Here is a 65695-nt window from a genome sequence, read left to right as displayed (position 1 = left end):
AAGGCCTTGGCTACACTTACCGGCAAGTTCGACGGCTGGAAATCGAACTTCTGGGTTCGACTTATCGCGTCTAGTCTGGACGCGATAAGTCGAACCCGGAAGTGCTCGCCGTCGACTGCGGTACTCCAGCTCGCCGAGAGGAGTACCGCGGAGTCGACGGGGGAGCCTGCCTGCCGAGTGTGGACCAAGGTAAGTTTGAACTAATTCGAAATAAGGTACTTCGAACTTCAGCTACGTTATTCACGTAGCTGAAGTTGCGTACCTTAGTTCGAATTAGGGGGGGTAGTGTAGACCAAGCCTAAGAGACCATGTAACTTTCTTACCAGGAAGGTAGTTTGTTAATTTCATACACCTTTAGATCTAGGTGACGGTGTTACAGCAAGTGATTAGAGTGGGGAAAACACTTATCTTTGCAGCAGTGCCAGCCAACTGAGAAAAAAAAAAATCAAACAATCTAAAAGTCATGAAAAATTTCAGTGAAGCAAAAAAGTTTATTTAAGATCAAACAAAACATGTTTAACCCAGAACATTTTGTTCCCAAGCGTTTTCAAAGGGCTCCATTCACAAGACAGCCATCCTTAGTTCTTAGGGCACTTACCTGGGATATGGAAGACCAGGGGTCAATTCCTCTGTGGCAGAGTGCAGCGGCAAGGCTGTCCGATAAGCAGCAAGACCCACTTTGGACAAATTTAAAAACAAAAAAGCCTGGATTTATTTTAAATAAATAAATCCAAACAGAAAGGAATACCTTCCATAACATACCTCCAACAGGCCTAGAATCCATCACCAGGTCTTCCCTCCTGTAATTCTCTCACTCTCAATTAGAAGCCAAGGCAATTTATAAAGGGCTTCTCTACCCAGGACCCTTTGCAGGGTAAGGAAGTCCCTCTCCTGTCTCTCTGGGTGATTGACACCCCATCCAGCCAACCAACTCTCTTTCCCCTGCTCCTGGTTTGACAAGAGCTTCACACCATTACATCCTCTGTACTTTCACACCCCATAAATTTTGGGGTGCCCCACTTTTCATAGGTTGTCACCTTTGATCCCCTTCATCTCATTAGTATCTATGTAAACATGTTTCCATGGTAACCTGCGGTAAGAGTAGAACTTTTCATAATGTTACAATCACATCTTGTGGTCTGACCATCACCTATTGGCACATTCTTTACATAATCTTGTAATTTGACAGGCACAGGGTTAGTCCTAGGTCACCTACGTATATCATGCCTCCTTAAGCCTGAGGCCTAGCATGATTAAGCTAAACTCTTACAAGCCTTAGCCTGTAGGCCTTGCATTACAGCTTTGCTTTTCTTATTTACCCAATACACACTCATCACTCCTAACTACTTGTCAATCTCACAAGTAGGATAGCATCATAGGAGTGTATCTCTACCTATTGTGACAAAGTTCCTCCTCTACCTTGGTGGGTCCTGCGCTTATTGGCCGATTTTCTTGCCTCAGAGATTCACCATGTGGGTCGGGGAACAGCCCAGAGACCTTCCCCTCTGGTGGAACCCACAGTCCAGGTCAACTCCTCCTGTGTCCAATCAGGAGTTGGGAGGTTTGGGGGGAACCTGGGCCTGCCCTCTACTCCGGGTTCCAGCCCAGGGCCCTGTGAACTGTAGCTGTCTAGAGTGCCTCCTGGAACAGCTGCGCGACAGCTACAATTCCCTGGGCTACTTCCCCATGACCTCCTCCCAAACACCTTCTTTATCCTTACCACAGGACCTTTCTCCTGGTGTCTGATAATGCTTGTACTCCTCAGTCCTCCAGCAGTACGCCTTCTCACTCTCAGCTCCTAGTGCCTCTTGCTCCGAGCTCCGTGCATGTATGCCACAAACTGAAGTGCGGTCCTTTTTAAACTCAGGTGCCCTGATTAGCCAGCCTGTCCTAATTGATTCTAGCAGTTTCTTCTTAATTGGCTCCAGGTGTCCTAATTAGCCTGCCTGCCTTAATTGGTTCCAGCAAGTTCCTGCTTGTTCTGGAACTGCTCCTGTTACCTTACCCAGGGAAAAGGGATCTACTTAATCTGGGACTAATATATCTGCCTTCTAACACTCTCCTGTAGCCATCTGGCCTGACCCCGTCACACTATACATACAACCGAAATCTATTTCTCACACACTGATTACGTATGGACTAACAGAGGAGTTTGCCATGACAATAGATAACACAGTTAAATGATACAATGAACTAACTGGCTACATAATGCATAGGCCAAATCACCCCTAATGTTACTCCATGCACTTAAATGCTTTCGGAGATGAAACTGTATCCTGCTGTTGTCTCTCCAGCTCCTGCCAAAGTCTCCCAGGGGTCAAACACAGTAGACATGTAAAAGTTAGAGGGATTTTTTAATTGAAGAAAGTGACATAAAGGGAAGTGACAAACCCTCACTGGGAATTAGGGCTGGGAAGTTCTAGGGAATGATGTCTAGGTGCTGAAATTGTCTGCTCACCGCACAAAAGGTAAAAGAGCTAAGGGTGAGGTGAATGTGTGAAAGGACTGATGGTTTAGAAAATGGAGAATTTCTACCACAGGGTAACTCACTCCCCCTCTCCTGAGCAGCCTACATATGGGGACAGGAATGCAGAGAGATAAAAGAGAATCTTAATTGGGCTGTGTAGCCCCAAATGATGCTCTCTCAGGCCAGTAAAAACTGAGAGGGACTCCATTTCCAGCGAAAACACAGGCAGGTCAGTGGAGTTGGATCAGATTTAAACCAGACACATAAAAATGCACAAGATTTGGCCCTTAAAGGGCTACGGCTTTTAGCATTACACTTTGTGAGGTTGAATCCTTCCTTTTTTCTCTGCATAAGTTTTTTTGTTTGTTTGTTTTTGCATGGGGGCTATGGGATTAGTGGCAAAAGCTGAAAGGAAGCCACTGGCATGAAGACTGAAGTTCTCAACACCAAGGCCTGGTCCACACTAGCGGGGGGAAGGTTGATCTTCAACTTCAGCTACTAGAATAGCATAGATGAAGTCGATGTATCTTAGATCGAATTAAAATTACTTACTTTGCGTCCTCGCGGCGCTGAATCGACGGCCGCGGCTCCCCCGTCAACTTTGCTTCCGCCTCTTGCACTGCTGGGGTTCAGTAGTCAACGGGAGAGCGATCGGGGATCGATTTATCGCATCTACACTACACACAATAAATCGATCGCTACCCACCGATCCGGCAGGTAGTGTAGACATACCCCAAGAGAAAACCCAAACTTGGGTTTTGGAACATATGGACATTGTATGAAACAGGGAAGCTAGTTCAGGTCACAGAGAGATGAGACTCTACAGCTTACACATTCTGGGTGTCAGCAACAGCAGATTGACGGGATCAGGAAGATTAACAACAGCGTCAGGAGAAACTTTGCTGTATTCTGGATGGGATGATGTACAACACCACGAGGGCGTTGCCATCCTTTTGAAGAAGGGAGTGGAGCAGTCCCTGCTTGAGTGGAAGTCCATCAGCAGCAGACTTATGAAAGCCAAACTGAAAGGGAAACACAATAATATCGCCCTGAATAAGTGCTATGCTCTGACAAATGACAGTGATGAAGAAGCAAAGAACAAATTCTATATTACATTACAGGCGGAGTTCAAGAGAGTACCACGCCACAACCTAACTATCGTCATGGGAGACTTGAATGCCAAGGTCGATAAGGACAACACAAAGAACATCAGAGCAAATGGGAAGACATGGGTGTGGCACCATGAGTGAAAACGAAGAGAGGCTTGTTGATTTCTGCAATATGAATGACCTAATCATAGGCAGAACCCTATTTCAACATCATGAAATTCACAAGCTGACATGGTGTTCCCTAAACGGCAGAGATAAGAATCAGATTGACCATATAATGATCAATGGCAAATGGGGACGCTCACTGACAGATGTGAAAGTGAAAAGGGGAGAAGATGTTGGCAACGACCACCACCTTGTGTCAGACTCCATCAAGCTAAAATTGAGACATGTGGGTCCACAAAAAGGACATAGACCAGGGATCGGCGACCTTTGGCACGCGGCCCGCCAAGGTAAGCACCCTGGCGGGCCGGGCCGGTTTGTTTACCTGCCGCGTCCGCAGATTCGGCCAATCGCGGCTCCCACTGGCCGCGGTTCGCCACTCCAGGTCAATGGGGGCTGCGGGAAGTGGCGGGGGCTGAGGGATGTGCTGGCTGCCGCTTTTTCAAATATACCTTTCATGACCCATCTTGCATAAAACATATCTTAGTTATGCCATATTCATATCACAACAATATTTCTATGAAGAATACAGGGTGTAACATCACAGGGAGATCAACAAGAACTGGGACAAAGTAACAACAATCTGTAAACAGAGCAGTGAAGCCTGGCTAGGCTACAGGCAGAAGAGAAGAAAGGAGTGGATTACACCCAGCACATGGAATGCCATAGAAACCAGATGAGCTCTGAAGAAAAAAGTTTTAGACACAATCTCAGAAGCTAAAGGACAAATACCACGAGCCGGGAGGTCAAAGGGTTTGTGAAGGCAGACAAACGACATTATATTGATAATCTGGCAACACAAGCAGAAGATGCAGCTTATCAGTGGTAAATGACAGAGACCAACAAACACTTTCATCTGGGACAAACAAGGCCACCTACTGACAACAGAAAAAGAACAAGAAATGCGCTGGACAGAGCATTTCAGAGAATTGCTGAACAAGGAGCCACCTAAAGAGGAAACAAACATCCGGGAGGCAGAAGAAGTTCTTGATATCAACACAGACACCCAAACTAAGGAAGAGATCATTCAAGCCATCAAATCCTTAAACAATGGGAAAGCTCCTGGCAAGGATAACTTGAATGCAGAATTATTCAAGGTAAATCCTGAGTTACATCAGAAAGGGGGGAAAGTGCCAGATGAGTGGACCAGTGGGGTTATAGTGAAGATACCAAAGAAAGGAACTCTCAGCGATTGTAATAACTGGCTTGGTATCACACTTTTATCTATGCCAAGCAAGGTATTGTGTAAGATCATAGTCCAGAGGCAATTGATAGCGCTCTCATAAAAGAGCAAGCCGGTTTTCGGAAAGGGTGTGGATGCACAGACCTGATCTTCACTCTATGAAACATAAGAGAACAATGCTTAGAATGGCAATGGCATTTACATAAATGGCATTTACATAAACTTCATAGACTTTGAGAAGGCTTTTGATATCATTCACAGGACCAGCCCATGGTGCATTCGGTGGGCCTATGGAATCCCTCTCTGTATAATCAACACAATCAAAAGCTTCTATTCCAACTTTACATGCAGTGTTGATCACAGTTTTGAAGTCAAAACAGGAATACGTCAGGGGTGTATCAGGTCTGCAATCCTCTCCAACATTGCCATCGACTGGGTAATGCAGCGTACAACAGAAGATATGCCAAGAGGCATTAAATGGACACCCTTCTCATCCCTTGAAGACCTGAACTTCGCAGATGATCTCACTCTCCTATCACATACCCAACACCATATACAAGAAAAAACAACTTGACTCAACATATTCAGCCAGCAAACTGGACTGAAAGTCAACCGTAATAAGACAGATATCATGACCTTTAATATTACCTCACCATCACCAGTACGGATAGAGGATCGTGTTCTCACCAAGACAGAAACATTCACATACTTGGGCAGCACCATCAGCCAGGACAGTGGAACAAGCCAGGACATCCGGAACAAAATCAATAATGCCGGGAACACCTTCAGGAGCTTAAATACAGTTTGGAAATCATCAAAATACAACACCAAAACCAAACTCAAGATTTATCAGAGCTGTGTACTTTCAACACTACTTTATAGTGCAAAATGCTGGAGAATGAGAAAGCGTGACATGTCCAAACTGTCTTCATTCCATAAACCTGCCTCAGAAAAATCCTCCACATCTTTTGGCCCAGAACAATCTCAGACCAAGACCTATTCACACAGTGCAGCCAAGAGGATCTGAGCACCATCATTGCCTGGAGGCGTTGGAGATGGATCGATCATGTGCTTCGGATGGAAACTGATTCCATCACCAGAATAACATTAAGATGGACACCTGAAGGAAAGCGAAAACGAGGCTGCCCCAAAACAACATGGCGAAGAGCTGTGGCTGAAAAACCTGGGGCACAATTGGGGAACCATTGAAAGACTTCCCAGAAACAGACAAGAGTGGAGGAGCTTTGTTGCTGCCCTAATGCCAGAGACATAATGGGAACATGATGGGGTTAAAGCAAATTATTCCTACCAGAGCATTGGCCCCATAATATCAATTTAACAACAATAATTTGACGAGCTGATCCCAAGAGCCAGCTGAGTGCATTGTGCCATTATCACTGAATTTTTCATAAAAAAAACAAGGCTTCAATTACATAAGCTTCCTCCCTACACTGATTAATATCAAATCACCAGCTGCATATCCGCTGATCGCCACTGACAACTAGCTGTAGCATTAGCTGTACCATTTGCTTCATTAGGAAAAGGGGAACAATGTGGGAAGCATTCTTAGCTATTCTCACTTTGTCTATGGCAACAGGTAAGTTAAATTGTATTAGAACTAGGGGAAAACCAACTGGAATACCCATGAATATTTGATATTCTCATACATGGATGAGGAAGATTAAGACGGGCACCCTAGTCCTGCCACTGTGAAAGGGGACAAAGATCTGACAGTGGTTTCCTAGAAGCTAGAACCCACTGTCTTTTATTCTCTGATGCATTCCCATCCGATAGGCTGGCAGTGTGCTAAGATCCTGCCCGGTATTGCTCTGATAAAATGAATTTGGATGTAACCAGACTTTCATTTTATTTCCACAGGTGCTGCCCCAGAACAGCGCTGTAAGTACGATGACGTTCTTCAGTACCTAAATATCTCCTCTGAAAAGGCACCCCCACTACATACGATACCCAAGGAAAATTGGAAAGAGCCGTTGAAAGTGGAGACACAATTTATACTGATTTCCATCCTCTCGGTGGTAAGAAAACAAACCTCTTTATTATTCTGTATAGTAGAAAATATTGTGTAAATTGACAAGTTAAGGCAGCTGATGATCCTAAAGTGAATGAGTGATCCTTTTCTCACTCATACCAGCGCAAATGGGGAGTAACCCCAATTACTGTCACTGATGTGAGAGAGTAGAACCTGAACCTTCGGTCTTCTTCTGACCTTCTCCAGACTTCATGGCTGTGGTTTGAAAGTAGAATCCAGAGCAATGTTTGTTGGAGGTGCCAGGTGTAAAATAGTTTGTCACACCCGCACAAATGAGAGAGTTGTTTAAAATGGTTTTAGTGATCACATATTGAACAGGTGTCACATTAAAATGAGCTCTAAAAGATCTAAGTCCAGGGCAAAATTCATTTCTATAGCAGCCTCCTATCCACTTTTTAATTAACCTGTTAAGCTGCCCTGCGCTGCCAAGACACTGCAAAGTTGTCCAAGAATACTCAGGAATTTGGCCCTTGATTTGGATTTCATCAGAACTTCTTTCTTTTTGTTTCCTGCACACACACATCACACACAAAAAAGCACCTCTTACAAGGGAAACACCACCCTCTGCTTAGCATGGGTGAAGGAAACCCACATTATTATCTGGTGTTACAGCAAAGTGGAGTTGGGGGGAGTGGGGAGAGTGAGTAGAGACTTGTGCAGTTCTTCTTTGTTTTTTCCCTCCTTATATATCAGGGTCCTGTTTGCCAGAAGCTGGGAATGAGCGGCAGGGGATGGATCACTGGATGATTACCTGTTCTGTTCATTCCCTCTGGGGCACCTGGCACTGGCCCCTGTTGGAAGACAGGATACTGGGCTAGATGGACCTTTGGACTGACCCAGTAGGGCCATTCTTATGATCAGATTCTGTAGACTCTATTTCCCTGAGCCATGGTGCAAATTTTCTCCTGCTCTGGATCCTCTCCCAGCACAGATTTACATAGGCAGGTGGATTCTATCAGGCAACTCTTTTTTCCAAACATTGAATCTTACAAACTGGAGAGTCGAATGGGAGGGTAAGACCAAGAAAAGTACGTTATTGGTCTGCCCTGATTTTCTCATATCTCTGACCCCCATCACACCATCATTGTAAGAAAAAACGCTGAACAGCCTCTAAGTTCTGTACCTATTTTAGTAAATGAAATCATGACAATCACTTTCCCATTTTGTTTCTCTAGACTGAAAAGCTTCAAACTGTCACAGTCTATTTCGTAGTGACCATGGTAAGAGATTTTTTCTGTAAAATCAAAGTTATTTCCTGTGTGCTGAGAGTCCAGAAATTGTTTCCATTCTGGGATTTCTCTTTCCTCTAGAAGTGGAAAAATGGCTTTGTGACTTGGAATCCTCAAGATTTCTGTAACATTTCCAAACTCGTTCTGCCAGTGGATACATTTTGGTCCCCATATATCGTCATTTATGAACAGTAAGACTCTTGTTGGCTAATTTCAACTTACTTCCGTAAGAGGGATAATTACAAGGGACATGATGGTTTCCACTAAGATCAATGGGACTGACTCATCTGAGTGAGGATTACTCACATAAGGAAAGGTTTTGCAGGATGAATTGTGCAGTTGAAGAAGGGGTACGAAATAGCTAAGAATCAATTACCTGATCTCATGCTACTGTAGGAAAATATTCATTAAATAAAACTGTGGTTTTTTAGTCCCTGAGTGAGGAGGCACTAGTAGAGCATTGCAGGCTATGGGAAAATTATCTAGAGAGAAGGAAGCCAATCAAAAGGAGACAGACTCTAACAGCGTAGCTTAGAGGCTCCTGTCACTGTTTATTCTAGAGGTCCAGGAGATGCCCGCAGTACTATGATATTTGGTATTGTCCCTAAATGGTTAATTATTAATGATTATTTGTTAAGCAGCAAAAGCATACTCAGCACTGCACAAGACACAAATAAAGACATAGGGCCGGATTCTGCTCTCACTTTACATGGTGGAAATCAGGAGTAATTCAGTTAGAGGGCGGAGGCAGTGAGAGATCAGAATTAGCCCAACAGTCCCTGGTCCAATGGGGCAAGTGGTTCATGTGTCCTTGAATGTCTTTCCTGTCTCATCTAGCATGCTAATGGGGTGCACTACAAGTCTTCGTGTAGATGGGGGTTATCAGCCCTTCTCTGTGCTCCAGAGACTTTATCTGCTTGCTTTCTCTCTTCCGTCTCTCCTATCTCCTCCCACATCCTTTTTGTCCTCTCCTGTTTGTTTTAACTCTCTCATCCCTGGTTACTTGCTGTCACTCACACTCTGTCTTCTGTTTCCTGTTGTATGTAGTAAGGTTCACTGACCATTCAAAGTCAGACTAACAGTGAGTTTGCAAAAAAATATTGTCTTCGATCTGCAACAAGCGTTTTGTCATTTTACTCTTCATTGTTGTTGAATCATTGGTTCCTTCAGAGTGGATGAAGAGAAATCTCTCAGCAGGCCCTTTCTGTCCATCACTCACAATGGCATCATTAGCACAACCCAACAGCACCAGGCCACCATAACGTGCAGCTTGGAGATGCACAAGTTTCCATTTGACAGCCAGATGTGCAACTTGAGCATATTCTCAGCTATGTATTCAGGTATGTCCGTTCTTATTCACTTTTACTACAACTAGACTGGATTGGCTGGTGCTGGCCACTGTCCCCAACTAGTCAATGAACTAGACGGATCACAGGTCTGATCTACTATTGACATTTTTATGTTCACTACTCAATACTGTCCACTGTGTTTAAAAAAAAAAATGGCGTAAGGGAAAAACTGAGCTATGGCATGATCTCCCACTATGGAGTCTCCTATATGTTTATCTCTGGAAGAATCCAGGATCTGCCTCTGCAAAGCCTTTACTCCCAGGAGTGGACAGCTTAGTCAAATGACTAGTCCCACGGACTGCAATAGAGATTACTTGTATAAGAGTTTGCAAGATCTAGTCCTTAAAATATGCATGAGGGTCTAGATACAAAATAGAACTCCAAGGGCTGAAGTTGAGAGGACTAGTCACATGACTGAGAAAGGGCTGCAGGATAGGACCCAGACTTAAGAGATCTGAGTTCCAGGCTAGAGATCTAGAGTCTGGACTGCTGCATGCTTTCTTATTTTATCCCCACCATGGTAGTCGCAGAAACGGAGAGGCAAGCCTTACTTTCAAGCATGATCTTTTATTGTTTGCTTGGGGGTGTCCATTTAGCTACAACTATTCTAATAATTCAGTTTCACTTGAAAAGTAATTCGCTTCGTTAAACTAAAAGGTAGCAAATGTTTCATGACATTCCTAGAGTTTAAAGGCAGAAGGGATCATTAGATCATCTAGTCTGACCTTCTGTCTCTTACAACCCATTAAATGTCACCCACTTACCCCTGAATTGAGTCCAATAACTTGTGTTTGGCTAAAGCAGCTCTTCAAATCGTAGCTGGCTGACTTTCCGGAAGAGGAAACGCTTTGCTAGGAATGCCAGTATTAAACAGGCCCAGTTCACATCTGGGAGTGAAACATTCCAGGGAAGGGGGCTAGCCATCTCGGAATCGAGACCTAGATATTTTTCCTAAGAAAATGCTCCATTTGCACAATTGCCACCTTAAGGATCATCCTTCTGTAGCTAAAGGAATGTGCTTGCAGTAGTGAGTCTGTGCAGAAGAGGCCCAGATAGTAGCTACTCCCAAGTATTTAGGGAAGCACAGGAAAGAGAAGCCACTGCCAACTGCTCCTCTAAGTGCTTGATCTAAAGCTCACTGGAGTCAGTGGAAAGACTCCCACTGACTTCATTAGGATTTGGATCAAGGCCATAAGATGGGAGACAGAATTCAACCAAGTATCCAAGACCAATGGAGTTATGATACTCCTACAGTCAGCAGACATCTGTTTCCATTTAAGCAGTGACCTTTGGGCCAGATTCTGATCTCATACTGGTATAACTCCATTGATTTCAATGACGTTATCCCCAGTTTACCCTGGAGTAAGACTCAAGCTCCAAGTATACGACTAGTTCTGTTTCGGCCAAGAGATGTAATTTTCCCACGGGGGGGGGGGGGGGGGGAATCTTAACCTTCTCTTCCCTCCTTCTGAATACACACCTGGACTATGGTGGCTGATCTAAACTCCCTGCACTGAGAAAGGAACCACCTTTAAACCACTTTCTCTTCACTTTCTTTCCTCAAACAGTAACAGACATTATACTCCTGTCCAATCAGACAACAGAAGAGGCGAATAAACAAAGCCAACTTTATCACCTGACCAATGGAGAATGGAAGTTCATGAACATAAACATCATAGAATACACAGATTCAGTGGACGAAGAAGAGTTTGCTGTGATCATCTATCAGGTATTGCATCATCAGTGTATTTCACACACTATATATTTCATTCATTGATTTATCATAAACACGCCCTTCAGAATATCAGGGCTCAGCTACAAAAACTAAAAACACAACCCAAGCAAAATCTAGTCATCTTGAAAGGACTAACCCCCACAATTACAAATACACATTCCCTACCAGGCAAAGCGCTTTATAAAATTATCGATATTTTAACGAAAGGTCCAGCAAGATATAGATTATTCGCTCATGCCCAAGAGTTAGTATTGCTGCCTTAGCAACTTTGTGGGAGTTTAAAATCTCAAAACAGAATGATCTGATAAAAATGAAAGTTACAAACCTCTAAATGGAGGTCTCAGAATGTGGCACCTCTGCAGCCTCTGCCTGACCCCTACAATGTAGATCTGTAGAGCTGAATCAAGAAAGAGCATGATCTGCTGCTCATGCCAAGTGCTGTGTTCTGCAAAAAGTTAATGGGGGAAATAGGCAACTCCCATGTCTAAACGGGAGAACTACAGCAGTCTCACAAATCCAGCAGCACGTATGTGCCCAAGACAACTCATGGTACCAGTTCCACTGCCACATTTCTAACATCTCTCACCTAACAATGCAGGAGGCAGGGCCAAAAAGAGGGTGGAACCAAAGCCAGATCATGCTTAAGCAAAATGAGCTTTGACAGTACAGCTCTCATAGGAGCATATGGGGTCAGACACTAATGCTGGCAAGTCGCTGGATTCCTTCATAGCCGGTAACATGAGACAGAACTACACAGTTATGGGTCCAGAACCTCAGTAGGTACAAATTGCTGTAGCTCCACTGACATCACTGGAGCTACACTGAGGATGTGGTCTAAGGCGGTTTCATCTTCCTTTGAGGCATCTAGTACAGGCCACTCTGAGACAGCTTACTGCACTAGATGGACCTTTTTGTCCACTCCCCTTTCAATGTGTGTGTTTAGGAGAGTAGAAGAAAAAGAAACCAGAGAGGTGAAGGCATATGTATTCAACGGGCACGTGTACATGAATATTGATACAAAGAATACCAGTATTAAAATAGTAAGAGTGCATAGAACATAGTGCTCAACCCAAAATTAGGGTAAAGAGGGTTAGGTGAAGTCACTGGAAGTAGGTGGTAGAAAGAGATGGGCAGGTAAGGAAGAGCTAACAGGACAGGTGGAAGAAGAGTCAGACTATGAGAGGATGGGAAGTTGGGGTTAGCATACAGGAAATGAAGTAAGGAAAGAAAGTCAGGGACAGGATGAGGGTGAGTGTTTATGGCTGGCACTTGAAGCTTAGGCTGCACTAGAGGGTAGGAAGCCCACTGGGGCCTATTCCCACCTTTGAGTTGATAGTGGTAGCCTGGATTCCAACCACAGTTGGAGAGTTAAGCTGTTATGGGATAAGAGGAAAGGTCCTCTAATGGATTGGTAACTGGTTAAAAGATAGGAAACAAAGGTTAGGAATAAAGGGTCAGTTTTCAGAATGGAGAGAGGTAAATAGTGGTATCCCCAGGGATCTGCTCTGGGACCAGTACTATTCACCATATTCATAAATGATCTGGAAAAAGGGGTAAACAGTGAGGCGGCAAAATTTGCAGATGATGCAAAACTACTCAAAATAGTTAAGTCGCAAGCAGACTGTGAAGAGCTACAAAAGGATCTCAGAAAACTGGGTGACTTGGCAACAAAACGGCAGATGAACTTCAAGGTTAATAAATGCAAAGTAATGCACATTGGGAAAACATAATCCCAATTATACATATATGGGTCTAATGGGGTCTAAATTAGCTGTTATAACTCAAGAAAGAGATCTTGGAGTCATTGTGGATAGTTCACTGAAAACATCCACTCAGTGGGCATCAATAGTTCAAAAAGTGAACAGAATGTTGGGAATCATTAAGCTGGGGATAGATAATAAGACAGAACATATCAAATTGCCTCTATATAAATCCATGGTACGCCCACATCTTGAATACTGCACGAAGATGTGGTCGCCCCATCTCAAAAAAAATATATTGGAATGGGAAAAGGTTCGGGGCGGGGGGGAGGAAATGATTAGGGGTATGGAATGGCTTCCATATGGGGAGAGATTAATAAGATGGACTTTTCAGCTTGGAAAAGAGACAACTAAGGAGGGATATGATAGAGGTCTATAAAACCATGGCTGGTGCAGAGAAAGTGTTCTTTATTCTCTCTCATAACACAAGAACTAGGGGTTACCTAATGAAATTAATAGACAGCAGGTTTAAAACAAGCAAGAGGAAATATTTTTTCACACAACACACAGTCAACCTGTGGAACTCCTTGCCAGATGATGTTGTGAAGGCCAAGACTATAACACAGTTAAAAAAAACTAACTAGATAAGTTAATGGAGGATAGGTCCATCACTGGGTATTAGCCAGGATGGGCAGGGATGGTGTCCCTAGCCTCTGTTGGCCAGAAGCTGGGAATGGACAATAGGGGATGGATCACTTGAGGATTACCTGTTCTGTTCATTCCCTCCGGGGAACCTGTCACTGGCCACTGTCAGAAGACAGAATACTGGGCTAGATGGACCTTTGGTCTGACCCACTATGGCCATTCTTATCTTCACAGTTGGAGGTATCAGTCTTATCCCATCAAGACCAGCACTAATCCAGGCCATTCTGTTATTTCATGTTTGCCTTGTTCCCTCCAGATCTCCATGAAAAGACGACCCATTTTATACGTTTTGAACCTTATCTTCCCAACATGCGTGCTCTACTTATTGGATATGGCTATTTTGTTCAGTGCCAGCTCTTATGGGGACAAGATCAGCTTCCAGCTGTCACTCATCATTGGAGAGTCTGTGTTAGCTGTGATTCTTAAGGACATTCTTCCCACTTCTTCCGATGACCCACCCATAATAGGTACTTGTCTTTATTGAGTAAGTCACTTTATATTAGACATACACTGAATGTAAGGAAGAGAGCAGAGTACAAATGTGTCGCCTATTCAAAGATAGGAAGAAGAGGAACACTAGTCACTGCAGTAGAGTTGTAATACCAGAAGTCCCTATGCAGAGCAGTTTATGGACTTGGGGCACTATATTTCTTCTATTAAGCAGAAGCCCACAGTACATAGAATTATGGATCTAGAAGTAGTAAGGCAGAGAGTTTATCAATCACATCCTCTTCATCTTCTTTTGCAGTGATGTTTTTCATAGGCATCTTTGTCCTAATGATTATGGGTGTATTGGAGACCTGCCTATTAATACAGCTCAAAAAGAAACCCCTACACCCTTTACTCAAGGCTATCAAACTGCTGAGATGCCGCAAGCAAGCTAGAACAACATCTGGAAACCTCCTAAGCAAGCAGGGTTGGTGTTTGGTTACCTACATTTGAATACTCTGTATCCAGTAGCAGGGTTCTGTCAGTAGGGAGCCCCTTATCTCTGGAAATCAATCACGTTAGCAGGCTTAGAATCCATGTCCATTGTGTTTCAGGCCACATTTGATCATAAATTGACACACAGTTAAGACACCTACCTCTCAACATCATTATGGTGCATATATTATATTAATGAAATATATGTAGGCAACATATATATATATATATATATATATATATATATATATATATATACACACACACACACACACACACACACACACACACATATATACACACACACACACAAGCTGCACCTTTATTATTTATGTAGGCTCAGCTGTAAAGCCAGCCCCACGTAGAGTCCACCAATTCTGGCCAACCCCACAAGTCCCTTGAGCCAGAAAAGTCCTTGAGATTTTCTGATAGAAAGATGTATGAAGTTTAATAAAAACTATCAAGCAAATAAAGTCAAGTTTAGCATCACGCAGGCCTCTGCTCTTGTCCACAATTTCCCTTAAAGTATATTTACATTTGGCTGCTGTTCTGCCCATTGTAGGAGATTCGCTGACTGAGATGGCCAGGGGACAAGAGGAGGAGAGGAGAGATTCAAGCCCACTTGGAAAGGGAAATACAGAACTACCCATGCTTATGGAAACAATCAATGCAGAAGGGAAGCGAATTGGGACCCAGGCAGAGCTACAGGAGTGCGACTCAGCTCTGCTAGTTCTGGATCAGGTGCTTTTCTGCAGCCATTTGCTTTTATCACTACTGTTTAGCATCGTCATTATTGTACAATGGAGCAGTTAAATGTGGGCGAATTGCCTTTTCTAATACTTGCTTGCCTCAACCTCCTCCCTAACAAGGTTTTCTTGTTTCTTATGCTTGAATTAAGCAGTGTACTGCATGTCTGAATAACACTGCAAGCTCTGCAGGGCAGGAGCCTTGCTCTTGCATGTGCTTTGTAAACAATGTGTACACCTAGGGCATCCCATCAGCAAATAAGTTACCGGAATAAAATACATTCATGGAGCTAGTGTTCCAGCTGACAGGGAATTACTGGAGTAGGTATAAGTCCTCTGAGCTGTACCTCTCAAAAGTGCTGAACTACACGTGGAGTCCTGGGGGGAACAAAGCAAACATGAAATAGCACAATGGACTAGATTAGTGCTGGTCTTGATGGGATGAGACAGGCTCCTCCAACTGTGATTGGAGTCCAGGCTACCACTAACCAGGTCCAATGAGCGTATCATGGGCAGGCTACAGAGAGATGCTTGCACTTGTAATACAGGAAAGGGCTGAAAACTAAACTGGGCTGCTCATTTGTGCAGCTGAACTGTTATCTCAGTCACCTGAACAACCTTGGGTTTAACCTGAACGGCAAGAACAGGGAGAGTATTCTACAAACACTAAACCTTGGCATCCTGCTTGGAAGACTCAATCCTGTCCTCCTTCAGGAACTATCCCCACCCTGTAAAGAGTGCAGAGCCTCCAAAACCAGTTGCCTGCTTATTTGACAGCATTCGTCTCCCACTTAAAAAAAAAAAAACTCCTAGTGGATTTAATTTAATCTTTTAGTTTTGAGATCAAGACAAGGACACTTTTCTGAAGCCCTGTACAATTACTTTATTTAAAAGATTCTAGAGAATTGGACAGTCACCAGAAACTGCTTTCAGACAGATTTACAGGTCTTCAATAGGTTTGTGTGGCCAGTATGGATACTTCTCCTTGTCCAGTTTGGTTTCAGGGAAGACCTTATTCAAGTCCTCAAATGTCATCTGATCAAATGGAATCATGGTTCTGAACTTCTCAAGCTTGAAGTTGGAGGAGAGTCAAGAAAATGTTAAAGTCAGATGTAAGCAAGAATTCAAATTAAACTAGATGTACAATTAGAAACTAAAACAAGGTTTCATACCAAGCTGCCTTAAACATGAAATTCACAGGGTAGACCCCATCAAACCCACCTGTTTCTCATACTGGACAATACGGGATTTAGAGGCCTGCACATATTCAGCAGCACTCTTAGCCTGCAAGAGAACAAAGGATTTGGTGAGCACATTAATCCTAGATTGTTTCCTGCAGTGAAGCTGTGACTTTCATCCTATTTCACTTTAGAGGGAGTCAGCATTCTCATCTTACCTCTTCATTAAAGAGGCACTGACCTTAAAAAAGCAGCTGCTTTAAATAAAAACTGGTAAAAGTAATTTCAAGCCCTATACCTGCCCCTGATTCTCCTTGCAATTTTTGTGGGTTTACAATAACGGTTTGTTTTCTAATACAAGTTCTCTCTCCCCTGTTGCTATGTGAGATACAAGAGGGAAATTGACTAAGTGCATACTCAGTTTAATCATTTCCCCAAAGCGCTTTCAAAAGCACAAAAGAAACTGAAGAAATAGATCTTTTTTTTTTACTATAATAGAAAGAAGTTAGTTATCTTAGGTGTTACTTGTAACAACTACTAAGTGATTTTGCTCCCCAAACCTGGAAAGATGGAGAGAGGTTTGAAGTTACCATTCCCTGTTGCACTGATCAGTTAGGAAGTGGATTCCACTCCTCCTTTTTTGAAGAGATTGAAGGGAGAGTCTGAAGTCAGGTAAACTCCCTAAGCCATAGGCTTCAGCCTCTGTGGCTAAATGTCATGTAAGCCGCTTTGTTCAAACTTGTTTGGAACAGCGGATTACAAGACTCTAGTGATCTAGAAGTTTTTAGGCAAACACATTCTGTAACAGGAAGCCACAAGGAGCTCTTGAGGCTGATAAATTCTCTGGCTAAAGACAACATCAATGACCTGAACACAACCTGTGGAGTTTATGTTACACCCACCCTCCTCTTTCACACAGAGGAGGAACCCATAGAATAGAAGTCCCACTATGCAATGCTCCATCTTGACCCCTGCAGTCTCCAAGAATGCCAACTCCACATTAAAAAGGAGTCAGGCCTATTTGATGAAACTTAGGTGCATCCTCTGGGCTGCTGACAAGATGCCAATATGATCCTCGGTTGAGCAGAGTTCGGTTGCCTTTGTCTTAAACTTGAAATTAGTGTATTACACCAGAAGAGCAAGCAGAACTGCAATCCAGTCCCAGACTCTAAATCCCCCAAGTGTGGTCATGGATAGGTAGAGAGAACCTTTCTTGCTCAAAAGCTGCCTATACGCACAAACCCAGACTTGCAGCTCCTGCACCTCAGCACAAACCCACCAGCAGACTCCAAGTCAGAATTATTCTATACCGCTACAAAGATCAAAGAGAAACCATGTGGCAGGGAAGAGTTTTTAAATACTTACAGCTTCCTGTTCCTGGGCATTTATCTTGTCTGTTTGTGTGTCCACAGGCTCAGGAACCTTTAGTGCATTGTACTGTAAATTCAAAAAATAAATTCTAAACATGTTGCCTCTCAATTCCGTTAAAAGCCCTGCATGCTCCCAGAGCTAATATTTCCCCAGTAGCCAGACTAGTGCTCTTTGGTCTCCCCAAAAACACTCTCGGACCCTTCCAAGTGAACTGGCTTCCTGCAGTAGGTCACCAATCAACTCAACTTGATGCCAGCTTCACAAATAGCGTTTGTTGGCTCTCATATGTACACAACTTACTCAGCACTACACTGTCACCAGGATGCTGATAGTCTTGTACAGAGCCAAAACGTGGTGCTGTATAGAAGCATTAACAATCTAATGCCAAAGGGCTACTATCTTGTCCCACAAACTAAGTCAAGTTATACAGATGAAAAAGAAGCGCCTGAATTCCTCTAAAGGTCAGTGGGTCCTTGTGGACTGGGCAGAGGGCCAGGAGCCAAGAACTGCTATGTTCTAATTCCAGCTCGGACACCAACCCCCTATGTGATACTGGGCAAATCACTGGTTATTTGCCCAATGCACATTTATTTAAAAAAAAAAAAAAAAAAAAAAAAAAAAAGAAAGAAGTTAACATCCATTCATGGGATTAGTCTTATTACCACACCACTTCGGGGAGTTAACAGTGCTTTTTACTTCCTGCCCTTCAATGGCAAGGGTTGAACGGATGTTAACTCTGTGCTCTCTGGGGAAAGACTGTTCCATTTCTCAAGCCATCACACCTCATTCAATAGTTTATTTGCAAAATTTTACTCCAGTAGGCTTCTGGGCCAGGCCTTGGCCACAGCCAAGGAGAACACAGCACAGCTCAGAATGTGATAGAGGTGTACAAAGGTGGCCTTTTCGCTACTGGACCAGCTGCATGCAGGCAAGTATCAGAGCGTACATCACGCTGCTCTAAATTACGCAGACTACTAAAAGTCTCAAGAGGCTAATACGGCAGTTGGGAATCAGCAGACAATAGGAAAGCTCTGACCACATACCCTTTCCTCAGGCCACTTCTACACCTACAGCTGGGAAAACCTATGCAGGCTGTAAGAGAAAAAGCATTAGCTTTATGCCACTGGAGGATCCCCCTCCTCTAAAATGCCCCTTCCTATGGTTAGCTATGCCAGCTTTTGTGCTAGCAGTGTGATGCAAAGCAGCTGCACACCACAGCACAGGATCTGGGCCAATACCTCCTAATAATCTCTCCTAGCAGTCTGCTAAAGGAAAAGTTCACAGTTCTGTGTCTTGTGCATCAGATATGAGCAGCCTCCACTTGGATTTCAAAACAGCAGCAACATCTAATTGAGGACGAGAATCTCACCTTTTTTTCAAACTCATCCACCATGCCAGCCTTAGCAACTGCAGTCTTGTAATAAACCCAATCAATAGCGGGGGGCTTCTCTGGCAACGAGGTCAACCTGTACAGGTGGAGCAGAACAGCTGAGAGAACAACCCCCAGTAATTTCAGAGAGCTCCCAGTTCCACACCGGACAACTCTGCAGTATCCGTTGCCCCACACCCATCATCAGGCCCCAGGGTAGCAACTACACTAATTTTAGTTGCCAATATTTTCACTTGTCATTAACACGGAAATGGCAATATTGCTTTTTTTTTTTTTTTTTTGGTGGAGGGGCAAGTATGATACTCTCAGTTTTTTCATCATGAACATGGTAGGAGCAGGCAAGGAGAGTTTGTGAATGGGGTGGTTAGTTTTCATTACAGTTTTGCAAGGCTGACAAAGGGTTTAAAAAAAAAAGAAAGATAATAAGCAATGGCATTTTAGCTGTATCTACACTACAGAACCTGTGCTGGCACAGCCCCCAGTGTAGACACAATGTACACAAACTAAAGGTTTTTGTCCAGCGTAGGAACACCACCTCCCTCAGCCATGCTAGCAATGCTGACAAAAGGCCTCTTCTGTCAGCATATCTGTATCTACACTGAGGGTTTTGTCAGCCTAACTATGTCACTAGGGGATGTATATTTTTCACACGCCCGACCGACATAGCAATGCAGGTATAAATTGTAAGTGAAGGCCAAATCTTAGCTGCATGTCAAACAACATGTGCATCTAGCAATAGCAAATCTAACGTCCAATAGGATTCACTATTGTTTATACCAAGATTTGGCAACAAGTCAAACACTTTTTAAAAGACTTTTTTGATCAGACCAAATGTAACCTCTCTCAGGACTCCCACTAACATTATAGCCACTGTAGCACTATGGAGAAGATCAAGAGAAAGCAGAATTTGGCTGTTAAAAAAAAAAAAAAAAAAAAAAAAAAACAGGCTTTATCGAGAAGAATTAAGATAATTATTTTAACATCCTTATGGCAGGCACACAGTTATGAGAATAGCACTTAAAACTATTTTTACATTGGTTTACACATGGACTGCCAGTGCTGAATTGCTAATACCACCATCTTCTCACCAGAGCAACCTTTTCACACTGAAATATACTCACTTGGCTGAAAGAGCATCGCTGCGTGTTTTCAGGGCATTAAACATAGCTTTCTGATTGGGAGGCACTCTCTCTACAAATGCCATCCAGTCGATCGCTTTCAGAGCAGCTCTGCGACCTGCCATTTTTGTGTTCTAGAAAAAGAAAACAGCAAAGAAACTTAAATTTGAAGAGAAATCTAGAAGAACAGGCAAGTTTATTTTCATCAGTGTAAAAGTCTGGGTATTTCATCAACTGAAACCAGTTCGGCTATCTCTTTGCTGCAACTGCACTCATTCTATTGACTCCCACCAAGAGTAATGTTCATAACAACACTTCATATTTCTTATGTTGCTGAGAAGAGAGAAGCACTTTTACAAGCAATAATTGAGTACCACAATACTTCGCTTTGCTAGATAAGATATATAGAGTTCATTTCAACAGGACTCAAATGCAGTCATTCCTGGGGTGGAACATGGCAGCACACAGCAACACTATGAAACTATTTAAGACAAAGTAAAGGCTACTCTGCCTAGTTACTGGAATTATAATAACCAATGTGTGGTTACTGAGCCACAGAGTCAGGCTCCAGATATCACGCTGCTCTCGCTACGGGAACTTTGATTGTCACTACTGATCACTACATTGATTTAACAGAATTATCAGACAGATTAAGGGCTGGAAGGGGCCACGACAGACCATCAAGTCCAGCCCCCTCTCACCTGAAAGGCAGCACCACAAAGCCACTTCTAACGCCAAGCGGGGACATCATCGGAGGTTTGACTCAGGGGAGAAAGTGCTCCTCGACTCACCCCGCCCCCTCCAGGCACGAGTCCCCCATAGCCCGGCACAGCTCAGGGGAGGTGACGGGATCCGAGCACCGGCTGCGCCCGTCCCCGTCCCCAGGCCCAGCCGGACACACCGCCCTGCTATGCAGAGTCCCACCACCCCAGACACGCAGCGCCGCCCGCGCCGAGGTCTTCGCCCCAACCCAAACCACCCGGGTTGGTCTCACCTTCAGCGACCGCCACCACCCTGCTGCCAGGCACCCTCCGGAAACCCGGTCCGACGCCAACCAATCATAGCCCGGTGCCCCCGGAAGGACTCACTCGCACTCTCCTCCCACCCCCTTAGACAACCCGGAAATGATTCTCAATGGCTCTCTTAACACCAATATAATTTAAAAAAATCTTCCCCTCTCTTTTACTCTTCATGTCAACCGCCAGCCTCCAAAATTCCGAGTTTTCCAGGGGCATGTCCCTTACTCACTTCCGGTTGCTCCGGAAGTAATATTCCGCTCTTCCTCAGGTGTTGCCTATTGTATTATATTGTATTCCTGTGTTTTTCTTTACCGGCTTGTGCCTGGGGCTCCCCACTTAACACAGCCATTGGTTTGTGTGCGTCGCGTGAGGATTTTGGTGTGACTGGGAGGTCGCTGGTGACCCGGAAGTCAAGTCCGGCTCTTCCTGGGAGGGGGGGAACAGTTGTGAGGGAAGCGATGGCTGCCGGGCGCCGGACCCAGCTCTCCCCCCAGCGCTGAGCGAGGGTGGCCGCCCTCGCCTGGGACTCCCCACGAAGTCACGGTCCAGGATGGCGGAGCTGATGGCGGCGGGGGATGGGCCGCCCCGGGGCCGTACGCCCAGCCCGGTACTCGGGGGTATCCCGGTTCCTCCCGGGCCGCCGAGCCCCCGCCTGGCCGGGCCTGCCTGTTCCGGAGGGGGGCTGTCCCCGCGTAGCTCCGAGCCGCCCGTCGCGGACAGGCCTGGCTCCGGCTCCAAGTGGGTCCGGCTCAATGTGGGCGGCACATACTTCGTGAGCACCCGGCAGACCCTGTGTCGGGAGCCCAAGTCCTTCCTGTGCCGCCTCTGCTGCCAGGACGGGCCCGAGCTGGGCTCGGACAAGGTGAGGGGCTGCGCGGGGCGGGCAACGGGCGCCATATGAACCCCCGACGCCGTGCAAACTCCTATGGAGACCACAATCCCGATCGCACCCTCACGCAAGTCTCATCCCTTCCCCCCGAACTGACTAACCTGCCCCCCGCTAGAGATACAGAGCGGTCAGTGTCCCCTCTTCCGCCAGGAAATAGTAGGACTGCAGCGTCCACATACACACTTAACCCGTGTTAGTCATAACCACCGCCCCAAAATAGCTGGGGCAGCGTGTCCCTACAGCCTCTAACGCCCCCTCCATTCACAGCAGGCTCCTCTCGCGCACACACCAGTTTAGGCTTTGGGCTACTTCTGCTGGAAGGAGGGGACCCAGTTCAGATCAGACAACTTGAGGGGGTTGAAGCTGTGGGCATTTATTCACCCAGCATAAACACCAACCCTACCCCCTCTCATCCAGATCATGTGCTGTGCGCATAAATCTTTCCTCTGTCTGTCTAGCTCCTTTTATGACAGCAATCTCTTACCCTCCCCTATACTCTTCCACTACAGCTATACCCACATCACAACACTAACTACCAGCTGTGTTTCCCACACCCATGTGTGCTCAACACCCATAAGTGTATCACATGCCCCCAAATCATTTAGGCTGCACCTAAACAATGACTTATTTATGAGGACTAATGAGTTTGGGGAAGTCCTCATCAATTATAAAACACTTGACTGTTCTCTAGATCTAAGTATTTAGTAGATTTTCTCAGCCTAGGAATATATTTGTCATTTTTCCTTTTCTTTATATTCTTCTGTGGTTTGCTTTATTACTTACTAAGTGTATTAATATATGCTATGTACTTTGGTCTGCGGCTTTGAGAACTCAGATTTCAACCTCCTACCCCTACTGGGAATTTCACAAATAAATCAATATGTTGGTAACTACAATCTTTATTTTCTAGAATATTCTTTATATAATTATCACAAAACACTTTACAGAGAAATTAGATACAGAATTAAATAAACACTCCTTCCTCCCAACTACAAGATTAATCAGGAGTTAAAATTCCTACCTGTCAAATAATCTGTTTAAGGTATTTATACTAGCTCCTATTACCTTAGTATCTCAGTACAGAGTAAGAAGGGGTTCCGAAAAAAAACATTTATTCTGCTGTAAAGCAGACTGCCCCAATCTCAGTAGCACCTAATTTGCTCAATGAGCAAAATAAGCTGAACCATTCTGTGGTGTTTAAAAACCGCACTGTGACCTACTTGTAATGATCATGAATGCTTGCTGCGTCAAAGTATTTCTAAAAGGTCTGTGTTGTTCTGTGTCAACACATCAAACTTGGTTCATAGAATCAGACTATCAGGGTTGGAAGGGACCTCAGGAGGTCATCTAGTCCAACCCCCTGCTCAAAGCAGGACCAATCCCCAACTAAATCATGTGTGGGAAAGAAATGTGTTTTCTTTCACCTATTAATTGTTGATAATCTTACCATGTTGTGCGCTGTGAAAGGCCCTACATTAGATCTAATTTGTTATTGCAATGTTGATTTTAAGAAGTGAAAAAATAAGGAGGTGCGCTAAGTGTCTGATGCATAGTTTAGAAATCAACATGTTGTCTAGAGGAGATGCAAACCATTAATAATTTGCAATGAGGCCTGGGTTATGTGTGTCTTATTTTTCTTTAATTTCCTCAGAAGCATTATTTTGTTTTCTGATTGAACAAGTCCACAGAAACAAAAAGCAGACTGAATAAAAAGACTGCAGTTTTTGTAGGAGCAATAACATTTGTCCCTGTTGTCACAGTGCTGAGTGAGTGCTACTGTGACCTACATTTTTGTTTATTTTGATTTATAGGAAAAAGCACTTGTCCCTTAAGGTGCCTAGGTTTCGGGTCTGCCTGCATGGATCCAGTTGAAAGGATTTGGGGCTTAGCTCATAAACAGTTAAATATTTTTAAAATTTCAATATCAATAAATATTGGACTCACCAAGACAAACACTTTACCTTATTGTAACCCTCCCCCCAACCCTAATTGTTTGTTGCTGTCCATTATCACATTGTCTAAATATTGGGCCCACTCCAGCAAATACTCATAAGAGTAGGCCCCATTGACTCCTTTGAGATAGAGTTCGCAAGATTATGTTCTAAAGTTTTAATATATTCAGGTCATGGACGATCTTATTTGTCTGTAAAGTACTGTAGAAATATTATTTATTTCTAAACCTCATCAGTAGCATTTGGTGCTTTAGGAGCAGATATTTGTGCTAGTAGTCACATTTAAGAGATGAATTGGTACATACAGACATGCTGAATCCAGCATGGTATATAAAGATAGAGATTTGAAATAAAGATTAACAAGGACTGTATCTGTGGAAATATGATTTAGAGAGAAATGAGTAAAATGTGAAATCTGTATCTTAAGTGATAAGCTGAGATTTGGACTATGTGCAAGGAAGTTTTGTTCTAAAGATGCATTTTATGGAACAAGAGCCATTTCAATGTAGTTAAATTTTAGAGCTGACGCTAATTTGCATTGTGGAGATTGCCTGATTCCCAAAGGGTCCTTTGGCCTTGGTGTAATTTTCAGATAAATAAAAAGGAGTTTAGGAGTTTGCCATTTATATAAACAGAAGGTTATTAAAAAAAATTGGAGTTGCCTCTTCTTTTTACCTGAAAGAAAACCCAATTCCTGTGATCAGGATGATCTGTTTCATGCTATTGCTCCCACACACCAACTTCTCTGGTTCACTTTAACAGGTACTCATGCTGGATCAGAAGTTGCAGAAAGAAAATTAGTGTAGACAGGCTCACTTTCCACATTCCAATCTTCCCCACCCCAAACACTACTCAACATTGCAAACATGGGCCTGTCTACGCTACAGAAATTTTCCAAAGTTTTCTCATCATTGTTAACACCAATACAGCTTCAGGAGGGGTTAGTAATTTTAGGAGTCCCAGTGTAGAGAGGCATCTAGCTTGACTCCCATGTGTGTTTCACAGGATGAGACAGGGGCATATCTCATCGACAGGGATCCCACTTATTTTGGTCCGATCCTGAACTACCTCCGACATGGAAAACTCATAATAAACAAGGAGCTGGCAGAAGAAGGTAAGAAACATTTATTGCAGAGCAAACAACTGTAAACGCCCCATTGGCATGGTTTGACTTGCCAGTCATTACTTAGAGCTAGTCTGGGTGTGGAGGCTTCCTAATGCATTAACATGGTGCCTTGTGTCAGCTCCATTTCGCAATAATGCAGTTTTCTTTTAGATTCCCACAAAGACGTTCTTGAATAATATGAAGCATATATATACTGGAAGCAGAGACCTTAGATCATAATGCAGGCTATCCTTGCTATGCTCAACTCATTGGCTTTGAACAGCAAATTGTACTTTTTGAGAGAGGAAACATTGTCTAAGAATGATCTCCTGTTCTCTTTTCAAAAACTGCTGTCCTGTATATCCAGAGACATAAATGGCTTTTTTGTAATATGCTGAGATGATGAAATAGATTGATCTGAGATGGCTAAACCTATTTTGCCAAAAGCCTCCAATAAAAGAGCAGAATTTCCCTATTACAGCCTGGTGGGTTTCTATAATCCTAGAGAAGGGGGAGTATGCCTCTGTTAGATGATATATGCTTTCACATAAGGAGGCTATGACCATCTGAGTAGAGCATTTTCTTAGACTCAGCTCAATACCACCATCCATTCTGTATCCATTTATTGTACCACATACAGGCTTAGATTGCAAATATAAAGTTAACTACAAATTGATACCATGCACTGCATCCTTTTGATAAATTTGTCCTTATTCTGTTTTCTGTTGACTAACAGAATTTCTTCCTCTGCTTTTGGATTTTTGTAGGGGTACTGGAAGAAGCCGAGTTTTACAATATTGCATCCCTGGTGCGTCTGGTGAAGGAGCGGATACGGGACAATGAGAACAGAACCTCTCAAGTAATGCATCTTAAAACTTAAGTAGAAAAACTCAGTCATTTATAAAGGTGTGACAGAGGGACAGTGTGCTGCAGGGTGAGACACGTGACAGCAGACTTGGTGTCTAGTCTCTCAAGTAGTTGGATGTCCCTACTTTCTGATGGATGCGAGCACGCATCCTTCATGGTTACTGGCACAGGCTCTCAAACCTACTCCCCGATATTTGCAGGTAGAGGTCAGGAGCAATTGAATTGAAGGGGGCTGGAAATGGGGTCAGTTGAAACAAGGCTTGAAAATGAGGACTCAGACAATAGCTGGGACTTTGAGATCCAAAAAGCAGATTAGCTAGCTGACCTACTAAAAGATCTTATGAGTACATGGGCCATGCATCCCATTTAGAGAATGGGAGTTGCTTTAATATGTTTTATTAAATTGGCAATGAATAAAAGTGCAGTGATACAATTTTGGCAGAAAACGTTAGGTTGCATAAACAGTTTGTGTGAGTGCCCAGTGTAGTCTATTTCCCTTTCCTTGGTGTGGGACGTTACTAGAATTGTGGGTCGCGCTTTCCCTGAAGTCAACCCTAAGAAAGGGAACTTGGGTGATTTTCTCTCCCATTATATTTACAAAATGAGATCTACGGACATGCTTTTCTTGTCCTTCCCAGACAATTTTAATATTTCCATCAAATATAAGCCATCTCAGAACAGCATCTTCTCTCAGTATTTCTTTATTGCAATTCTTTTTGCTGCTGCTGTTTTTAATTTTTAGACTCAATGCTAGACGAGTAAAATTTTCAAAACACCTGGAGGACTTAAGCTCCTATCATTTACATGATTTTGACAGTGTCACCTCAAAATCCTCACTACCCTCACCAGGAAAAAAAAAATTCAACTATATAATGTAGACTAGTTTGGGAAAGTCTATGCAACTCAGTCTTCCTCTTCTATTATAATCCTCAAGGCACAAGATAGATCAGGTTTCCCTACAAGAAGACACTAAAACCTCAGCTGTATTTCTTTGTCTGAAAGCAAACACCGCTAAGCCAACTCCCTCTCCTGATTTTAAAATTCCTGCTTTTTGTTTTTTTCTGCCCTTGGTGCTTTAGGGACCCGTGAAACATGTGTACAGAGTCCTGCAATGCCAAGAGGAAGAGCTCACACAGATGGTGTCCACTATGTCCGATGGATGGAAATTTGAACAGGTACTGTTGCCAATGATTGCCATTCCTATATCCAAAGAAAGGGATCCCCCTGTGGGAACAGCATATGGAATGAGTTTAGATTTCTGTTTAACTACCCCTCTCACGACTCCTTCCTGCTGGCGGTGGGGAGTCTGTATCCAGAATCAGTCCACCTTATATGGAATAACTGGCAGGGGAACAACAGTAGCTTACTGAACCCATAACCAGAAATAAATAATGTTCCCTTGAGATTTTTTGTATCCTTGTCGGACTCTTAAGAAATTCTTCTCTCCTCCCACATTTTCCTGGCCCCACTGTGGAGCTTTTATCCAAGGAGAATGATGGGATCCAGGAGAAGTGAAAACTACTTTCTTCAGAGCCCAGCAGCACAACCCCTTCACAGAGAAGTGTTGAGTGACATGAGAAATACCTTGCCCTGCAAACGTGAACGATGCTACATTTACAACACAAGTTTGCTTGGCCATGTTTCAAGGGAGTTGCCGAGGGCATAAATCAGCCCCAACTTTGGTATCAGAAATCACAAACAGTTCTCTTGTGTGGATATACAAAGAACTTAAGCCACCAAGCTGGTCTATATATCATGACAGTTCCTGAACTATAGCTGAAATAGATCTGCAATATCTGTTTGCAATGAAATATGAGGACCCCAGATCGCTCATAGGACTAATAGGATAGAGCCTTCACTTCTAGATCTATTCAAATCCAGCCCAGCTTAGTAGTGACCAAAAGCTGTGACTGTCTGCTAGCTGTGCAGTCACCAATCTGATATCAATGTGATGGTTCAGTGTCCATTTTCCAGTGGACAAGTGTCCATATCCAGGGCGGCTCCAGGCACCAACGCGGCTCCAGGCACCAGCGCAGCAAGCGCATGCCTGGGGCGCGGCCTGTCGGTCCCTGTGAGGGTGGCAGTCAAGCAGCCTTCGGCGGCATGCCTGCAGGAGGTCCACCGGTCCCGCGGCGGGGACACCAAAGGCGCAGCACCGGTGGACCTCCCGTAGGCATGCCGCCGAATTGGCGTGACCAGCGGCCCGCCCGTGGGCGCGCTGCCGAAAGCCGCCTGACTGCCGTGCATCGGCGTGGCAAAACACAGAGCCGCTCCATCCATATCACATTTGGCACTATTTGCTCTTTGTTAGCAGTCTTAACACAGACACCAAGGATTGACCAGGGTGAGGAATTCAATTCCCCTGTCATCCCGACAGGTTCTCTCTATGGCTATATCTATGCTATGAGCTAGGGCTGCGATTCCTTGGCTCATATACACATACTCCACTAGCTCAATGAGAGCTAGTGCGAGTATAAATAGCAGTGTAGCTGAGGTAGGAAGATAGCTGCTAAATATCTTTCCTAATTAACATGGATTCTGTGTATCCACAGTGACTTATGGTCTGAAGTGCAGCTGTTTATGTTCATTATAGTTTAGACGGTCAAGTGGTAAAATACAAAGGGAAAACAGTCCATTGACATCCTAAAACCAAGTCTTTTGTCCTCAGTAGTGAATCAATGCAACCATTAAAGCTCATTCATTGTACAAGCCATTTCCATTATTACAGCTTGGCTAATCCTCCTTCAGACCCACAGAACAATGGATATGATTATTATACTCAGGGGACAGGGAGCCGCATCTATCCCTTGTTATAAGTGTGAGGTTCTCTTTTCTAAAATCCTTTGTGCAGAACTGTGTGTCCATTAAAATACACACAAGATTCATACTGTTTTTCTTCAGGATGTAAAATCCAAGGCTAGTCTGAAGAGCAGGGCTGAGAAATACAAATTACCGCTATGCTGTTTACTCCAGGCTGTCACTTTAATGTAATCATTATAAAAGAATTGTGCTAGTTTGCCAGATGTCCTTTAGTTCTTGGAATATGCTGTCCTACCTTTGTGACAAATAAATTGCCTGTCCAATGTTTCTGCATCAAAAAGTCAGAAGCTGAATTCCTAGAATTTCGTTAAACAAGTGTATCGTCTGGACTGAATGACTCCTTCTGTAGAGCCCACATTGCCTGGCATATCCATTCTCTGAAGGTTTAACATTTTGTATTGCAAAATGTGATCAATATTTTCAATGTTTTCATTAATTGGAAAATGCATCACAGCTTTCCCTGTTACCCTTTCAGTCCATTTTCCCTGAGTTCAGCCACCACCAGGGGGCTCTGTAGCACGTCCAGTCATGGACCAAGAATATGCATACTATTTGACAGAAAAGTTTATAACACAAGTTAATACCCCAGAGATTTTTGTCCTGTTGAAACTTTAGGTCTGACTGGGTTCAACCAGCCACACACAAAGCGATAACAAGGACAGAGCAAAGTCCATTGGCTATTGCTGCATTAATCCTTACATCCTCTTGGTTATTTTCCTGTTCTTCAGCTAATCAGCATTGGATCTTCCTATAACTATGGAAATGAGGACCAGGCAGAATTCCTCTGTGTCGTCTCAAGGGAGCTCAATAACTCTACCAATGGCATTGTCATCGAACCTAGTGAGAAGGCAAAGGTGAGGAGCCTGGTTAAGAGAGTGGTCTTCAAATGTCCCCGTACACAGAAAAGAAATTCCACTATGCTCTAATGATGCCATGAGGTTGATAGTAGTGATTCCTTGCACACGCTTATTCTCTTTCACTCTTCCCTCTGCCCCCACATCCTCCAGTGAGATTTGCAGTTTTACTAGATGACATTACAGCAAATCTATACAGTTCCAAAGCTCTTTGTACATTTCACATTGTGCCATAGATATACGGGAAAGTGATGAACTTTTTTTTTTAAATATGTAGAAAGGAGGGAAGGAGGGGTTAGCACAACTAGGAAGAGTGAAGCAGATCACATTTCCTAGCTGACAGCCATTGCAGGGAGTAAAGGAGGTTGGTTAGTTGTTTTCCTTTGATCAACCTTTGATCAGGATCTGAAAAATATGAAACTATCCTTCTGAACTTCCTATGTGCAACTGACCTGTCTCTAGAAGAGGCTTTATCATCTCTGATCTCCAGTTTTTCTAAAGGTTCTGAGGGAGGCGCATAGGTTTAGTGGTCTTGAGTATAGACCTTGGAACTAGTCACTCCACTCCTAGCTCTGCCATACACGCTCTGTGGTCTTGGGCAGGTCATATAACCCAGCTGTAAAATGGTTATAATGCTTACCACAGAGGTGACTAGAATTAGCGTCTTAACATTTGTGAAGTACAATATTATACTTTTTTTAAATCCTTCTACAGTCATGCTGCTGAATCTGAGTGGGTGAGGTATCTGGGTAGAAAAATGGAAAGAATTGCATTATGGACCAAGACTATGCATCTTTAAACATGCACAGATCACACAGCCTCAAACAATAAATGTTATGACCAAAAGCCAAGTGTTTTTAGCACAGGCCTGTTATGCCTTGCGGTGACCAAAAGCCAAGTGTTTTTAGCACAGGCCTGTCTTTTCCAAGGAAATCAGTCATTCATAAAAGTTATATAAAAACCAACAGCCACTCCTGAAGATTCTTTGTACATTCCCCTCCTCCATCAATTTTTCCTTCCCCTATTGACACAAATAGCATTTTTCGAAACATGAGAACTAATATCCAAATTTGTCCAAGTTCAACCTTTATTTTACCGGTCCTTCTCTTTTCAGATTCTTCAGGAGCGAGGATCCCGGATGTGATCCACGTGTCTGGTTCTGTTATACTCCGAGATGTCAAAAGGGCAATCTAGCTGGGCAGAGCGTTTCTTCGCAGTTCAGCCTTGCTCTTGTACAGTAACCGAGCTAACGCAAAGCAAAGCTGAGCCTGTCCTGCCAACAGAGAATAATTCTGGTCAAAACCAAAGGCTTCCCCCTAATCCCAGGAAACAAAGGAAAGAAGAGACTCTTCCAGTCGGATAGTCCCTTTTTCAAATGTTTGTTTTTGTTTTCTTGGCCGGCGCTGTATTGAATTTTTCCAACAATGGCTGGGCCGGATTCCCAGTCAGAGCCTTTGGGAGGGTTGCTCAAGTCCATGAGCCCGTGTAGTCAGCCCAACCTCCAGTGGGATGGAGTAGGTGAAAGAGGATTTGTATTAGAGCTGTGCCATTTTGTGTGCCCAGGTTTATCAAGTAGAAAACTTGGAGATACCCTGCAGCGTTCCTCCCCACCAGTTGGCCCCACACAAATCAGATGAAAAGGGTTTAGAAATGAGTGACAAAAACAAGAACTGTCTTTTTTTATACTGAAACTTTTTTCATTCTTGCTTTGTATTTGTTACTTGTCGGGTTCCTGAGAGCCGAGTTCGATACAAAATAATCCTAGTGGGGAGAGCAGTTGTGTTTCTGTCTAATGTGGGCCTTGGGAGGGGTCTACTGCTGGCACTATTATATATGGGCTCTTGGCATATCCCAAAGCTCATTGCTCGTCATGCATTTTTAAAAATCGACATTGGCCCATGCTAGTGACAGAGTAAATGGTTCTGTCCTTTATTCTCTCCAGGTTGGATGAGAGTGGTGACAGGGATCCTGTCCCGCTTCCCCTCCAGGCCCTTGCCACAGCTCTATCTTAGCCTGGCATGATGTTATTTGATTTACCCAGGTTAGGGACTTGTTGCTGCCACGTTCAGCTTTGCCTTGTTTGTCTCCAGCAGCATGGACTCCCTTGATCTCCTGCTGTCTTCTCCCAGCAGGAGGAGTTAGGGGAGGCTTTATTTTGTACTGTAGCAAGCAGGTAGGTTTGTTAAATCCATCAGATAGTTTGGGGAGGAGAGCCCCTATTTACATATGGCAATTCCACATCTGCAGCCTGCTCATTACCCCACCTTCAGTAGGTCAGCCCGAAGTACCAAGGGGCATTGCAGAGACTTTGGGGGGCTTGGTGAAAGTTGCCAAAGTGTTGTAATGTTTCTTGTCCAAAGTGACGTGTCGACTTTTGTGACTTTTTTTGGAATGCCTTGAATGGACGTGCAAATGTTCGTTTGTGCCTCTTTCTTTAATTCTAATCTTAGCCAAACTGGACTCACTGGTCCCTTCAATGAATTGGTGCCACCCCTAAGCAGTGACATGTCCCTACTATCTGGTAAATGGAATTTCGTAGGAGTTTGCTGCATGTTTTTCCCTTCGTCCTGGCTTTGTCCTTTGTAGCCCAGTGCCCTGGCACCTGGGCTTTTGAGTCGAGTCCCAAACTGCCATTGAACCAAAGTTCCAGGTACACTGGAATTCACTGGCATTGGCAAGGCCATAGTGGACGGTCCTGGAGTAGGCCATGAGCACAGAATTCCTTGTTTGGATTGATATGTGGGATTCCCCCTGAAGGAATTGGGCTCACTGTGGTCTTGTCAGTGTTTTGTGCATAGGGAAGTTCCCCATCCTGTCTCCTTGTTGACGTGGGGCAGAGGGCAGCGACCAGTGGTTTCTGAGGGTATGGATGACCTTTTCAATGAACAAGGTGCAGTAAAGAAATTCAGAGGGCTTCCCCCCTCCCCCCCCCCCCCCCCCACACACACACACACACTCTCCAGTCCAGCTTTTCCCCACACTGCTGTCAGCATACCTCCTCCAGTGGGGTCTTCACCTCTTTCTCAGGAAGGAGGGTTGATTATCTTGTAGTAGCTAGTCTTGATAACAGACTGTGCCAAATGTCTGAACTCACATTGTGTCAGTTTTGGGCTGCTGAAATTCAGTTGGTGTGGCACCACACTCAATAATCCAGCTTTCGTACTCCCCCAATCTTCCCTGTCTGTCATGTGATGAAATGGTGTGGGTGTGATTGGACTGGATGCCTTGGCTGGGCCCAAATAACACTGTGATGTGTACATATAGCTCTTATCTATGGGTATCTTGTAGCCCCAGCCATTGTCAGTTTGTGGTCACAACTGAGAAATAAAAAAAAAATGCATATATGCAGTTTAGCATCATAAAAGCTACATATCACACTAGCCTTCACATCACCATCTATCTTCCCCCCGGGGAGAAGGGGAAGTTGGGAATTAGTCAAGAAAGATCAGAGTAACGATAACAGGAGTAACTTAGCTGCCCTGTCAGACACAGTCAATACAAGCCCAACTGACTTGCTGTTCAGGCTGGTGGGCACGAAGCAGTGCTAGGTTTGCTTGGAGGGCGATGTTTTAATCTAGTACAATTTGAGTTGACAGAAGGATACCTCATTGCCTTTTTTGGGTCATCAAAAACACCATGCCTCATGAAGCCCATTTGAGGAGTGCCTGCTGTCAGACTAGCAGTTTGAAAAATACTACCGCCCTACCTTCTCCACACCAGAGGGAACGGGCTCCAGTAAAACAAACCAGAAGAAGAACCTGGTAGTTACAACAGGCTGAGACCAGTTCAGCGTGTCCTGTATCAGTTGCAATGGATTGAACATTTCTGCCAGATACCTGGGGAACAGACTATAAAAGTTAAATCCTGTTCTCTCCCCAACTTCCCCCTCCAATGAGAATTGTTGGAGCTGGTCAGTGGATTTAATGCCCCACTGGAACCCAATTGCTTTTTCTTCTTCTTAAAATCCAATAGAATGAGTTATCTTGTAGAAAATTATTCCTGTCATTTGCATCCTCACTGGATCTCAAGTTCTTTGGTGATAAGAAGGGTCTGTTCTAGTCTTCCAGAAGGCTATGGACTCCTGTAGGTATAAAGACTTGCAGTCCATCAATAGCAGGATATTTTCCCAGATCACCTAGCTGGGAGTTTCTCCTCTTTACTGTCTGTGATAGGTCACCTTTAGCCCTGTGAAAGTCTGAAGAAGAACTGGTCTCGCTTGGTCTTCACATTCCATACTAGTTGCATCACTGAACTGCTGGAGATGGGGCTTTTCATTCCATTTCCTTTAGCTCAGTCGCAACTATCTTCTCAAACTAAAACATGGGGTGTGTGTGGGGGGGGAATCACATCAAATCAGTCCTGTTGACCCTAGAGGGCAGTATATTTTGGTGAGTGGGAGGGGGGAAGCAGTGGTAGGAGGTCTGATAGATAGCTGTAGGGTTTTGTATCTCTTGGGAAGGTTCACTTTAAAGCATTAGCACTGGGAACTGAGAGCAAGTTTTATCTAAATTTCCCAGTGGCCTAAATTGTTCCATTATGGGGAGACTGGAATTAACCTTCTCTGAAAGTGTCTTTGTTTCTGCACATTTTTAAATCAATCTTCTCAGGGGTGACTGAGTGGTCCGAGGGGAAGTGTGGGGGGGTGAGCCACAGGGGTGGGGGCACAGCTCCTCAGACCTCTGCAGCTTGGCCATGGGCTCCTCACCCTCAGGTTTTGCCTGCAAACCCAGAGGTTTTGTACAGTTTGTCACATGTCAGTGCCCTTTGCTACTGTTTTTCTTTGTTTATTAAATGTGTTTGAATAATGATTCAGATGCTGTGATTAATTTTTTTTCAATAAAGATTCTGAAATGGGTTGGAAGTTTGAACTAATGTCCTGTGTCCTGCTGCTTTGTTTGTATTGACTTTTCAACTGGGCTGTTGTCTTTTCATATAACTTTTTGAACACCTGTTTTACTCCACTGCCTACCACACACTTGGAAGGAAGGATACTTTGGTGTAAACTCACAGTACACAGCTGTAAAGATTACAAGGTAAAAAGCAAAGGGGAAGAATGATAAATAAAGCCCTCAAACACCACCACCTCTGTACATCACGATAGCACAAAAGACAGAAAACACTTTCTTCCCCCCATGAAGTGGTGATCTGCAAGTGTCCATTTGGAAAGAGATTGTACGGCAGTGTTTAACAGTAAAAATGGTTTTCATTATTTCTAGAAGGTATTTTAAATAGTTATTACATTACCCCAATCATAATGCACCCAGCATTTTCCTTATTTGTCTCTTAAGCAAGATTGATGGATTAGCGGAGATTCAATTTGTTTCCTGTTTACAGGGATTAATTTTCAGAAAGGCTTGAAACACAGAGGCACCAACAGATGGACAATTGGAGGGGGGAAAAGAGCAGGGAAAGAACTAAATAAGTTTAAAAAAATTCAGTCTGCCTGTAATAAGCCTGAAAGCCAGTGTGCGTTTGTGTCTCAGGTTTCCAAGCAGAAACTGCCTCTCAGAAAAGAAATGTCTAAATTTTGGAGCCAAGTCGTTGCTGCCTCCTACATCTGTTCCTGGTGCTGCTCTGCCTCCCTGCTTAGCACAAATACCTCTGCTCTGGTGACAGCCTACCTCCAAGAGCAAGGTCATTATCCCCTTTTTTCCTTTTATGGCTTTTGCTTCAGGAGATCAGCATGTGGGAGTTTGGGGCCATCTTAAAACTTCTGTCTATTGTCGTCCTTGTGCTGGGATCTCAAAGTACTAAATGTAAAATAAGCCTCCCATCAGTACCAGAATGGAGAAGTGATTTGCTCAAGATCACACAGAGAATCCGCAAAGCTGGGAAAAGAAACTAGGAACAAGGAACTGCTAGGCTCCTGCTCTAACCACAGAACTATATTCCTTCTTATGGTCCATTTCTGAGCATGTGTGTAATCTGCCACCAACTCTGTTCCTGCAGCTGGCAAAGCCTTGACCACAGTAGGGACTCTCCCAGAGTTTGCCTCCACTGGTGCATGTTTGGAGCCTTAGTGGGAGGACGACTGCTGGAGTTTTGAACACTTACCTAACTGTCTAATCATTGTAACATTAGCTGCATCTATCAGGTCATCTGTGTTGGGGTTCTGATTAAGAAGATCTCTTTAATCTAGACATCTTAAATTATTTATTTAGATTATGGTCCAGGAGCTGTTGGTGAACTGAACTCAAAAGCTTTTCCCAAGCCCCTGACCTGTCTCAGAAGGTGACAGAGCACAGCTAGCAATAGTTTCAGGTTCAAAATGCCAACTGCTTTGGCAGAATAGGAAGTCTGGTTGTGTTAGGGTGACCAGACAGCAAATGTGAAAAATCGGGATGGGGGGGTAATAGGAGCCTATATAAGAGAGACCCCAAAATCAGAACATCTGGTCACTCTAGGTTGTGTCTGCATTGTGACAAAGTTCCTCCTCTATCTTGGTGGGTCCTGCACTTATTGGCAGATTTTCTTGCCTCAAAGATTCACCATGTGGGTTGGGGAACAGCCCAGAGACCTTCCCCTCTGAAAGAACCCACAGTCCAGGTCAATTGGGAGGTTTGGGGGGGAACCTGGGACCACCCTCTACTCCAGGTTCCAGCCCAGGGCCCTGTGGACTGCAGCTGTCTATAGTGCCTCCTGTAACAGCTGCATGACAGCTACAACTCCCTGGGCTACTTCCCCATGGCTTCCTCCAAACACCTTCCTTATTCTCACCACAGGACCTTCCTCCTGGTGTCTGATAACACTTGTGCTCCTCAGTCCTCCAGCAGCACACCCTCTCAGCTCCTTGCACCTCTTGCTCCCAGCTCCTCACACTCACACCACAAACTGAAGTGAGCTCCTTTTAAAACCCAGATGCCCTGATTAGCCTGCCTTAATTGATTCTAGCAACTTCTTAATTGGCTCCAGGTGCCCTATTAGCCTGCCTGCCTTAATTGGTTCTAGCAGGTTCCTGATTACTCTAGTACAGCCCCTGCTCTGGTCACTCAGGGAACAGAAAACTACTCATCCAGTGACCAGTATATTTGCCCTCTACCAGACTCCTGTACCCCACTGGTCTGGGTCTGTCACAGCATGTACATTCATTGTATGCAGTGTTGCTGTGTCGGTCCCAGGATGAGAGAGACAAGGTGAGGGAAGTAATATCTTTCATTGGACCAACTTCTGTTGGTGAGAGAAACAAGCTTTCCAGCTACCTGCAGAAGAGCTCTGTGTAGCTGGAAAGCTTGTCTCTCTCACCAACAGAAGTTGGCTCAATAAAAGATGTCACCTCACCCACCTTGTCTCTGTACATTCATTCACATTCACAACAAAGCAAGTCCTATAAGCAGTAATTCAAAATAGGAAGTCCATTTATAATTGAACCTCAGTTCCTCAGCTTTTATTCTCTTAACCTGCACCTATAAAACTGTCCAAGCTTTTACAGATTCTGACTTGTGTGAGTACAGTATCAAAAAAATAGTTCAGAATCTTTGTCAACCAGGTAGATGGTTTTCCACAACTAACAGTATAATACTGCTGCATCTGACTGAAAATACAGGGTCACTAGGCGGTGTGACGTTGTGCAGTCTATATGGTTTTATAAAAACTTGATAATAAGTCAATATAATGTAACTGAGATAGTTTTAGAGAAAATACGGTAATAAGTGAATGTAAGTAACTGGGATATGCCTCATGCAAAAGGTCTCTTGTAAGGTATCATTACAAAGCTTATAATCTACTGAGTGTGATCATCTGATTTGTATAAAGGTACCACTCTTGTATCTAAAACTAGAAATATAAAATGTAACTCTGAGGGCCTATTGTAATTGTGTAAAGTGTGGACCATTAATGATGGTTTGGAATCTTGATGACTCCCATTGTCTGCAGATGGCTGTATTTACCTGTGAGTCTTCCTGTATATGTGTGTGCTGGCAAGTAAGTAATGAAGTCTTGCAGTGACATGTGATCATGTCACCTGAACTGGAATCCATCTTTGACCTGGTGCTTTTCCAGTGAGGGGGGGTGGAAACCCAGAGAGACAAAGAGTTCCCGCCTTATGCAAAAGATATATAAAGGGGGGGAAGAGAACAGAGAGAGGGAGAAGCCATCATGAAGAATCCCCTAGCTACCACCTGAGCTGCAACAAGAGCTGTACCAGGGGAAAGAATTGTGCCCAGGCCTGGAAGGTGTCCAGTCTGAGAAAAACTTACTGAAACATCTCTGAGGGTGAGATTATCTGTATTTAGTTGGATTAGGCATAGATTTGCGCATTTTGTTTTATTTTGCTTGGTGACTTACTTTGTTCTGTCTGTTACTACTTTGAACCACTTAAATCCTACTGTCTGTATTTAATAAAATCACTTTCTATTTAGTAATTTACTCAGAGTATGTATTAATGCCTGGGGGAGCAAACAACTGTGCATATCTCTCTATCAGTGTTATAGAGGGCGAACAATTTATGAGTTTGCCCTGCATAAACTTTATGCAGGGTAAAACAGATTTATCTGGGTTTAGACCCCATTGGGAGTTGGGCATCTGAGTGCTAAAGACAAGCGCACTACTGAGAGCTGTTTTCAGGTAAACTTGCAGCTTTGGGACAGGAGATTCAGACCCTGGATCTGTGTGTGGAGCCAAACAGGAGTGTCTGGCTCAGCAAGACAGGGTGCTGGAGTCCTGAGCTGGCAGGGAAAACAGAAGCAGGGGTAGTCTTTGCACATCGGGTGGCAGCTCCCAAGGGGGTTTCTGTGATCCAACCCGTCACAGGCGGGTTGCTGTGGAGACCACAACTCAGTGGAATCTGGGGATGCAATCTGTCCCTTGTAATGTTAACTATTCTCAAACTGGAGCTATTCCAAATATTTATCTCTATGGTTTCAATTCATTTCTTTGCTTCCCCCCAGCAGCCATATTACAAGATCTATTGTGAGCTACTTTTTACCATGAGATCAAAGTGAACCCATGTGTAAAAAAATACTGCTCTTACTACTACATACATACAGCTCTTACTGTTTCTGCATGGGCATAGGCTACAAAGTTCAGTTCTGAAGTTTCCTAACATTCAGGAGTGTTCAGATCCAGTGCAGTAGGGGAGGTGGAACATAAGAGCGGCCATACTGAGTTAGACCAAAGGTCCATCTAGCCCAGTGTCCTGTCTTCAGACAGTGGCCAATGCCAGGGGCCCCAGAGGGAATGAACAGAACAGATAATCATCAAGTGATCCATCTTGTTGCCCATTCCCAGCTTCTGGCAAACAGGCTAGGGACACCATCCCTGCCCATCCTGGCTAATAGCCATTTATGGACCAATCCTCCAAGAATATATCTAGTTCTTTTTTGAACCCTGGAGGAGGGAGTATAGTTGGGTTGCAGGTTTGCAACATAGCTGGCCTCCAGTTAAAAGCGCTTGAGCAAAGCTCCAGACTGTAACAATCAGAACTCGTCAGAAAGGAACACTGCCACATTTCTGTGCCTGCTGCCAGTCTAGTGTGTCCACTCCCTGTGCAGCTCCTCTGAGGTTCATTCTAGCTCCCTTCTTCTAAGGAAACGGCAGAGTACAATTCAGCCTCTCCAGTGGATCACACTGTCTGATGGCATCATAATTGGAATGTTCAGTGAAACTCAAGTTTGGTTTATGATGTCATGCAGAAGACTTAGCTGTCCCATGAAGGGCTGCCTACTGGAAGGGAGTCCTCAGGGGGAGCTGCTAAAGGGCCAGGGAGAACAAAAACCAACCAGTGACTTGGCATTGGAAGCGGTGCCAGGCTCTGAGTGGCAATTGTCAGGGAATATCCTTTGGTACTGCCATGTAACCACTTCCTCATTGGCATAGGGAGGCATGAGTGACCTCAGATCCAAATAGATCAGGTGAGTATGGGGCATTTGCCAGAGTCTGGCTTTGCAATAGAATGATCACTGACCCAGAATTGGTAGGCCCATAAAATCCATTCACTTTGTAAGTCTTTGGATTGGCCACCACCTACCACCCTCTGGAATATTCTACAGGGAATTAACAAGATTTCACGTATTTTAAAATATGGTAATGACATGATGAACTATCATCTACAGGCGTTTTTTGCCATGTAAAGAGAATGACCCAAATTCAGCCCTGCCATAAGCCAGTCACTGATGATTGCAATGGGAGATGAGCTCATTTAGTCCAAAACTCAATTTGTCCTAAAAAATAGTTCTTCCCTGAGAGTCTTTCAACCCAATGAATCTGAGTATCTCCGCTGAATGAGGAGGGTTGTCCCTTGCCCTCTCCAAGGTAACCTGTTTGTGGTTCTTCAGGCTTTCCAAAGGGACATATGGTCTCTGCACCTGCTCAACTGTGCTAGAGAACAGTCCACACCTGGGTTGGGGTCCTGCATTTCCTCATGTTCCCCTTGCTCTGATCCCTTGTGGCTTTTTGGTGGGCTGCCAATATCTCCAAAATATAAACTTGTTGTAGCCAACCTCTATGTGGTGCTACTGGGAAAAACTCCAGCTATGACTGTTCACACTGCTCATAGTGTCTCTGGTCCTGTTATTGTGACCATCTTTCTCCTAGCTAAGAAGGATTCAACATTAGGAATTCTTGTACTATTCCCTCACTATTATCACACAGCAATAGAGCATGCTGTCCCCACAGGCCCTCCAAGCTAGGAAGCAAGCAAAGACCCATGCAGGCAGATTGAGCCACAGAAAGGAACGGCTCAGGCAGAAGTGTGTCTGCCTAGATACTGAGCAGTACATCTGTGGATAGAGTAGGACACAGGACCTAGGACTCCTGACTTTTATTCCCAGCTCATATGCCCACACTGCGATAAAAAAATCCACGACACTAAGTCTCAGAGCCCAGGTCAGCTGATGCAGGCTCAGGGGATTCAGGTTATAAAGTAGCAATGTTGACTTTCAGGTTTGGGTTGGAGCCTGGGCTCCGAGACCCTCCCCCCCTCACATGGTCTCAAAGCCCGGGCGCCAGCCCAAACGTCGACACTGCTATTTTACAGCCCCCCAGCCTGAGCCCTGCGAGCCTGCGTTAGCTGTCCCAGGCCAGCTGCAGTGTAGCTCTACTCTCAGTGACTGAGAGTCACTCGACTGTTCTGTGCCTCAGTATCCACATCTGTAAGCTGGAGACAATGACATATTTTATTTAGTGACTAGCAACAGAGGGACCTGTGGCACCTTTGAGACTAACAGAAGTATTGGGAGCATAAGCTTTCGTGGGTAAGAACCTCACTTCTTCAGATGCATCTTCAGAACCTCACTTCTTCAGATGCACTTCTCTTGCATCTGAAGAAGTGAGGTTCTTAGCCACGAAAGCTTATGCTCCCAATACTTCTGTTAGCCTCAAAGGTGCCACAGGACCCTCTGTTGCTTTTTACAGATTCAGACTAACACGGCTACCCCTCTGATATTTAGTGACTGTGTAACCTAATTAATGTCTGGGAAGTGCATGGAGACCTTTAAATGAAAGGGACTAGAGAAGGGCCACATGGTTTTAAAAAAAACCACACACACACGTACGTGTGGGGGTGCAAAATAACTGAAATGAAAGGGCTCTTTAACCTAGCAGATAAAGGAATAACGAGATCCAGAGGGTGGAAGCTGCAGCTACACACATTCGCACTGGAAATAAGGTGCACATTTTTAACAATAAGAGAAATGAACTATTGGAACAACTTACCTACAGGGGTGCTGGAACAATTTGTATAGTGGGGGTGCTGAGAGCCATTGAACCAAACTGTAAACCCCAGTATATGATGGAAACTACTTCCAGCCAGGGGGTGTGGCAGAACCCCCCAGCACCTATTACCTATGGATGTTATGAATTCTCCATCAATTGAGGTCTGCCAGTCTAGACTGGATGGCTTCTAACTGATATGCCCGAGTTCCACCAGAAGTTCTGACCTCCTGCATCATCCAGGCCACACTAGAGAATCAGAATGGTCCCTTCTTGCCTTAAAAATCTATTAATGATCTCTCACATGAGAATACCTAGCTTAATAAAAATGTTACAAATCTATTAATCACTTTCCACAGAGGGTCTTGAAAGGTGAGTACAATGGAGTAAACCTGTGTCTGTTTCATGTTTCCCAGAGCTCAAAATACCAGGATCTGTGAGGCAGCATCCCAGCTGAGGCTTCTGTCACCATGAGCAACACAAATTTTTTTTTCCTTGAGGACAACATCGTGTGCCCGATCTGCCTGGAGGTGTTCACAGACCCCGTCACCACTGCCTGTGGACACAACTTTTGCATGGACTGCTTGCAGGATTACTGGGACCATCAAGCTGTGATTGGGGAGTGTCCCTACTGTCCACAGTGCCGAGAACCCTTCAGCTCACGGCCTCGACTCCGCAAAAATATAAGCCTTGGCGAAATAGCAGAAAAGTTCACCCGGGAGGAGGCTCAGGTGACAGCCAAGCGTCCCCTGGCAGGTCCAAATGACATCCCTTGCGATCTCTGCTCCTCTAGGAAAGTGAAGTCCATCAAGTCCTGCCTGCAGTGCATGGCCTCCTTGTGCGAAAACCATACCCAGTTGCACTACGAAGACAAAACCTTCAGGAACCACCAGCTGCTGGAACCCATGGGTGACCTGAAAGCCAGACTATGCCAGAAGCACCACAAGCTACAGGAGCTGTACTGTAGGACGGAGGGTGGGTTAGTTTGCTACACCTGCATCCGAGAGGAGCACAAGAACCATGATGCAATCCCACTACAGGAGGCGAGAGCCAGGAAAGTGGTAAGTATGGACGTCTCTCTTCCTCTGAGCCCAGACTAAGGGGGCGGGGGGCGGTTAATAAGAAAGAGGAGTGGGGCCCTCTAGAAAAGCAGATATCTAGGTCTAAAATAAAGACCTGCCTACGCTGCATAAAAAGCATGGCAAGGAACCATTCTTTGGAACCGCTTGTGCTTGCAACACCTGTGCAAAGATTTGCACTCACACAAACCAGTCATCCCAGGCCTCTGGTCATAATAATTAGTTACAACACCTGTGTCTGCTAAAGATCTGATGTCTGGCTGAACCAGTACGAATGGGAAACTGTCCTGGTTCAGAGAGTTCTAACACCAGCCTACAGTGCAGTACTTCACTTTTGAAAATTACCCAGAAGCCCTTGTTTTCAGTCACAGTGCTGTGCATTATGGGATAGGTGTTTCAGGAATGCCCCAGAATGCACTGGTACAACCACTGTTGTAAGGTGCCCCGTGTGCGCAATGCGCCAAAATAATCAAACACATCACCATGCAGATGTGTAACCATCGCAAGGACGACCAACCCTGCAATAGTTTCTTCACTCACAGCCTGATACAACACCCACTGGAATCCATGGGATGACTATGGGTGCAATCATCAGCTATCAACGGTGCTGTGCTGATTTTCCACATCGGAGCGTCTGGTCCATTGATTTCAATGAGAATTAGATCAAGTCTTTAGTGGAGAAACACCTTCTGTATAGTCAATTCCCAGTCTCCTTCCAGGGCAAGCAATTCCAGGGATATTAAAGTAGATGGCTCTCTTGAGAGAGCAAGTAAATTTGTACCTGACTCCAGAGCAGCTTGTCTAAAATACCTGCAACAGGTTGCTAACTGAGTGGATCTGTCCCGTGATTTAAAATAATCTGGGATGCAGAATAGGAGACCTAAAATATTCCCTAGGAAAAACTGATCTAATCAGTCCATGCCTCTGTCTACCAGGGAGCATGTATGCCCGGTGACACACAGATTTTCAAAGGCACTGAAAGTCAATGGGAATTGGGCATCTACATGCCCTTGAACAACTCCCCATAAGATCCGGTCTCCAGCAGTGGCCACACCTGATGTGTCAGAAGGCAAAACCTCTCTTTAGTGGACCTGGCCAACCGGGCAAAGACACACAGGGATGGAGGCTGCAGAACGCCTTCCTGGCTTCAGCAAGGAGTTCAGCTGACATGCTGAAGCATGAGATTTGAACACACACATCTTGTCATGAAACAAAAGCAAGCACTCATATCAGACTCCTGACAGCCATTGCCTTCTCTGCGGAGATCTGATAGTGCTGGAGGGAAGGGGTCTTAGAACTGATGCCCACGTAGCCCTGTTATGGGCACCAGGAAGAGCCCATAGAATAGATAAGAGAGCTTTTGCTCAAACATGTGGCAGAAACAGATTGTAACTCAGGATATTCTGCCTTTGCTCTTTTATATCTGTATTGTGGGCCAAGATCCTCAGCTGGTGTAAATTAGCACAGCTCCACTGACATCAGGGAAGCTCTGCTGACTTGCAGCAGATGAGGAGCTGGTCCTGAGCGCGTAGCAATAAATAGCCCAGTATCCCCCGAGGTGCAGGAATTCCTCTGTCAGGTCTGTTTCTGGTTGTTTAGAAGTCAATCCGTGCGGAAACAGACAGAACGAAACTACTGAAGCCAAAGCAGGGCCATTTGTTGATCTGCTCCTTTGGAATAACGTTAATTTGCAGTGGATCTGTCATTTATACTAGCGTCCAAGGAGAGGCTTGGCTAATGCGCCAGTTGGAACATTGGGTTTTTGAGAATCTGCATTTCATCAGGTTTGTAATCAGCAGGGAGTTGAGCCAAGAAATTGCCAGGTGTTTTTCTGCAGTCATGCTCCCCAGGGCTGTGAGCTTGTTAGAGCTCAGACTAAGAAGGGTGAAGCCTGGGCAATATGTTCAGTAAGAGATGTTCCCTGCCTTCAAGAAGAGCACCTTTTGAATTCAAGGCCCTATAGGGGGGTGTAGTGGTCTGCACAGAAGGAGCTTTTTGCAGGACGAGGCCATGTTCTGAATTTATGGAACATTTATTATACAATTACTGTTAATCACACTTGGATGGGAGACCACCCAGGAAACCCAGGCTGCTACCAGAGGCTGTGAAGCTGGCATTCCTTCAAGGTTACTACTGAACCACCTCAGGAAGGTGTGTGGGTGTAGGACTATGTTGTTGAAAGTGCCGCCTCTCTGATGAGATGTAAATTCAAGGATCCCTTGTGGTCATGAAAGGCCTCATTTCATAAGAGTTAGGGACATTACCCCTGTGTCCTGACTAGGTTTTTTCTTTGACTAGTTACATTCACCCAATCTAAATACCCTCTCCAGTTTTAAGTGGACATGGTCATTTTCACTTTCCTACCTGACCTGTTGTGCAGTGTTAGCTGTGCACTGTTAAACGCTGTCCCATTCCACTCCAAAAGGCACTTAAGCGATTCTTCAAGCTGGCCAGAAAATGGGCTTCCCCAGGAAATTTCAACTTTTCAGTGAAAAAAATATCAACATCTAAAATATTTCAATTTGGAAATGCTGCTGCAATGCTTCATGGGAGTTGTAGTCTGGTTGCTTCATGTCCGTATTCTCTTCTATGGACCAGGCTCCCCAACCAGACTAAATTTCCCTTAATGCATCACAGTCTCCCCAATGTTGAGGAGGAGGCAGTACATCATGGAAGTCCCGGGACCACAAGTGCATAATGGCAGCATGAGGCACCTACACAACCTCTCCCTTAAGGCACTGCTGGGGCATATCTGAATCAAAATATTTCAGTTTTCAAGCATTGATTTTTTTTTTCCCCATTGAAAAACCCTTTTTTCCCCATGGAAAGCTGGCATTTTTTTAAGTCAAAAACCGAGTTTGATGGAAGATATTTGACCAGCCCTACTGATTCCTGCTTCTAAAATGCTTTGAAATGGAAGCACTATGCAAATGGAAAATAGGTATTAATAGATTTATGCTGCTTTACATTAGTTGAGGGTCTGGCCCATTAGCTGGATATTTTTGTTAGTGATTAGCAGATAATTTACATATCCGTATTGTCAGTGAGTTATCTTCTTTAGGTTTCAGATTGAACACTCCCTTGATGAATGGGGGTAGCTGACAACTCAGAACTATTGTTATAGGCAGTCTCAGGTTCAGGACAACACTGCATCAGGTTACCAAGTCTTCCCAACCATCGGAACTTGATTTTTTCAAGTGAAAGCTGAGATTCGGGAGCACAATTCTTCAGTGAGCAGTGGCTTCTGCAGAGAATTTTGCATTTGTGTAGTCATGGAATGCTACACGTAGGGTGATGCTATATTTACAGTGAATGTAAATATGTTCATTCTTCCTTTCCCAGGTGGAGGCCAAGAGAGTACAAGCCAATGTGGAAAACCAGATCCTGATGATGGCATCAGACAGTCACAAACACAAAGGGAGGGTGATCTATCTCACGGTAAAACTGCTGCTTCCACTCTGAATACATTAGATTCAACATGAACCAAATTATTTCCCAAACATCAAACGGTCAAAGGGTCTTTAATATGGTGGATCTTGAAACAAGCGCCACTGTATCACATGAGACCCAAAGATGGGGGAAGGGGGTCTTTACCCTCAGATGTACCTAGTATTAGAGTCTCTCCCTATAACTGATCAAACAAAGAGACCCTCAACTCAACTTTGTGTACATTACAGAAAATATTGAAAGATTTTCCAAGGAAGGAACAAAGTTACTCCTTTTTATTATTGTTCATTTGTATCACCGTAGCCCCAACGGTGACCCACAATCCGCTGTGCTAGGAGCTCTACAAACACAACCAAAAGACAGTCCCTGTCCCAAGGAGCTTACAAGGTAGGATCCCAAAGGGGGTCAGATTCTGATCCCCTAACATGCTGAGGAGGCAGTGGGAGCGATCCCCTTGCAAAGTGAGCTACTACTCAGCTTGAGCTAAGGGCAGCAAAATCTGCCCCAAGGTACTTTCACTATCCTTGTAGGGCAGACGCATTTTCCTCTTGTTATCCTATTTACTGAGCCAATCGCCCAGAACCTGCTTGGAGAGAGTGAGGAAGGCACTTTTGGGGAGTGTGTCAGCATGTCAGGTCTTGAATCCATGTGAGCCACAAAGATCAGTGACTGCAGTGTGTGTGTGTCCTTCCCACCCAGAAAGTGGTCAAGAACTCAAGAGATGAGGTGAACCAAAGCTTTGTGGAGATTATAAAGGAGATCAAACGAATGCAGGTGAAGGTGCTGGAGTTTTTGGACAAGGAGGAGAGAGCAGCCCTTGTCCAGCTGGGGAATTCCATTCAGCAAAAGCAAGGGAAGCTTGCTGACCTCAACAAGCAGAACCTCTGGCTGACAGACCTCCTTGACAATGCAAGTGACCAACAGTTCCTGCAGGTAGAGTTCAGCCCTCCACCCTGTGACCACAGTAAACTGCCCCCACCGGTATGGCCCGGTTGTCCTTGCGTAAGAGATCTGCCCCATGCTTAGCATCCACATCATCAACCACTGCTCCCTGCAGTTTACTTCTTGCCTGTAGCTGAAGTAGAGTAGTGGTGAATTTCCTATACCCACTTTTGGTGAGTAGAGGCTACGACTGGAGTAGCGGAGAAGGGCCTCACAGGCCGCTTTTCTGGATCATTCCTTACAGCACCTTCTGCTGGGAGAGGCTGGGGTGTGAGTCCCAGTTTGAGGATCCTGCACATGGTAGCTTGAAGAGAACTGGCATGCTAATAAAGTCCCACCACCCTGAGCATAAGCCTGGGGTCTCAGATGGGCATGTACTCAGAAAGCCCATCCCTGCCACTCACGTTGCCCCAGCAATGAGAGCTAGCGCAAGTATGTCTGAGCTGAGAATCACACCCCCACCTCCAGGTGCAGACCTACCCTCAGATTAGAGTAGCTGTGAACACCCTGTAGTTTACTATTGCACCGATTTTTATTGATCATTTTCACTTTATCAGCCAAGGAAACAGAACCATGTGGAGGAGTATCATAAGGGGAAATATTATGGTATGCAACCGTTATTCATCACAAACTAACATTAGTTACAGTATCATCTCTGCCCTCAGATGGATGTGAAGGGGTTAAAATAACTTCAAATGCAGAAGATCGTCTATTTGCATTTGCTTTATTTTAGCTAAAGGCTGGCAGATTATTATACTTCGAGTCTTTAAATCAAGACTGGATAGCTTTCTAGAAGAGATGCTGCTGCTCAAACAGAAGGTGGGGCATTAGGCGGAAATTACTGGGAGAGGTTCTATGGCCTGTGTTATGCAAGAGGTCAGACTAGATACCAGAGACTCCTCTTCTGACCTTAATCTGTGAATCTATTATTAGTTGTATTAGACGAGCACCTAGATGGGAGTCATCGTACACCACCTAGCACCCCAGACACATAGAAGGTGACAGCCCCTGCCACAGAAAACTTACAGGCCAAATAGTCAAGGAGTTATCCCCATTTTACAGATGGGAAACCAAGGCATGGAGAGTGTAAATGGCTTGCCCAAATTCACACAGAGTCTGCAGCAGAGCAGAGATTGAACCCAAAACTCTGGAGTCCAACGATGCAAAATATTGAATTCATTACTAAACGTGTTTAAGAGTGGCAGGTTCTGGTCTGGCCAAGAGAAAGACAGGTAACCAATACAAATCATCAAGTCAGACACCACCAGGTTTTTGCAGAGCTACTGGGATGAAGGTAGGAACAAGAGAAACACACTAAACATATTTTACTGCAGGCTTTATATGGAAATCAACAGATGGGAATCTTCTAATAGGAACATCGTGCACCAAAAAACTAAGCCATATCATGCTGGGTAAACCAACATCTGCCTGGTTCTTAATTTAATAGGGTACAAAGTAGGGGCAGTGTTTTCCCCACAATTCCATGTGGAGGTTTGGAACCCTCCTACAATCAAAGCAACACGACCGTAACCACCTTGCGAATGAATGAATTCCAAAGAGCCAGCCCCGTGGCTAGGGTAAACAACACCCCCCCCCACTGAAGCTAACAGAGCCAGGCCAAATTTCCCAAATCGAAAGAGACTTAAAACGCACTTTGTTTTTAAGAAAACCTCTTTAGCTTTAGAAATAAATCGGACAGTGAGATAGTAACAAATTGGACCATCACAGTAGCCACATTGAGCTGTTAATGTTCTTTCTTACATGTGCTACTAATCCTTGCTTTAAGCGCAACTGTTTGTTTTTTCCAGACTGCATGCTTATGTTCTGAGGCAGCAGGGAACTTTTCTTAACACCAAAAACAAGTCAACGTTTCAGTGAAATCCAAGAGGATTTACTTGGATAACAAAGACTCCAGCAAAATGGAGGAAAGGATCTTGTCTGGCAGTTCGAGTGGCTGTAATTCTGTGATTTCATCCAAACAAGTCCTTCAGAAAGGGGCAATTCCACCCTGTGCCATGGCCTGTGCACTACTTAAACCCTATTTTGAGGACATAAGGGGAACTTAAGTGGTGCATTGGCTGCAGAATAGGGTATCTGCACTGAGGCGAATGTCACCCAGTCCCGGGGGTGCTGAGAGCTATTGAACCAAACTGTACACCCTGTATCTGATGGAAACCACTTCAAGCCAGGGGGTCCTCTTGACATGTACCCCTTCATACATACACCCTGGATCCTTCCTCAGAGCTGATTGGTGAGAGCGCTGAGTTAGAAAAATTCATTATGGGCCAGATTCCAGTACGCTTACCCCAGTTTAGGGTCTCCTTACTCTCCAAGAAGTCCCTTTCACTCTGTGGAGTCCATGGAAGGAAGGGGATCAGGATCTCGCCCTGGGGCCTGGTTTCAATGAATGCTGAGGAGGTTTTAAACAAAACAAAACAAAACAAAAAAAGTTTCTGCCCTGCTAGGAATTCCCAAAGCTCAAGAAGTTGGGAGCCTGCACCGAACCCATCGTCAGTCTGAAGTGCGAGGAGAGCTCAAGTTTTGTCAGCCTTAAACAGACTCTGGGTGACCTGAAGGCTCAGCTATCGATGGTTGGCCTCTGCTTCATCAATAAAATCCTCACGAAAGGTGAGTGAGCTTCTTCCATTGAGATCTGAATGTTTTCCCCCCAAAGGGGGGATTTTCTGTGCAATGCATCCCCACGTTCCAGTTCCTTTGGATGGCTAGGAAAGCATCCTGCTTACTGATCTCCCAGCACACAGTCCTGGCTGTGGCATAAACATTTTTAGTGGCTGAAATGGGGAATACCCCGCCCTCACCAGGTTTTTCAATGAGGAATTCTGTTTTGCCATTGACTATAGATCAGGATGGACATGGTCAGGACTCCAAAATATCCCCTGCCTCTCCAGTCTAGGGTGGTCACCATTTCCTCCCTTGAACTCCTCCTTCTCCTCCTCCTCTCAAGAATGGCTGTGAACTTATATCTGGCTGGTCTAGACAATAGGTCAGTTGGCTCCCTCGATGCTGCTTTGCAGAGCATTCAGAGATAGCACCTATGCATCTAGCACCACCAGCCTTCTATTGGGAGCCCAAATAGAGGCTCTTTATGGAACAAGAGACTGGAAGATACATCTGATCAATAGTCTTTTGAATTGCTTAGCTACCTAGTCACCTACTGGCTTTGAGCAACTTTGTTCCCCATAATTTCATGTATCCAGTTTCAGGGGTACTAACCTCCAACTTCCATCACAGGGTTTTATTGAGGAGACTCCGAGCCTGTGAAGTCTCATCTCTGAACTCTTGTTCCTACACTGAGTCCTATTGTCTCCCCCAGCTCACTTTCCCATTCAGTGCTCATGCTTTTGCCTGCAGAATGTGCTATCAGCCACCAGCGTCTTCCCATTAACTTCTAGATTGGGGCACTAGAAAGGGGGCTGGAGTCCAGGATGGGGGCTCCCTCCTTTAGCTCCAGTCAGAATGGACTGTCCCTCCAGTTCAGTCACAAGGACCAAATCCTCGACTGCTGTAAGTCAGAAGAACTCCATTCACTTCAATAGGTCTATGACAATTTCCACCACTACCTCTACATACCATCCTCCAGTGGCTATCAGTTAACCTGGGGGTTGTTGGTGTTTTCTCCAGCCTAGCCAGCCCTAGCTTTATCGATGCTTTGCTGGTATTCACTCCTATTTATGCTTGACTGTTTCTAGTTCCCGTACCTGAAATACGCAAACAGAAACTAACCTTTGACTGTTCCCAGCCACCACACTTGAGACTCACTTAAAACTGTGACCCCAGTGCTTAAAGTGTGAATCTCATATAGCCAGCTGTGTATAAATCCTGCTGACTGTGCCACAATGGCATTTTGGGGTGCAACCAGACTGGCAAGGGATTGTGTCACCCCTGCCCTGCAACTTTAGAGGCTCTTAATGCTTTACTTCTGTAGCTCCCACCTGGGCTGCAGGTAACACCCTGAGCGTCTGTGTGTGGCTGCAGCTAGCCAGCCTCTCTTCAGTCACATGCTGGCTTCCACCAGGCTTATTTACCACTTGCAGGGGGACTCCACCACACTCCCAATCTCAGCCCTTCCCCAGAAATGTGTATTTTGTTCTGCACTGTCCAAGTCCTCTCCTGGGCAGTTCAGATAAAGGTTGGTTGTCCCTGTAAGGGACTAATCTACAACTTGCTCCTTTCAAATGGAGTTACCCACACTGGATTAAAGAACAAAAATGTTTCTTTAACTACAACGAGGAAGATTTTGAGTACAAGTAATAAGGCATTAAAGGCAAAAATGGTTACAAGAAACAGATAAAACGCTTCCTAGTACTAAACAGACTAGACGTGGTTCAAGGTGAAGTTCTTACCACAGGTTCCCAGCATCATTGCTTACCAAATTTCAGGTCAGGATTTGCCCCCAAAGTCTGTTTCTTTTGTATTCTTAGGTTGAAAAGAGATGGATAGGGAAAGAACTCGCGGTATTTTTGACCCTCACTTTTAGAGTTCAGTCACCCTTTGAAATGCATTTCCCTGAGTGTGACCCCTAGAGAAAGTTCTTTCCAGCTGAGCAAGGAGACATGGAGTCTGGGGGAGGAATGGGTGGGGGAGGTTCATGCAGTTCCTTCTGTCCCCTCTGTTTGCTGAGATTAAGATTTTCTTTGTGGTCTTCCTTTTTCCTCACTGTCTGAGGACTGTATACAGCATACATGCAAACTGAGGTAAATACACACCCCTGTGGTTAAGACCCACTTGACCAGTTTTATCTAATCAGGGCTAAGTGAGTTTGAACATATGCTTTAACATTATACAGGGTGGATTTCATACCTTTACACACAACGTTGCTACATACATTTCACCATGAGGTTATCAAGCATTGAGTTATTAGTTTTCAAATGATACCTCAAGGCATATTTTGTGCAAAGATTATTACAGTAGTGTGTAGGATATGAATACAGGGGTGCACCCAGTCAGGGTCAGACACAATAGGGATGGATTAATTTCACAAGGTTTCAGTTTGAATACACATCCAAAATCAGGTACTTTGTCCAAGCTCCTACTGCTAGAAATCTCAGGAGAACAAACTTAAAATGGTTTCTGACCAGGCTGGGAAATAGTGTAAGAACAGCTTCTCTTGTGGTATTTCAGGGTTTCTGGGTCCAGCTCTGGTCAGGAACACACACATGCAGAGACGTGTGAAAATGGGCCAGTTATCTTAACTGAACATTTTCCAACCTGTAGAACACTTCACTTTGGGAGAGGGATAAAGGTCCCAAGTGAAAGGTGGTGGTGGCTTTTTACACCCACCCCACCCATCTGATCCAAAGCTCACACATCCCCCTGCGCTTCCCAAGCAGCATAAACCCCTGCTGTGTCTCTTTCATCTTACAGGAATAACAATGCAACTCTATGAGGTGATACCAGCAGATATGGACAGGAAGAGCCTCCTGAAATGTAGGTATTGGTACCACGTTTGACCTTTTTTCCCCCCAGTCTTCTTTTGCTGGCTTCTGGGGAGGGTGTAATGTAACTGCTCGAGTTGAGAGTGTCCTCAACTGAAGAACTCAGCGAGCTGAAGTTGCTACAGTTTGACAAGACTGGGCAGACCAGTCAAAGATACAGCAAAACGTTTATTGCGAGAACAACGCGAGTTGTGCGGAGCAGACATGGGCCACTTTGGCTAGTGCAGCAAAACTCTAGACACAACAGTCGTCTGTCAGGCAACAGACTAGTGGCCATATGTCATGTGATCTCCATATGTAGTTATTTATAAAGGGCAAACAGCATGGTGGTGGTGCTGAACAAACAAGCTCTGCCCAAAAAAGCTTGTAGTCGAAGGGCCTGAACCTGGCACTGCTGGAAATGGGAGTTTTGCTGTTATTTAAACAAGGGCAGGGTTGGCCTTTAATGGAGAGAACATTGCCCATTGAAAAGGAAGCATTGTTAAGTGGGAAGAGAATGGGAGTCAGGAGGTTTGTTCCCAGCTCTGATACCGACTCTTTGGGGTGACCCTGGGTAGGCCCCGGTGTCAGCTTCACCCATTTGGACCATGGCAATTACCTACTTCACAGGGAGGTTTTCAGGCTTCTTTAGTAGACATTTGTAAAGTGCTTGGGGCTCTTCAGATGAAAGGTGCTATATAAGTGCCAATATTAAAGTATCAGAGGGGTAGCTGTGTTAGTCTGAATCTGTAAAAAGCGACAGAGGGTCCTGTGGCACCTTTGAGACTAACAGAAATATTGGGAGCATAAGCTTTCGTGGGTAAGAACCTCACTTCTTCAGATGCAAGACTTGTTACCCATGAAAGCTTATGCTCCCAATACTTCTGTTAGTCTTAAAGGTGCCACAGGACCCTCTGTTGCTAATATTAAAGTGACACTTTGGATAGATAGTAGGGGGATGGTCTATGTGTGTGTATGAATGTAATGGTCCCTCACTCTCCCGCTCGGAGGGAGGCCACTCAAGTTGGTCCTGTCTGGCCAGGCCCAGAGTTCGCAGGCCAGCCAAGAGCCCACAATAGGGCTGGGCGATCAATAGTCACTGTCAGACTTTAGCCTGGGTTTGGGTGGCTCAAGCTTTCAGCCCTTAAACAGTCTATCAGGGCTGGCTTTGGGTTGGAGGGAGGCCACTCAGTCTCACTACAATGAACTTCATAGACATGGGGCTTTTGATACAGGTGAAAGGCATGGTGTGCCATTCAGTCTAATGAGAACAGAGGATCTCTACCCACTTACTTGAACACAGTCCCATGCCTGGTGCCTGCTTCCACACAGTTCCTAGGGGAAATTCATTGGCAAACCAGCAATAAAGTACCCCGCAAACTAGGGTGACCAGACGTCCCGATAAAATTGGGACTGTCCCAATATTTAGTTGTTTGTCCCGCGTCCCGACCAATGTATGGTCAGAACACCATTTGTCCCAATATTTTGCACTCCGGCAGCACTCGGGCTTTTTTTTTGTGTGTGTGTGTGTGCTTCGGTGGCGCCCTTCCCCACCCATGTGTCCCAATACTTTGTTCTTGTCATCTGGTCACCCTACTGCAAACATCCTCTATGTAGGGAGTTTAACTCGCAGGCACATGGCCAGAATATCTGGCTCTATGCAGCCACACCCTATCTGCAGAACCTCCAGGCACCAGTTGGTGCTGGGGTGTTTCTAAGCCCAGCTATACTACAGGGGTGCAATAGTCCATAGAGCAGGGGTGACCAACCTGTGACTCCAGAGCCACATGTGGTTCCTTGTATGGGCACCGACTCCAGGGCTGGAGCTACAGGTGCCAACTTTCCAATGTGCCGGGGGGTGCTCACTGCTCAACCTCTGGCTCTGCCACAGGCCCTGCCCCCACTCCACCCCTTGGTAAATTCTGGCTCCTTTTCAGGCTCAGGTTGGCCACCCCTGCCATAGAGATGGTTGCAGCTAGAGTTTAGAGCTGCCTTAGCTCATACTATGACAGGGGCCAAACTAGCCCTCACCGTTACAGGAATCAATTCTACCCTACGTCCGTCGAAGCAGGAAACGTACAAGCGTCTTACCAATCAGTTTACTAGTGGCATCTTGTTTAAACAATTGCAGACTAAAGCAAAGGTTGCCTGACCTTAAGTTTTACTGTTGATATCAGGAGATATTTCGGTATAGACCCAGCGTAGCCATCAGGTCAAGTTTAACCCAAAATTTAGGTTTAGTAAGAAAAATGAGTTTTACAGAAACTGGAAGCCAAACGCCATGTTTCTATGGATTTGTTTTGAAATTCTAATGGAAACAGGTTCCCTGGTGCTTGAAACTTAAGTGCCAATGCATTCTGGGATAAAACTGAACTTGAAATAGACTAGGAGCTGACTGGAAAAAAAGTGAAATTGACAACTACCTAAGCTGAGAGAAATGCAAAAAATAAAATGAGTATAGTAACAGGGGAGTTAGATTTTTTTAAATTTATTTCAATTGTAATAATCTAAAGTTTGTGTAATATAAAGCAGGGGTACTTTTTTAAAAAACCTAACAATGTTCCTTTAATCATTAGTGTATTTTTGATGAGATCATGTTGTTAACAACATGGGCCTGCTTTTGAAATATCATCTCTAATTTTGCAGGCATAATGGTCTGTTCCTATGTTTTTTTCCAACTGCAACTAATCGCAGGCATAAGTGATATTTGTGGGCACAATAAAGTAACTGGATCTAGTCTATCATTTGCAACTGTACTTGCAGAATTACAGGCTGGGTTCAGGCTCATATTAAAAAAAAGTAGCGCTTTGTATTCAGAATAGAGCAAAGGGGTCTTCTTAAACTGGCTTAAAGCCAGGTAGCTTTGCCTAGTTTTAAGAATACCTGAAAAAGTACTTTTTAAAAAAAACCCACTAATTTCTACTTAGTACCAGCATTTTGTGGTCTGTATCTGCCCTGAATTGGCTCTACCATGTCTTAATAGAAAGGAGTTAAGAGGAAAAGTGATACAAGTAATCATAGTATTGATTACAAATTTAAAGTTAGCTATTGCATAAAAGAGAATGTAAGAGTAAAGTTAGTTTTGAGACCAATTATTTCTCCTCTACAAACCCTACAGTGAAGGAAAATATTTTAAGTTTCTTAATTATCAAAAGGGGTTTGTTTGAATTAAAGTTTCTCCTGCAACCCAAACCCTGCAGCACTAGCCTGGAGAGTGAAACTGACTAGAACTATTTTCCTTGGCTGAATTGGATGCAAAAAGTTAGCCCACAGCATAAATAATGAAAAGTTCTGGGTGGGAGTTGTCTTTGGAGGGGGGGGGGGGGAAGAACCTGATCCCAATTTTGCATCTAGCTTCAGAAGGAGAAGGACTGGGCCCTATATAGATAACTTCTTGATTAGAGAGACCAGATAGGGGAGGTCTTATCTAGAATGGGGGGGCCAACCTATGGCTCTGGAGCCACATGTGGCTCTTCAGAAGTTAATATGCGGCTCCTTGTATAGGCACCGACTCCGCGGCTGGAGCTACAGGCGCCAACTTTCCAATATGCCGTGGGGGGCTCGCTGCTCAACCCCTGGCTCTGCCCCTACTCCACCCCTTCCTGCTCCCTCCCCTCAGCCTGCTGTGCCCTCGCCCCTCCCCCTCCTGCATGCCACGAAACAGCTGATTGGGAGGTGCGAGGAGGGATTGGGAGGCGCTGATTGGCAGAACTGCCGGTGGGCAGGAGGCGCTGGGAGCGGGGCAGAGCTGATGGAGGGCTGCTGATGTATTACTGTGGCTCTTTGGCAATGTACATTGGTAAATTCTGGCTCCTTCTCAGGCTCAGGTTGGCCACCCGTTATAGGACTTTTAAATTATTTTGTTATGGACGAGATGACAGCTATAGTTAAAGCTGCTGTATCCATTCTATACTCCTATTTTTAATAGTTGTTCAGAATTTCTTGAAATTCTCTCCTTTCAGGATAAAAAGACTGTTTTGGCTTCAAGATCCATTTTGTTCAAAAAACATCAGATTGGCTTGTTGGAGTACCAGTAGGGTGGGGAAAATATACTTCTTAAAAATAATCTTGCAGGTTTCTGAAGCAACTCTACAGCCAAAATAGCTCAGGATAGAAATTGAGCTTTGCTATGTCAACAGTCCTCAATGAGAAGCCTCCAAGTGCTCAGTGAAAACTGGACTTCTTTTGATGGGGGGGGGAAATGTACTGTGCACGTGAGCCAGGACATCTTACAGAGGGGGGTTCGCTAGCTAATGATGGACATGACCTTATCCCCATTGACTTGAATGGGAGCAGGATCAGACCCCGAGCGACGTTATGAAAGGCTGCAAGCCCCATGTACGTCACCTGCGGCTAAGCTAACAGAGCAGTGAACAGCATGCTGAAGGTGTGGAAAGCTCAGGGAGAGCTGCCACTCACCTTTTAATGGTCACAGGAGAGAGACCTGCTGCAATTCACTCTAGGAAGGAGAAGGGTTGTTGTCTCCCGTACACCAGTTAAGTTGCACAGTAGAGAGGCTTCCCCCTAAATTACCTGGGATAGGGTGTTCCTAGAGGGGTCTAGCCAAATACTTTCATATTATGGAATTTACACTTGTTATAACCAATTCATAGGCCAACAGAGCTTCAAACGTTCTGGAGAGAAAAGTGGCTTTGTTTTATTGGGGGGCTTCTCTTCCCTCTCTTCTCCCCCTCACTTTTTTTTATTTTAATAAAAGCCAAGGAGGAGACAATTAAGGCTGCAGTTAAATATTTGGAAGATAAGTCTAGCCTGTCCTCAGGTTGTAGATGCAACTTTGACTCCTCTCTGTGGTACGTGTACTACACGTATATGATCATATGATCATTGGGAGGGACGGATAGCTCAGTGGTTCGAGCATTGGCCTGCTAAACCCAGGGTTGTGAGTTCAATCCTTGAGAGGGTCACTTAGGGATCTGGGGCAAAATCACCACTTGGTCCTGCTAGTGAAGGTAGGGGGCTGGACTCAATGACCTTTCAAGGTCCCTTCCAGTTCTAGGAGATAGGATATCTCCATTTATAAAAAAAAAAAAAAAAAAAGCTATTTCTCAGATATAATATTACATCATGTGGTTTTTTTCCTTTAACTTTAAATACACATGACATTTTCCTGCACAAAAAGCACACATTTACCTACACAGCATATTACATTTTAAGAGCACAACACAGAAGAGTAATGAAAAATGTTCGTAGTATTATTTGTATGAGCATAGCACCTAGGAGCTCTAGTCATGAACCCGGTCCCCATTGTGCTACCCACTGTATGAGCCAAACAAAAAGAACAGTCCTACCTCTTTGGAGCTTACAATCTAAGCATAAGGTAAGAGAAGAGGTGGATACAGACAGGGGAGCACAAGGAAATGAGACAATACACTATGACCTACATAGACCACTTGAATTTGCAGCCAAGGCTCTGATCTGGAGCTCCATATGGTACCTGCTCTTTCAGGCTACTTCTGTGCCAGAAGAGAAGCCTATAGCTGTCTCAAGCAGTAGTATAATGTTTTTAAATACTGACAGGATGCTCAGTGGTGTCTAGGACTCAAGCAGCAGCCCTTGTGTCTCTCTCTCATTCACACCAGGGAAAAGTCAGGAGTTAACAGCACTGAAGTCAGACTAACGCTGGTGTAATGCCAGTGAACGTGAGAAGAAATTAGCCACATAGTCCTTCCCCAAGTATCTTGCACTAAAAATCCAATACATGCCCATTACATGACCACCACTTCTCTTACCACTAGTGGCAAATCCTCTCTGTAGAGAGAGGAAACAGCCCCTTGCCAACTTCTAGGAATAGCTAATATCAGTCCCTTCATCATAGTGTTCCTTGCCCTTCTGGTCTGGGAATGGAACTAGACTGAGCAGGACACAATTTGACGCCTCTCTCCCCACACCCATCAGGAGTGGATTCACTTTGGCCATATCTCCTTTTGCCTCCTGTGAAACAGACTACTGCAATCTGAACTTCGATCCCAACACCGCCAGCGAGGAGCTCTTGCTGTTCAAGGAGACCCACTCCGTGCTGAACATGGGTATCCTGATGGAGTCTTTCTTCGGGTCCTGCCAGGGATTCAACCACTGGCCACAGGTCTTGTGTACCCGCAGCTTGTGTGAGGGCTGCCATTACTGGGAAGTCGAGGTCTCAGACTCATGGGTCTGCTTGGGAGCCACCTACAGTTACATGCACAAGACTGGGAAGAGCTGTATCTTTTACCTGATTGGCCGGAACAATACCTCCTGGTGCTTGGAGTGGGACTCCTTGAAGTTCTCTGTCTGGCACAACAACATCCAAACCGTGGTGAAGGGCAGCTATTACAAGACCATCGGTGTCTTCCTGGACTATGCTGCTGGCTCCCTGACTTTCTATGGCATCACCAACACCATGAACCTCATCTACCGCTTCCTGACCACGTTCACGGAGCCACTGTATCCTGCAGTCATGGTGAGCAGCGGCGGCTCCATTACCTTGAAGCAGCATCCGTTACCTTGAAGCAGTAAGGGCAGATTTGCTCCCTGTAGCCCACAAGGGCTCTTTGTTGCTAATAAAATTCACTTCTACCTTAAGGCTGCAGAGCTAGGTTTTTTAATTGCTTGGCTACAGGTAAAAAACAGGTGATGCATAAATGGTGTTTACACTTGATATTCCCCTGGGAGACGTTTGTTCAGTTCTCAGGGTCATCTGGAGGTGGTAGGGGATTGTCATCCACCTGTTTACGCCAACCTTTCCTTTATGCACCATTTCTCCCTGGTGTTCCATTACCTTTGTAATTCTGAAGAGGCTGGGAACCAAGCCTCCCGGGTTTTATTGCTTCTTCTGCCACTGACTCGCTGTGTGACATTGAGCGAGTCATGTAACCTTTCTGTGCCTCATTTCTCTCCTGCCCTCCCATCTGTAAAAATAGTGATATGTGTGTGTTTTGCAAGGAGGTAGCAAGGCTTCATCAGGTAGGCCAAGATTTTCAAGTGACTAGTGATTTGGGGTGCACAAGTGACACCTTAATGAGGCCTGATTTTCGGAAAGTGCTATGCACCCACCTTAACAACACCAGGTGTAACACAGACAGACGCCGGTGGGCGGGATTGAACCAGGGATCTCAGGAGCTTAGTGCGTGAGCCTCTACAGTATGAGCTAAAAGCCAACTGGTTGTTAGCTAAGGCTGTAGAACAGACTCATTTTCTCTCTCTCTGGTATTCCAGGGTTCCCTCTAATCTTGTGTGCCAGAAGTTTTATCACCAGGACAAATAGCAGGGCAAGCCAGATCCCGCTGTACCCCTTTGAACTGGTGGAAGCTGTCAGTGAGTGTGCTGGTGTCATCTGTTTGTATGCGGGCTAAAGAGCCAAGGAAATCATCTAGTCTACTTTCCAGCCAATGCAAAATCATTCCCTATTGGACATTTAATGTTTTATTAAGCCAAGTTTGAAATATCCCAAGTGGCAGCAGTTCCAGCACCATCACATCTCTTGGGAAACTATTCCATTTGCCAACTGATCTATCAAAGTATTTCCTGTTGTTCACCCTAGATTTTCCCTTTCTTCATGTTAACCCATTATTCCAAGTTGTGCTCCCTTTTTACTAGCCTACACAATTTCTCTCCCTCCTTGTGGCTGGATTCTGTGTTCCATTAAGGCTTCTCTGCACTCATCTGGAGATATAAATGTAGCCTTTGACCTGGCCACTGGAGGGTTACTGGTTCTGCACCTAAGCTACTTGCCCACTCTGTCTTAAGTGACAGAGGTTCCTCTCAACCTGGTCAAATGCCTTCTTTTGCATCTAAAAATAGAATGTTGGCTTGAGTGAGATTCAAAGGGACTGAACAGATAGATAAAATATATCAAATGATCAGAAGAGCTTCTTCCTCCAAAGAGCCCCACCCTAGCAACAACCTCAGTGAGAAGCCCATCTTATCTCATGGCCAAAATTTGTGTTCATGTTTTTTGCATCTATATTCATCAGGGGAAGTCAGCCATTAGGAAGCACACTGAAGCTAGGTTTTCCTCTCTGTACTATAGTAGTAGTTCAGTTTTCCTGGCTGTCTTTGGCAATCTTCCACCAATGTGTGTCTCATTAAAAACCACAAGAGAAATGGAGAAAACAGCATGTCACACTTTGTTTCTTCCCAAAAGCAGCGGGTTGAATCCTTCACTCAGTTATCCCTAGGTGGTCCCGCTGACTTCAGTGAGGATTGAACTAGTGTAACTTACAGCAGAATGAACTTCCACATCTTTTGGCCAGTTTTAAAGGCTCCTCTGTGGTCTTTGACTAATAGTCAACTGGCCCCTGTAATGGTTAGATTAGCTTTTCAGGAGACCTGTGTCACCATGGTCTCCTAACAGGCACATTCAAGTTAACTTCAAAGATCTTTTGAATGTTAATTGTTCCTTTGTTGGCAGCAAGTGCAGGCAGTTTGCTTCAGATGACAGCATTGGCTGCATCCCAGTGAAGCTCTGTGGCTGTCTCCCAAGGCAGTTCCATGGCTGCTTTGCAAAACAGGCCTGAGTTAATAGTCTCATTATCCTGGGCGTAGTCTTCAGGCACTTTAAAAGAAAATGTTTTCTCATTTCTGTCTGAGCCCCATCCCACCTACCTCAGGCTATTTTGCCCCCCATTTTCACAAGCCAAGCAGGGCATGGTCTAATCAGCGCTTGGAAGGAGGTTCCAGCACGGCAGGAAACGATGCTGGGAATTCAGTGAGCAGCATCCTGCATTGGTACGGAGCCCGTGCTTCCGTACGGCTGTAGGAGGGCCCGGTGTTACGGGAGGGGGTAGACTTTCAGGTGCAACATTGCACCAAATAGCACTCGATTCACAATCGTGAGAGTCGCTTTTGTAGTGTCCCATCTGCTGGCATCATGCGATTAGGAGAGAATCTCAGCTGTCGTTTTTAAATGAAATGTACGTTTCCAACCCTCATTGTCATGGAGAAAAGCTGGAAAATGTGACTTGAGGGCACCTAGAGGCTCAGAAACCAGAAGAGAAATTTGTAGTTTAAGGAGCTGACGTGATTTTTAAACCAATCATGATTTTGGGGAGCCTGACTCATGGTTTTTGAATGCTTGGGGCGGACGCAAATGCAGAGAGAAAACTCCTTCACAACATTGCTTCTACAGATCCCTCAGAGTGACGTCTGCTACTCAGCCACAAAACTCTTTCAAGTCAGTTAGAATTGCTGTATTAATTCAGTAGCATAGCTAGCGGGGTGCAGGGGAAGCAGCCGCTCCCCCCGCCTTTCCAAAAGCGGCCAGAGGAGCGAGGGGGGGCACAGGCTGGCGGCCTGCAGCGTGGCCAGCAGCCATGGGGGGGCAGCGGGCATGGCCAGAGGAGCGGGGGGCACGGCATGCAGACCGCAGCGCGGCCGGCAGCCGTGGCCGGAGGAGCAAGGGGGGGCACAGGCTGGTGGCCAGCAGCCGCGGCTGGAGGAGCAAGGGGGGGCGCAGGCTGGCAGCCGGCAGCCGTGGCTGGAGGAGCAAGGGGGGGCGCAGGCTGGCGGCCTGCAGCGCGGCCGGCAGTCATGGGGGGGCGGCGGGCACAGCCGGAGGAGTGGGGGGGGGGCGCAACATGGCGGCCAGCAGCCATGGCTGGAGGAGCGAGGAGGGGGGAGAAGGGGCGGTGTGGCTGGAGGAGGAGCCAAGGGGGGCGTGGCCAGAGGAGGAGCCAAGGGGGGGTGCCTTTTTTATGTTTGCTCCCCCTCCTCTTAGAAGCTGGCTACGCCACTGTATTAATTAAGATGGAATATATGGGCCCAGAGAGTCAAAAGGTGTTAACATAACCCAGTCACTGCCCAACATCCAAACAGTTTTAAACAAGTTTCAGAGTAGCAGCCGTGTTAGTCTGTATCCGCAAAAAGAACAGGAGTACTTGTGGCACCTTAGAGACTAACAAATTTATTTGAGCATAAGCTTTCGTGGGCTACAGCCCACTTCTTCGGATGCATATGTTTCATTCTATGCATCCGAAGAAGTGGGCTGTAGCCCACAAAAGCTTATGCTCAAATAAATTTGTTAGTCTCTAAGGTGCCACAAGTACTCCTGTTCAGTTTTAAACAAGGTTCAGGGTTTGATATACAAAGACCTCAGCCTGCTTAGTGTCGTGGCAAGCTCCATGAAAAGTTCCCTTTAACCTTTCATTACAGATACAGAAAAGGAGAAAAAAAAAACTGTTAAAGCATTTGAAATGTAAAGTATTAAGTAAGGCTTTCATTTGAACAACGTCCCTTGTTCCCTTTAGCTAGAGGGAGTCTTTAGAAGGAAACCCCCCTTATTTGACCCTCTTTTACAGGCTATTAAAGGTGGTAATAACAAAATGTCTTTTTGGGGAAAAGAGAAATTACTCAACGATGGGCTGGAGTGGTCATTGTTAACATCCAATCTCATTTCCTAGGCAGCAAAACAAGACACACGAAAAGGGAAAAAAAGAACAAAGACAAAAAAATGCAGTTTCTCTCTTTGGTGTTGACTTTCACTTGCAATCTCGCTTCTGGACAAACATAGGCACAGCACACAGTCTTGTCAGCTCAAGACCTGGCAAACTTGTACCAGCATTGGGCGGTTTAGTGTATTGCTTTTAGCTGCAGGCCTACTGCAATGTTGCAAATATGCAGTCTTGGCCAGCTAAGCCATACTTCTTAAACAGAAGCAAAAGGAGAGAGATAGGAAAAAGAAATAAGGTGGGGAAGGAAAAGAATGTGGGGGGGAGGGCGGAGGGAGAGCTGACAAAGCCTGGCATCCCAGAGGGCGTTTGGGATTCAGCTGGAGCCAGTGGACATGATGGGTCATCTGAGTCCCTCTCTCTGGCCATCTGGTCCGGACATCTCAGAATCAGGAAGAAGTCTTAAGGTTGCAAGAGAACCTGAGTGAAACTCATTCTAGGAGCCACTTTTTCTCCATGTCTTTCTTTAAGGACCCCAAAAGGGAGCAATGGGTGGAATTATTTTATCCACCCATTAGGCCTAATTTCCAACAGACATAACCTATAACAAATATTGAGGGGGTATGATGACATTTTTATGAACTTTCACTCAAACTCACAATTTGGGTAAATGTGTAGGCCCAGTTATCACAACAGAAGCCAGTGATGCACACAGGTGTTTTTTGTATCCAGCATTCTGCAACTTGGAATCTAGAAGTCTCCTTTCCCCTCCCACCATCGCTTAGTTCTTCTCTAACGCCAAGCTACACACATACTGAGGTGAAAAAGTGGACCTTTCTTTCTGACCACCTGTGGTTGTCAAATATCCCATGGCACTTTTGATAGGAGTACAGGTATCCTAACTAAAATTGCAACTGGGATAATTCTGCTAAGCAGTTTCATTAGAATATCGCATCCTCTACTTCCTGTCCAGAAGTGTTGTGTGGTTTTTGCTGTGCCCTGTTAAACAACTGCCTTATTCAACCCCCAGAGGGGACTGCATTTCAATGGTGGGTTGATGTGATACTTGTGTACACGCAGTTTGTAAAGTGATTTTGGAATCAGAAGGATAAGGTGTGATTTATTGCCTTGATTTTTTTAAAAATAAGTAATTGAACAAATTGTTTCATCATTGGTTTCCATTTCTCCAAGGCGAGTTTACTAATATGGGCCACTGGCACAATTTCACTAGTTTCTCTCTAAAGCAATCTGCAGTTAAATCATGAATCAGTTCTGGAATGGGTTCCTCTAAGCCCCAAAGTAGTTATTTAATCCTGCCTCTTGCTAGCAGTGGCTAAGTAGGTTCTGAACAGGATTTAACAACTCTATACATCACATACTCCTACCATATTTTAACCAGGCTGCCATCTACACATGCACAGCAAAATGTTTAAGTAATAACTCCGTCACGCACACACAGGGCCGGATTAACTTTTTGTGGGCCTGGCGCCAAACATATTTGTGGGCCCTCTGCGGCACACACAAATCAAGTTAGTTTAAGGTGTGATTTTTGTACAGCAGGCCCCAGTGATCACAACACAGGATTGGGCGTCAGGAGAGCTGGGTTCTATTCTTGGGTTCACCACTGACTCACTGGGTGAGGTTGCACAGGCCAGTTGACGATAATAATACGTATCCACCCCAGAGGAGTGCTGTACTGTTTCATTAGCGTTTGTGAAGTCAAGTGTTTTGAGATCTCAGAATGGGAAGGGCCAGGGCCGGCTCCAGGCACCAGCCCACCAAGCTTGGGCTTGGGGCGGCACCTGGAGGGGGGTGGCGCGGTGCGGTGCTCCGGCCGCCGGGGAGAGTGGAGCCGCGGCGGGCTCGCCGCCGGGGAGAGCGGAGCCACGGCGGGTTCTGCGCCCTCCCCCCGGCGCTCTGGCCGCCGGGGAGAGCGGAGCCCCGGCCGGGGCTCTGCGCCCTCCTCCCGGGGTTCCGGCCGCCAGCAGAGCCGCAGCGGGCTCGCCGCCCTCCCCCCAGCACTCCGGCTGGTTAGGGAGAGCGGGCCCGCGGCCGGGCTCGGTGCCCTCTCCTGCCGCCCTGGGGGGTGCGGGAGGCTTTTTTGCCTGGGGCGGCAAAAAAGCCAGAGCTGGCCCTGGGAAGGGCAGAGCATTACACGGTGACTTAACACTCAACCTCAAAGCTAGCCACTCCTTCGGACACCTTTACAGTGCTGCTCAGTTTACAGAAGCTTGAATGTGCAGGCTGGTTATATCAAATATCCTTTCGTTGCACACATGCTTAGAGGCAGAGTTATGGCAGAATGTTGTGAGCTGCACCTCCAGTGCGGTGTATGGCCAGACAGGTTTACACACTTGTATGTTTGTGTTTTGTAACAGAATATCCCTCCCGCTACTGTTTAACTGGGTGTCTTCTGCTTTCTTTTTAATGTCTCTCCTTCCATCCCTCTCCATACATTATGTTCTCTTCCTCTCACAGATGTTCTCTCCATCACTACCCCCCCCCAATCTTTCCTTCCCTCATCTTCCCCTATTCCATCAATTGCTTTCCACCTCCCTGCAATTTCACCCTTCTCTACAGAAGACTTCAGTTCCTCCCTCAAGGTCTCCTACCTGTCTTCCTCTCCCACATACTCCCCTCCCACCCCACATCCCAACATGCATGCTCCACTCTCATTTTTAACTATTCACTTGCAGTAGACATACCCTGAAGCACCCCACAGTCCCATATGCCTCTCCCTGCACCAACGCCAGGTTTTCAAGTGCCTTGTGTGCCCACATGGGTCAAGCTTCCCCTAAAACCAGCTCTGCCAGAACGCTTTGCTACAGCAAATCCTGCTGGG

At 45.1% G+C, this 65695-nt stretch overlaps 4 protein-coding genes across 5 annotated transcripts; 3 read left to right on the top strand and 1 right to left on the bottom strand.

Annotated features, from left to right (window-relative positions):
* The first annotated feature begins 9263 nt into the window (after positions 1-9263).
* Positions 9264-14173, top strand: LOC122172273 (5-hydroxytryptamine receptor 3A-like). The gene is made up of 3 exons (XM_042841269.2): positions 9264-9540; positions 11118-11278; positions 13946-14173. The coding sequence occupies exons 1-3, from the start codon at positions 9477-9479 to the stop codon at positions 14171-14173; spliced, it is 453 nt and encodes a 150-aa protein (XP_042697203.2). The 5' UTR covers positions 9264-9476.
* A 2054-nt stretch (positions 14174-16227) lies between these two features.
* ATP5PD (ATP synthase peripheral stalk subunit d) lies at positions 16228-21584 on the bottom strand. Of its 2 annotated transcripts, none has more exons than XM_005297459.4 (6): positions 21411-21584; positions 20420-20550; positions 19278-19374; positions 17903-17974; positions 16581-16643; positions 16228-16430 (listed from the first exon to the last, which is right to left on the bottom strand). In XM_005297459.4, exons 2-6 carry the CDS (start codon positions 20539-20541, stop codon positions 16299-16301), a joined length of 486 nt encoding a protein of 161 aa, XP_005297516.1. In that variant the 5' UTR covers positions 20542-20550; positions 21411-21584; the 3' UTR covers positions 16228-16298. The 2 variants fall into 2 exon arrangements, with proteins under 2 accessions (XP_005297516.1, XP_005297517.1); XM_005297460.5 differs by having other exon boundaries at positions 21118-21463.
* Positions 21585-21985: 401 nt separating this feature from the next.
* KCTD2 (potassium channel tetramerization domain containing 2) lies at positions 21986-34794 on the top strand. The gene is made up of 6 exons (XM_005297462.5): positions 21986-22297; positions 25282-25390; positions 26149-26240; positions 27328-27423; positions 29797-29922; positions 31037-34794. The coding sequence occupies exons 1-6, from the start codon at positions 21986-21988 to the stop codon at positions 31064-31066; spliced, it is 765 nt and encodes a 254-aa protein (XP_005297519.1). The 3' UTR covers positions 31067-34794.
* Positions 34795-42038: 7244 nt separating this feature from the next.
* LOC101953724 (E3 ubiquitin/ISG15 ligase TRIM25-like) lies at positions 42039-59039 on the top strand. The gene is made up of 6 exons (XM_005297646.3): positions 42039-42629; positions 45990-46085; positions 46794-47027; positions 49502-49664; positions 52422-52484; positions 58435-59039. Exons 1-6 carry the CDS (start codon positions 42039-42041, stop codon positions 58974-58976), a joined length of 1689 nt encoding a protein of 562 aa, XP_005297703.2. The 3' UTR covers positions 58977-59039.
* Positions 59040-65695: the final 6656 nt, after the last annotated feature.

This window comes from Chrysemys picta, chromosome 12 (genome assembly GCF_011386835.1).
Source record: "Chrysemys picta bellii isolate R12L10 chromosome 12, ASM1138683v2, whole genome shotgun sequence".
Classification (NCBI taxonomy): Eukaryota; Metazoa; Chordata; order Testudines; family Emydidae; genus Chrysemys; species Chrysemys picta.
This window is presented reverse-complemented; position numbering and strand designations above follow the sequence as displayed.

Coding starts and splice junctions, on each gene's coding strand:
- LOC122172273 (XM_042841269.2), top strand. CDS start 9,477: ATGCACAAGTTTCCATTTGACAGCCAGATGTGCAACTTGAGCATATTC. Junction 9,541..11,117: donor ATTCTCAGCTATGTATTCAG/GTATGTCCGTTC, acceptor TTCCTCAAACAG/TAACAGACATTATACTCCTG. Junction 11,279..13,945: donor TTGCTGTGATCATCTATCAG/GTATTGCATCAT, acceptor TGTTCCCTCCAG/ATCTCCATGAAAAGACGACC.
- ATP5PD (XM_005297459.4), bottom strand. CDS start 20,541: ATGGCAGGTCGCAGAGCTGCTCTGAAAGCGATCGACTGGATGGCATTT. Junction 16,644..17,902: donor ATGCCCAGGAACAGGAAGCT/GTAAGTATTTAA, acceptor GTTCTCTTGCAG/GCTAAGAGTGCTGCTGAATA. Junction 16,431..16,580: donor TTGTCCAGTATGAGAAACAG/GTGGGTTTGATG, acceptor TCCAACTTCAAG/CTTGAGAAGTTCAGAACCAT.
- KCTD2 (XM_005297462.5), top strand. CDS start 21,986: ATGGCGGAGCTGATGGCGGCGGGGGATGGGCCGCCCCGGGGCCGTACG. Junction 26,241..27,327: donor ATGAGAACAGAACCTCTCAA/GTAATGCATCTT, acceptor TTGGTGCTTTAG/GGACCCGTGAAACATGTGTA. Junction 27,424..29,796: donor ATGGATGGAAATTTGAACAG/GTACTGTTGCCA, acceptor CCTGTTCTTCAG/CTAATCAGCATTGGATCTTC.
- LOC101953724 (XM_005297646.3), top strand. CDS start 42,039: ATGAGCAACACAAATTTTTTTTTCCTTGAGGACAACATCGTGTGCCCG. Junction 46,086..46,793: donor GGAGGGTGATCTATCTCACG/GTAAAACTGCTG, acceptor CTTCCCACCCAG/AAAGTGGTCAAGAACTCAAG. Junction 47,028..49,501: donor GTGACCAACAGTTCCTGCAG/GTAGAGTTCAGC, acceptor CTGCCCTGCTAG/GAATTCCCAAAGCTCAAGAA.